The sequence below is a fragment of the Podarcis filfolensis genome (genome assembly GCF_964270895.1).
Source record: "Podarcis filfolensis genome assembly, chromosome: Z".
Classification (NCBI taxonomy): domain Eukaryota; kingdom Metazoa; phylum Chordata; class Lepidosauria; order Squamata; family Lacertidae; genus Podarcis; species Podarcis filfolensis.
The window spans coordinates 919,336-991,424 of NC_139617.1; the positions used below are offsets into that span (position 1 = coordinate 919,336).

The following is a 72,089-nucleotide window of genomic DNA, read 5'->3' on the forward strand; positions in this document are numbered from 1 at the left end:
GTAAACAAAAAAGAAAAATGACTCAGAAGTGAAAAAATTAAAATGATAGGACTCTGTTGCAAACACAAGGAGAATAAACTCTACATGTTGCAAATATAGTCTTAACAAAAGCAATGTGTTGATAAATATTTAAACCTATGGAAATAATGGCTAACATTTTGCATGTTTGAACTTTACACAATGCATAGGTCATCAAGACATTAGAACACTATTCTGCTATTGACACTGAAGATGCTGTTTATGCGATCTGTGATAAATTAATTTAATTGGCAGGGGGTGGGGAAGTGATGTCACCAGCTATTTTACTGGAGTCAGCAATACATAAGGTGGCCGCCAGAAGGTCTCTCCCCCCCCCGCATCAAATGTGAAAGGCTTCAAGAAAATGACATCTCACTTTTTTTTAATAATTACATTACACAATCCTGAATACCCTCTAGTAGCTGCTCATGCATTGCCTTCATACAGTATTCTGAACCTCTAAATTATTTTTAATGGCAGCAAAGATTCCCACGGGGTTCTAGAGCTTTGGGGGTTATTTCTGCTCCCCTCTTTGAATAGGGAATCTTTATAGGTTTTTATATGAAAAACTTTCCTCCCTGCAATATTGTGATAGTGAGGCGAGGTTGCCTTTATTTTTGCTGCTTTTTATATGCTTTCGTTCCCTTAATATGAATAAGATTTCACCGAGACTAGTTTTCCCCAGCACAAAACTGACAATATACAGTATTCTTCTCATTCTGAGACTGGAAAAGAAGACTCAAGACAATACTTAAAAGAGTGTGAATCCAGCAGGAAAAAGCACAATAAAAACTAGAAAAGGGACACTCAGAATAACTAGAAAATAAGTAGGGAAAAGGTGCTTAAAATCTGTATGTGTATTGTGTATATATCCCTTAACTTCTTAAAATTTAATGTGTTAATATCATTACGTGTTCTTTGAAAGGTTACAAAGAGTGCAAATTATGCATTCTGAAAAACCCTTCACATAGCATAGATTAGTAAAATTAGCATAGATTAGTAAAATTACTTGGTTTTCTCTGCTAACTTGTTAACTGGGTAAAAACAAAAAGAGTAACTTATATTTATATTAAACACCTTTTTAAACTGAGGTTCCATTTCATTTGCAAACCCAGAGGATGATATGCTGAACTAGAAGCCAAAAGGGTCTGGGAAGCAGATAAAGTTACAGAAATACACATGCTGTCTTTATTAAATTGACATAAACAAATGCTTAATTGATTCCTAAATTGTACTGCCTAAACTGTTTTAATATATATTTAAATGCAGCCAGAAAATTTATCTTTTGAAACGTGCAGAGCATTGTTCTAAAATATCTTCAAATAGTTTGTACAGGGGACAAATATTTTTTTCCCTGGGATGTACATCTTTCTGAGAAATATTTTAGTGGGTGTTATCTTTTTAAAAACCGAATTAACTATTTAATCAGGTAAATAACTACACCTAACTTCTAAAGTAGTTTTCTGTTTGCTACTGCACATTCTTAAAACACCACTGTAGCAAATATACTGCTTGTTTCCACTTGCTCACCACAATGCTGATTTTCTCAAAAATTGACAAATTGCCATGAATGAAAATAACTTTAAAAATACAGTTTTCAATTTCAGTGTTTAAATTTCTTCTCCATTTTGGGGCTCTGGGCTCCCTAAATGATTTACTTCACTTAATAAGGACACATAGATATTTGGGTGTGTGTATAAAGCAGCAAGTAAACATTTCATCTAGCTGTGAGAAATCTAACACCACACTCTGAGCAACACAAAGGAACATGTCTGCTCAAATTGTTTCAGGACGCAGATCGTTTTTGCAAATGTATCCAGTGACAAAATAGCCTCTTCCCACATCATCTGTGGAATCTGCTGTATTTGATGCCTGTTAGACAGGGCCCTTTGCTTAATCTCAGATATGCACACTGGCCAAAACAACGACTATAATAGAACTGCAGAAGGCTCTCCCTTAAAATATAAATTAAGTTGGCCCTCTAGACTGTAAAAAGAGAAACTAACTGTAGTAAATAACAGTAGCAAACTGTAAATAAACTGTAGTAAATAACAGTTGTACAAAAGCTAATTTCTTCTTGTGCAACGAACAAAGCTTGCTGGTTTCCATGGGGACTGACTCCCCCCCCCCTTGCTGTTGTTTGAATCTAAGTTGCCAATAGTTGAGGTTAGAAGAGGCACTTAATTTTATTTCAGAATCAAATGGGAGGTTTGTTAATCGTAGAATACTGTATACACCATGTATATATGTATTGCTTGCATCTAATCCTCTCTCAATGCCTGCCAATGCACATTTAAGATCAGCTGCAAATTATGCACACACATTTCTGTATAAATATGCTTCTCATGTTGTTGACTGAGCTGGCATTCCTTCTTCAGATCCTGTGATCTGAATCAGGTTTAGAAGTCCCTCTCAGGAAAAAGGGTGAATGGGATCTTTAAAAAAACTTTTGATCTAAAGAGAATAGGTAGTTTGTGGCCGCCTTGCTTCCACTTTCCTAGGTATTTACTGTTTCTCAGGTAATTCCTGATACAGTGAGATGAGAAAAATAATTTGAACCCCTGAAATGCATTTATTGAAAGCACTGTGGGTAATTAGAAGCAAAGACTAGATTGGAAAGAAAATGTTCACGCAGTTTAGCACTGGAAACTGGAGGGGAACACCAGCAAAACCCCAAAGACTCCACAGCCTCTAACACATTTTGGTTAAACAAGGCCCCTTTCTTCCCTCTGGTGGGTGGTTGTCTAAGGCTGTGATCCTCCATGCCCTAGCTTGGGAGGAATTCACACTGAACTTGGTGAGAGTTATTTTTGAGTAAACGTATATAGGATTGCACTGCAGAAGAGGGAGAGAGCAAAAGATAAGCATTGTTCACCTAACAATTTTTTAAAAAGACAACAATCACGAAGTTTTTTCTTTCCTTTTGGAGCTCAGGGCAGTAGTGGCCTGGGAGGAGGGAGGGGAGAGACTGAGGGGTCACAAGCTCTTAGCTTTTAGCCTCAGCTTGACCACAGGGTTGGTTAAAAAAGAACAGGAGGGGATCACGTGCTTTTTGCGGGCTGTAGCTGTTTTGAACACATTGTTCTTTGGGGGGGGGGAGAAGGGTAGAGAATGTGGAGGGAGAGGCTACCTTTTGTTCTGTAGAGATCTCCATTCCCTGAAATAATCTAATCCTCCTTTTTTAAAATATGTTGTAGTTTCTTTTATTTCAGTGTGAATAAGAGAATTTTAAAAACCCAAAACAAATTTATTTATTATAATTTACAGACTGCAAATGCAAATATTTTCTGAGTGCTATGCAGTATATTAAAAATGAAACAAAACATAAAACATGTGAAGGAGAATAATCTGTGTCTAGCATAAAAATCGATCTGGACACCAGTGGTGTACATTCTGAATATGTTAGATCTTTGTGAAACTCCACGAAATGTGGCGAAAGGTGCTGAGGACTCAGGCAATCGAGGTGGAGGTGACATTGAATTGCTCCTTTATTAAGAACAACAACAAATAGTCTTGTAGCACTTTATTTTTTTTAAAAAATTATATTTTATTAGTTTTCCATACATTTATACCACATTACAATTTGTATTAAACTTTTCGTTTTTTGACTTCCTTCGGCTTCTCTGCCAATCATTCAAATTCTAATTTCTTTAAATACACATTTCCAAATTTTAGTATTGCCTTTATACCTACCCCCCTCTTATATTTTGCTTTTTTACAATATTTCTTATTCTGTTACAGAGCTTCTCTAAATGCCACTAACGTTATTCCGTTATCACTTATACATTCCCAGTATTCTGCTAATTTCCCCCAGTCCTCGATGAATTTTTGATCTTGTTGATATCTAATCTTCCCAGTCAGTTTATCAAGTTCTGCATAGTCCATCAGCTTCGTCTTGTAGCACTTTAATGGCTAACCAATTTGTAAGAGAGCCTACTACTTCATCCAATGTGTGAAATGCCATCCTCATTATGTGCACAGTCCCTGTGTCCCTGTGGGGTAGTGGTTCAAGTGTTGGACATGGGGTGGGGAGATCTGGGTTCAAATCCCCACTCATACATGAGCTTCACTGGGTGAGCCCCTGCGCCAGCTACTCTCTCGCAGCCCAAAGTTGCTATGAGAAGGTACATTCTCCCTCTGCCTATTGACCCTTGGCATAAGACCCCTCCCTGTTGCTTAAGCTTCTTATTTCAGCAAGCCTGTCCGGACATATAATTTAGCTATCTATATTGTGAGATGTTGTGATGAAGGGCAGTAAATAAATCTAATAAATAATAATAATAATAATAATAATAATAATAATAATAAAATAATAATTAGTTTTACTAATTTTAGTTCTATTTAAATGACCATTATTTAATGTATATTTGCTTTTCACCAATTGATTCTGTGGATTTTAGCTGTGCCTCATCTACAGTTTTATCATGTGCACCACTTAGAGAGCTGTTTGATTATCTGATATGCAAAGCTTCCCAAATAAATACATAGAAATAGAAAATAAATGCAGACTGACTTGGGGCTGCAGAGTGGATCAGTCCACTATATGTATCAATCCCTTCTGACAAGGAGAGGTGTTTGCAAAATAATAATAATAATAATAATAATAATAATAATAATAATAATCATCATCATCATCAATCCCTACTTTAAAATTATATTGCCATAAAAGGAGAGGGACATCTAAGGAACGAAAAGCACTAACAGTTCAGTCCCAAGTGTGTTTATTCAGAGGCACTGCACAGCTTTTGCTGGGGTCTCATCCGGTCTGGAACAGCCTCCTTCCTACACTCTGTTCACGAGGCAGAAACTGAAAAGCTTTAAACAACTCCTACAGACCCATCTATTTAAACAGGCATTCCCAGGCTTACAAGGTTCACTACACGCTTCTGTTTTATTGTCTATTGGTATTAAACTGAATGTTCCGTTGATGGGTTCTCTGTTCTTTCGGACGTATTTCTTTGTATTCTTTGTTTTAAATGCTGTATATACATTTATTTTCATTTACATATTAAGCAGTAAATGTAAAGCCATCTTCATTTAGAATCCTCTAACTGGAGATTTTAATAAGTCTGTACTGTAATCATAAAGATGACAAAATGTTTGGCACAACTTAGTAAGTTTATGATTACAGCCTTATTAAAATATCCAGTTAGAGAATTTTAAATGAAGATGGCTTTACATTTTTACCTTGGGAAGTAGCATCAAAAACTAAGTTTTTAAAATGTCATCATCATCATCATCATCATAATAATAATACACGAGGGAGACGTGGTTTCAAATCTCTCTTCGGCCACAAGGTTGTGAATGAAGCTGCTGAAAACTTTGCAAAATGCTTATATCATTGCACAGAACGATGTGCCGCCAAATAAAAAAGTTGTTCTTCCTCCAAGATGCGCGGACGGGGCTGGATTTCCTTGGGCTCCTATTGGCCAAGTGGGCTCAACTGCAGGACACAATTAATTATGCTGATTGCGTGGGGAGCGGATGTGCTCCTCCCCCTCTTCTTCATTTGGCTGTCTGGCAAAAGGGGACGCCTCGGGTGGTGGTCACATGACATTGTCTTCGCGCCACTTTCGTAAATCTCTCTTCTTTTTTTTAATAGCAGCCTTTTGCACCAGGACTTAAAGGTAACGTGTTTATCTTCCTCTCTTGGTCTTTCCAGCAGAACAAGCGGGGAGGTGGTGCGAAGCGCGCGCGCACCTTTGATTTTAAAGCGCCTTCCTTCCTTTGATCTCTGGCGCTTCCACGTACTTTGCAGCTTCCTCCCTGCAAATCTCTGCAAAAGCGGCTGCGAAATCCAGCCTTTTGCAAAGGCCGCCTCTTTGGTGTGAAAAGCCACCTGTAGGAGTGGGAGTGAGCGCGTGCACACATTTTGCGCGTGGATCTGCTGACTTTGGGGGGCGCGGGATCGTGCTTTTCTTGGCAAAGTCCGCTCTTACGAGTGCAGCCGCCCAAGGTCGGGGAGGGGGGGCGGCGGCGGCGGATACCACTTTTGCAAAACTCGCATGACGCTCATGGCTGCCGTCTCCGGATCTCCAGCAAGCGCAGCAACAATGCCGGCGCTGCCTTTCTTTGCGCAGGATGAGGGCGCGAGATCCTCCCAGCGCCCCTTCCATCCTTTGCAAAATCCTTCCCTTTGTCCTGGGATCCTTCCCTAAAAAAAAAAAAAAAGAGGAGCCCGGCTAGATGGGAGGAGTGAGGGGTGTTAAATTGTTTTTGCGCGTGCACGCGTCCGAGGGGCGCATCGCTTTCTTCTGCAGGTTCCCACCCGCCCCAACAAAAAATAATCATTTAAAAACGTTATTTCCTTGCATCTCTTAAAAGACGCATTGTTGCTCGTGCACATGGCGGGGGTCGGGGGGTGGGTGGGAAGGGAGGTTTCCCCTCTTTCTGGGGGGGGGAGGGGAGCAAGAAGAGCGTCTGCCCCGCCGCGCATGTGCTTTCCCGCGAGGTATGCCGGGGCTTGTAGTTCCCTGGCAGGAGGCTCGCAGCACCACGCGCTGGAGGCGAAGGAAGCGGTGCGCCCGGGACTCGAGGAGCCCAGGTTGCAGCCACCGCGCACGCAGGGGAGGCAGCCGCGCACCCGGTGTCTTCGTCGTTCCGCCGCCCCGAGCATCTCGCCTGCGTGGTAACAGCGCAAACTTTTTTGGGAAGGCGGGGGTAGCGAGGAGGAGAGCTGGGCTGGCGCACCGACGCTGCCGCCCGCGTCTGCAGCCCAGGCATGGAGACAAAGGGGCCCCTGGCCGCGGAGGCGCCCTCCTTTCTCTCGCTCCGGCTTTGGGTCAGGGGCGGGAGTTGCATCGCCCTGCGGAAGGAAGGCAGGCAGGGATCGGCGCCGGGAAACTTTTGCAAAAGTATATGCATATATATATATATATTATAACGAAAACCAAACGCTGTACAGCGACAGTCCCCGAGGAAGTTTATAATTATTTTAGCATTGCGCGCTTCGGAGTTTGCAGGGCGGCAGGAGCGAGATCGAGCCTTCCTGGGGGCAATGCGACGCGCCCGTCACCTCTTCAGAGTCAGAGGGAGCTCGTGCATGGTGTGGCCTTTCATTTTTCGGCTGGGGGGGCCGAGGAAAGGAAGGCGCAGTGGAAGTTTGCAGCGAGGATCGGCGGGGTTTGATTGCAGGGGCGGGGGGGTGCGAGGGGGGCTCTCCTGAGCTCAGCCGCGCGGGCGGTTGGTGGGTTTCGCAGCCTCTTAGCCCGCGTGGGTTCGCGCGAGTGAGCTGCGGGCTGTCGAGGCGGGGGAGGCCGGGCTTGGCGCGTTTTTGGCACTTTGAATAGCGAGCTCCCTTTCCCACAATGCCTCGGCGGCCCCTTTCTCTTTAATCGCAGCACGAGGGGCGCAAGCCCGGGCGCGCGCTCTTCTTGCCCTCCGCCCCCGTTTGCACGTGGTGGGCTTGGAGGAAAGGGCTACGGATGCCCCCCACCCCTCGAAATACTGTTTCCAAGCTCTCCCAGGAACTAGCGGTGAGAGCCCCTCATAATGAACCTGCCCCTGTCCGCTTCGTTTAAGGACCTGGCCAGATGCGGAGGGGGCTGCAAAGGGGCAGGTTGCCTGACCTTTTAATTCCCTTCCCCTCACAGTTTCCTTAACTTCTCAGATCGTGAAGCTTCAACATTTTTGAAAGCTGCAAAAGCTTTTTATTTCTTTATTGCAGTTTGATGGGGGGGGAGGAAAGAAGGCAGAGTCGATGTATTTTTCGTTTAGGTTTTCTGTTGATTCATTATGAGAATCTTTGAAGGAAGCCCAGAAACGCAGCTCAATTAACCTTAGTAGGGTGTACAATTATGAATCTTGCTTGACTAATTCAGGCAGCCTTTTCAAAGGATTGAGCTTACTCTTGCTTGGGTGCGTTGCAGCTATTGTTGGAATTATGCACTTTGTCAATATTAAAAAGAACAAATTTAGCAGCATTAAGAGGGCAGAATGCTACTTGTGGGGTGAAGAGGAGTTTGTGATTGGGTTTATAATCCCCCTAAAATGCGACTCCCCTTCATTGAGCTGTAGACTTCATATTCTCTAAGCAGAACCTACAGGATTGACCTGAGGTTGGTGTTTTGGATCTGAGAGCTGGCTTGGTCTTTGGCATCATCTTTAATTATTGTATGCAAGAAACTTTATAATCTTTTCAGAAGAAGCAATTCCGTATCTCCATGTTGTAGGGAAAATATTAGAAGTGTGCAGTGATGCTATATAGCTAAAATGTAGTGCAGAATAATTCTGAATTTCTTCTTTGCCTTGACTCCCACTTCCCTGAAGAAGATGGTGAAACTGAGCCTTGGAGAGCACAGGCATAACTTGGAATAAAGGCTGGAAAAGGTGCCTGTGAAGCCTTGAACAAAAGACATTTGGCTTGTACTAAACTTACAATGAAAGTGGAAGCTTTCATCTAGTTCTTTTTGCAAAGAAACATCTAACTATAAATGGGCATGTTCCAAGACAAAGCGTGTTTGCATTTTGGCACAGCTTAATGACACGATTGCCAGTTCAATGATTATAATAGAATATCAGTACCTGCCATTTGCCCCAAAGGAAGGCACAAGTTTACAACTGTTGCTAACCATTAGAAGCTGTTATAGACAATGAAAAAATGGGTCAGGAGAAGGAGACTCTGATTAGGAACCCAATTGCACAGGGCAGTTTCATGGGATTGTTGCAGATAGGACCTGGTCACAGTGAGTTTCATGCAGGAGTGAGGATTTGAATCCTAGCCTAAAATAACATTCAGGACTCCAGAATGATTTGTAAACCTGGTTTATCTCCTGTGAAATGTATAAATAACAACTCAACTGGAAACCTTGAGTACCACCACCCTATATTTTTCTCCTGGTAACAGTTGTTAAAAAAACAGCAAGGGGTCTGCTGCTGCAGGACCAGTTGCACTCGAAAATCAGTTGCTGATAGAGAGGAGAAGGTCAGTCAAAGTGTGATGAGCTGCCTGTTGATACAGTGGTACCTCTGGTTATGTACTTATTCATTCCGGAGGTCTGTTCTTAACCTGAAACTGTTCTTAACCTGAAGCACCACTTTAGGTAATGGGGCCTCCTGCTGCTGCCGCGCCGCTGGAGCACGATTTCTGTTCTCATCCTGAAGCAAAGTTCTTAACCCGAGGTATTATTTCTGGGTTAGCAGAGTCTGTAACCTGAAGTGTCTGTAACCTGAAGCATCTGTAATCTGAGGTACCACTGTACTGAGCTCAGACCCTTGATAAACTGCTTGCAACCAATTTCTTGCAAATTTCCCTTTTACTGAAAATTTGTATTTGGGTGGGGGAGAGGGTCTTTGAGAGTTTATTGGGCATTTTTTTCTTAGTGCAAGTTAGTGCTAACTTAGTTCTGTTTTTCTCTCTTCTCTCACCCTCCCTTTTTTTTATTAAAAAAAACCCCAACAGTTATTCCCTGGAATAGAGCAGCAATGGTCCTTCGCTCAACCAACGGATGCCAGTTTATCAGTGTTTGCAGAAGAATTTTGCAGCAAGGAAGTTTCTGAGTCTTCTGCATTCTGCATGAGCCGTCAGTGGTGCAAAAGTGCTTATAGTGCAGGTAGTATTTCATCACCTACTGCAGTTTTTGCACTTCAGCATCACTGTGGCAGTCTGTGTGATGGCTGCCCCCCCTTCCTCAGGTGGAGGAGCAGGCTGGCCCTCTATCCCTTTCCATCTGCCTGGGGATACTCTAAGGCTGTTTGTGCTAAGGTGCATCTAGTGCAGTGAGTGGAATAGCTTAGAATCTACTGCCCTGGATGCGCCTTCTGGCACACGCAGCTGGCAGTGAGTCTTGACTGAAGTCACAAGGACAGCAAGACAGCTGCCTCTTTCAGAATGCCTTGTGCACAACCAGAAGCCTTTAAGTCAACCTTGCAGAAAATGTGGGAGTGCAGCATTACTCCACCAGTGGAAGCACTGTTAGAAACTCAGGTATATAAGCCAGGTGCCAAATGGCTCCTTAAACCAGGGTTACACTCTCCAAAACGGAATGCCTAGTTGCCATTTTGGGGCCAGTCAGCTTGAAAGTCGTATTTTTCAACTGTTTGGTTCCTGAAATTCATGCTGATTGTGCAGATAAAATAGAATGGATAGAATTTTACAGGATGGGGTATTAGTGTGTGAAAACGGGGAAAATCCAAGGATCCCCAGGCATGGTGGAGATGTCAGGTGCCATTCTGGTGTCCAGTCATCTTCCCTTGGTTGCAAGTGGCCAGTAGCCAGATGGAAAATGTGCCTGGTGAATTCTGAATGCTGAATGAAAGGTTATTGAAAAGAGTGGAGTGGGGAACCTTTGGCACTCCAACCTGCTGGGTTCGAAACCACATCTGCCCCCTACCCGATATGCACCACGTTCTCAGTTTTGTTGCAGAACAACAACTGCCTAATAGAAACTGTAAGCAGTATTTGCTCCTATCCACATATCCCGTAGAAATGCATCTTAACTTGCAAACTGCGTCCTGGACCCTGTTTGGTTTCTCTGTGGCTTCTGTAGATTGACTGTATTTCTACCCCACCTTTCCTCCTAGGAGCCGAAGGTGGTGCACGTCGCTCTCTTCATTTTGTCCTCACAAGAACTCTGTGAGGGAGGTTAGGCTGAGTGACTGTGACCAGCCCTGGGTCACCCAGTGAGCTTGATGGCTGAGTGAAGGTTAGTCCAAAACTCTAACCACTGCACCACCATGAGCTCTCCCTTTTTATTGCTCGCCTCTGAAATGGTTACGGAGGGCTGATTTTTTTAAAAAAAGCATTCTTTTATTTATGTTTGTATTTTTGTGTGATGTTTTGCATGGTTTTATGCAATAAACTGGGAACTTGGTATTGCAGACCTTTTATATCTGAGCTGCTTCAGCCCCTTGGGAGTTTTGCAGTAACTCAGACTCTTCACCAGCTTGCCTAAATTCTATTGGGTGTGCATTTTTCTTTTTTAAATCTGGTATGCCTAGCTTCTCAGGAGTATGAAAAGTTAATGGTATTTGGATACCACCTGCACTTTCTGATACAACAAATGCTGTTTTGTTTATTTAAAGATTTATATTCCAATTTAAATTTAAATTGGTTTACAACAATAAATTGCACAATATACAAAATTTAAAACCAATTAAACCTCCAAAATTTTAAACTTAATGAATTTAAAATCTGTTTAAAAATAAATAAACATAAAACATCTGAGAACCATTTAGGGATCAAAAGTCTCCTGAAACAAAACAGTTCTGACCAGGTGTGTGAAACTCAGGGGTGGTGCCTGCTTAACTTCTTGTGGGAGGACGTGCCATAACTTTGAACCCACAACACCGAAGGCTTGACTCTTCATTGACATGAGGACAATGGGTTTGGCTCAGTGACCAGTGCCAGATCTTTTAACCTTGGCCCTATGTGTTGGTGGAAGCATGTTCATGTCATCTGCACTAGCTGAAGCCCCACATAGAACCCACATGCAGCGCATTGCGATAATCCAGTCTAATATCCAGTGGGATAGCAAAAGTCATTTTTGGTGTTGCAGTGTAGGTTACCCAACTCTGAATCGAAACAATTTTGCCCCTTTCACTTGATATTTTATTTAATGAAATTTATATACCGTTTAATTGTTGCAAAACCTTGCCTTGTAACATAGGACGCTACCTTAATGCTGCCACAGTCCATTAGCTCAGCATTCTCTACACTGACTGGCAGCAATGGCTCTCTGGGGTTTCAGGCAGGGGGGTCTGTCCCAGCCCCACCTAGAGATGCCCTTGCGGATCGAATCCGGGGCCTTCTGCATGCAAGTCAAGTGCTCTGCTGCTGAGCTGCGGCCTTCAAATACGTGGACATATGAGAATGGAAACAGTAATATTGCCTGGCAGAATTCACAAACATATCCCATATAAAGCTGAAACAGGTCCATGGTTTAGGGTGTTTAAATTCAAGTCTGCAAAATTCTTTCCATAATTCATATGGGGGAAAGCAAAAATAACTAAAGTGTGCTTTCTCCACTCTTAAAAAAACCCTTTGGTTCATTTCAAGATGCATAGGGTGAGGACTTAAAACACATCACTGCCCATTTAGGACAGGGATAGGGAAACCTGTGATTTTCCTGTACCACAATTCCCATTATCCCTGTTACTGGCTACACTGGGTGAGGCATAAGGGAGCTTAGAATCTATCAACATTTAGAGGGCCACAGGTCCCCCAAAATTGATTTAGAAGGCTTACTGATACGAATTGCCAAGCACACGAGCTCTTGACAGTAGAACTCACAGGTAGGCAATGAACCTGAGTGTTGAAAGATTCAGGATACATAGAAGTCTTAATTCACACAGCACGTCCCCCCGGCAGGAGGCAGGGATGGCCACCCCCTTGGATGGCTTTGAAAGAGGCTTGGATAAATCTATGGAGGGAGGAGAGGGCTGGAGGCAGCAAGGCTTCTTGGCTGGAAACCAAGGGAGCCCTTCCCATGGGCTGGACTGGATGAGCCATTGGCCTGTTCCAGGTTTAGGGCTCAGTGCTCCTCTAGCATCCTGTTTGCCACAGTGCTCAGGCAGATAGGCTTCCATGTTCCACGCTAGCTTTTCAAAGTGCCTTGGCATCTTGGGAACACAGGAAGACCTTTTCACCAAGTCAGGCAAAAGGCCCACCCAGCTCACTATGGTCTGCATTGAGTAACAGGCTTTCCTCGGTTTCAGACCTGGTCCTTCCCAGCCCTGCCTGGTGATTTTTTTCTGTTCATAAAATTTACTCCCTTGTAAAACAACCCAAAAACCTCGGAAGTGAATTACAAAAAAACCCAATGTCATAAAATTTTCAATAAAAACAGTTAAAACAGCTACAGTGGTACCTCAGGTTACATACGCTTCAGGTTACAGACTCTGCTAGCCCAGAAATAGTACCTCGGGTTAAGAACTTTGCTTCAGGATGAGAACAGAAATCGTGCAGCGGCAGCAGGAGGCCCCATTAGCTAAAGTGGTGCTTCAGGTTAAGAACAGTTTCAGGTTAAGAACGGACCTCCAGAACGAATTAAGTACTTAGCCCGAGGTACCGCTGTAGGAGAAGGGGACGACAGAGGGCGAGATGGTTGGACAGTGTTCTCGAAGCTACCAGCATGAGTCTGACCAAACTGCGGGAGGCAGTGGAGGACAGGGGTGCCTGACGTTCTCTGGTCCAGGGGGTCACAAAGAGTCGGACACGACTAAACAACAACGGCACCACTGTACTAAAAAAATTATGTGATAAGTGAAACACCAGATTAAAATACATGTCTGCGTGTCTGGGTAAGTTTGTCTAAACAAAGCCTTAGCTGAGAAGACTAGTGGAGTCACCTGCTTGTTGTCAAGAGGCAGGGTGTTCCAAAGGGTGGTTCTGTAGCGCCAAAGAGTGATTAATGACAAATGGCAGAGATTTTAACCTGGGACCCGTTGCATCATGCTGATTCAGTAGGGACTAATGCAGATGGGTGCTGTTGACTTCTGCTTTGTTCTTGCCCTTGCTAAGCTTGAGCCTGCCTATCCAAAATGCTTTCCCGAAGGATTCCCAGCAATCTCTGCTTCGTCTTAGCAGTGGCAAAGTGCTCATAGTGCAGGTAGTTGTGCATCCAGATCTACTGTAATATGGGCACTTACAGTACTGTTAGACACCAAACGCCACGTTGGGGCTGGTGGGGGGCAGAGGAGCGCCTGAGAAGACCGTGTGCTGATCTACAGTCCGTTTTGCAGGTTTGCATCCCAGCTTGGTGTCCATTGCTGTGCAAATCCATGCAAAACTGACGGTGGTGGTGTGAGCAGAGAGGAGCTCCGTCCCCCCAGGGCTGGGAGGGAAGAGACGGGACAGGCTTTTCCCCCTGTCCCCTTTATTCTCGCTTTGCTTTCCAAGGCAGCTTTAGAAAACTGGCTTCTCCCTGGGTTGGGATTTGTTGCATTACTTGTGGGTTCTCTGGACAGTATTGCACTTGTCCCGGCCTGTGGAGAGGGAGAGAAATTCTTCGGGAGCAGAAGGGTAAGAGGGAGGAGAGGACCGGGAGCCCGTGTTCTGCTGTTGTCGGGTGGATTACGATGCAATTTTGATTAGACTAGCAGGACGAAAATTGCACGGTATCCATCTGTAAACCGCAGGACCTTTGGTGTTCTCTAGTCTCCTCTAGGGTGGAAGGGGGAAGAGGAGTTGAGGGCTGTCCTTGGAGAGAGAGGCTTGAATGTGTTTGACAGCCAGTGGGGTGTAGCGGCTGGGGATCCCGGCTAGGATCTGGGAGACCTGGATTCAGATCCCTTCAACCATGAAACCCACCGGTGGATGTATACTACGGCCAGTCACCACCTCTCATTCTACCCTACCTGCAAGGTTTGTTGGTGGGGATTAGGTGAGGAAGGGGGGAGACCTTGTATGCCACCTTGAGGTTCTTGGAGGAAAAGGTGGGATATAAATCCAATAAAAAAATAGCAAATTTCAGCAATGGCTGTGCTGCTGCTGAAATATCAGAAAGGAATTTGTAAGACTGCTGCGTGTGGTTATTTTTTGCAAAAAATAAAGTGGAGATTAAAAAAAAATGGTTTCTGCCTGTTGAATTTGAGCTGGGATCTTGTGCCTCTTCAGTCCTAGCAAATCAGTAACTTTGAAGCAGGGGGTAGCTTACCAAACCAAAGGGCGCCATGCCTAAAGCTTTCCATTCTCCCAGAATAGGTGATGTTGAATGAGGGATGGAGGCAACAGAAACTTTCTCCTGCTGACGTCTTTGATTCCATGTAGTTTGTGGCTGCATGTGTTCTGAAATGCTGATATTTTTAGAAAACAAAACCCCCTCAAGAGAAGAGCTGCACAGAAAGAAAGAAAACCTTCCATCGGCTTTATGCAACCTGGTGCCCTTAATATTTTTAGGCTCCAGTGTATCCATTCTTCCTGGCCGCTGGCCCTGGTTGCAGGGGCTGATAGAGTTGGGGCTGTTCTTGGAACAAGAGCACTGCATTGATGTCCAGCAGAAGTGAAGGTGTTGAAAAGAACAGTCAGCCTGTGCTGCTTGAGACTTGCTGCTGCATGATGCTTCTTTTTCAGTGCAGTCATCATAGGCAGGCTGCTGAAGAGTTCTGCAGAATCTGAAAGCTTGTTTGACTAGTGGATTTCTTTAGCAACTACAGCACTGATGTTTGAGATGGGTTTACTCTGTCATTGCAGCTTGGGCTGCTGGAGAACCACTTGCCTATAAATCACACAGGCTTATGCAGAGACATTTCCTTTGGCTTTAGACATGCATAGAAAGTAACCAATGTTCTCAGAGGAAAAGCATGCTTCCAGAATCCGACCTGGAAGAGAACTGGGGGTCCACCCTCTATCAGGCTTGCTGAAGGCAGACACATTCTTTTTTCTTTTACATCTTTTCACATGGAGGCTATTGGGGCATATACTATATTACCACATATTCTCATTGGTCCTAATAAAGGTTCTAGTTTCCTGACAAGGGTGATGCTCTTCCTAGGTGGCACAGTGCATTCTACCATTTCAGGACTATTCCTTGTGGAGGTTGCTATCTCAAGCCACTGGAAGAATAAAAATGAAGGTGCCAAGATGTGATAAACCTCGCAGAGGACTTTGCAATGGTGGCACAATGCCTTTCACTGATCTAGCAGAAGTTTGCCAGTTTTGGAGAAGGTGCAAGTAAATTCTTTGAATTCGAAATGTCCTGGATCTTTAAATCTGTTGTGTTAACTGACAGCTGCAATTGTTTGGCTGCTTGACAACCATTTAATCATTCGATTTGTATAGCCCCCCCCCCGATACCCACAGGTCTCTCGAGGTTTACAGGATGCACAGCTCTGCTTGCACCTTTGCCACCTTTTTCATTTTGGTGACACACTTTTTAGACATTCATCATTTTGCAACACAGTAATTCAGTTTTACTAGCAACCCGGCAGGTTTCGGGAGAAGCGAAGGGAGTGATTGTGCAACACACCTGCACACAGTGTTGCGACACAGTTTGGAAAGCTCTGCTTTAAACAGCAGCCTAGCAGTAAAGAAAATGCCCAAGCAGAATGGCAGTTGCAATGACTGGTCATTGTGTGTCCTGTTTGTGTAAGCACCCACCTGTCAATAGGATATGCTTTCATTAACTGATAGAAGTAAACATTTTTAAAGTATTTTATTTTTAATTTCTCACTTTCCTCCTAAAGAAGCACCAGGGCATTTAAAACAATCGGATAAAAAACACACACTTTAAAGCGGAAATGAGAGAACCTCGTACCAAATATAAAAAACTTACTAATAGAAGGGGGGGGGATTCAGACTCCCGGATTTGAAAATCTACTACAAGGCCTCTTGCCTCTGCTGGATCAAAGAATGGATTTCATTGGACAATACTGATATATTAGATCTAGAGGGACAACAATAGACATGGGTGGCATGCCTGCCATTTAGATAACAAGACAAAGGTACAAGACAAATGATTATGAATCATATAATTGGGAACTCATTAATAAAAATTTGGAGGAAGTATAGTTTATTAGAACCCAAGACCTCTTGGTGGGCAGCACCACTTGAAATGATTTCAGTTAAAAAGAAAAACATGGGGGAAAATTGGAGTTACCCATAAAGACCTTCTAAAAGAAGAACAAGGGACAGCTAAAGCTGAAACCTTATGAAGAACTTAAACAGTATTGTACCAGCTGGTTACAATATTACAAACTTAATGATAAATTCATCTCTGCATGAGTCCAAGAGTCCAAATTTCAATCAGAATTTCTGAATAGTTCTAAGAAGACTCTATCAAAAATGTATAACATTACTTGAATGGGAATTAAAAGATGAGCAGATTAAAGAAGTCATGATTAAATGGGGACAGGATTTTGGTTACGCGATTTGGCTAGACAAATGGGAAAAGCTTTGGAAAACATACCAATTTTACCACCTGTTACACTATTAAAGAATATATGAAGATGTGTTACAGGTGGTACATGACTCGTTAAATTAGCAAAAGTTTATAAATTACCATCAAATTTGTGTTGGAGATGTAAAGTATCAGAAGAATCACTCTACCACTTGTGGTGGGATTGTACCCAAATAAAAATATTCTGGAATAACATATATGAGGAATTGAAAAAAATGTTTAAAGTAAATTTCGGTAAGAAACCAGAAGTGTTTCTCTTAGGGATAGTCTCAAATGACAGTCCAAAAGATAAAATTAGAATCTTTTTGTATGCTACAGCTGCCACTAGATTATTGGTTGCTAGAAATTGGACGTGTGAAGAAATACCCTCAGTGATAGATTGGCAAAAATGACAGCAATAATCAATACAATCCAACCAGAATCTTAGAAAGAAATGGAAATGTGTTGATGACTACATGACACAAAGATGTTCCAACAGTAATTTATTGATAAGTATAGATTAATCTCACAAAGATAAGATTTATGAAATGAAAGAAGGAATTTTGAATGTGCTAGATAATAAATATAAACACAATAGTAATATTATAAAATAGAATTAAAGATGCCATGCACAGGGGGGAGAGAAGTCACAAGGGAATATGTGGAAAGGGAAATGTGTATAAATACTTGACTAATGTGAATACAGTGGTACCTCGGGTTAAGTACTTAATTCGTTCTGGAGGTCCGTTCTTAACCTGAAACTTCTTAACCTGAAGCACCACTTTAGCTAATGGGGCCTCCTGCTACCGCTGCACGATTTCTGTTCTCATCCTGAAGCAAAGTTCTTAACCTGAAGCACTATTTCTGGGCTAGCAGAGTCTGTAACCTGAAGCGTATGTAACCTGAAGCGTATGTAACCCGAGGTACCACTGTATGTAATTTGCAACGTTAAAGTTGAAGAATGTGTTTTGTTTATAATACCTACAGTATTTGAATATGTGTGTATATGTATAAATAAATAAATAAACAGAGGGAAATAAATATGAAGGCTGCATCTATTACATTTTAAATAGCAAACTTCTGAACTGGGAATTGGAAGGAAGATGTAAAAGTTTAAGTCAAACCATTGTTTAAAATAATGAAAGATGCCTTACAAGTGCGTTTTCCCTTCAAGGTCTCTTTCCTTTCTGCCACACGATGGCAGTCTATTCCTAGAAAACTCATCGCAGTGCTGAAATGAAAACTTGAGAACAGCCTTTCTTGACCTTGGGTTCCCAGATGTTGGACAACCTTTCCCACTGAAAAAGACACGGCAGTAACTGCTTCTGGCCCTTACGGGACACGGTTCTTCTTCTTCACGGTTCTTCTTCTTCTTCTTCTTATTCGATTCCTCGTAGCTGAGTAAAATTATCTTCCATAAGCACTGTTTTAACATTGAGTCCGTAAGTGACTGGAGGCCAATTCTGGATCCCCACGTCCTTCCACAGTGGGGACATTGGTTTCCGGGCGGAGTTGATCACGGTGTGGATGTGCCTTCCTTTCAGTACGTTTCTCCCGTGCATCCTTGTGTCGTTCCCGCGGTCGGAGAGGAGTAAAAACGGACACCAACCAGAGTATAACCTGAAGCGAAGTGGCTTAAGAAGCCTGACCTTTATTTGGTATAAAGCAAACTGCTATAGCATAAGGTTACCAGACAACCCTGTTTCCTGGGGACAGTCCCTGGATTGACAAATCAGTCCACATACAAAATCCATTGACATTGAAAAGTCCCTGGATTCATTGAAAAATATCTGGTAACCGTACTATAGCAGGGTCCTACCTAATCCAACAGGGAGAGGCAAGACCCCGAGCAAAAGAAGACATTGACTTTTAAAAGTTTTCCCCATATCCCAGAATACAGTTCAGACATCATCATCAATACATCATTGCTACATCACTAATTTGTCACACAAGGAGAGGTCCAGGGGTTGTAACCTGAGTTTCAGGTACCTGCCCCTCCCTCCTGACAGTCACCAGACACCCATTGGTGATAGAAAACAAAGCTATTTACCCTCGAGCTAAGTAAATCACAGTCTCTTTGTGTCCTGGTCTGAATCCATTCCTGGTTCACCACATCACCTTTGTGATTGTGATGGGTGGACACCTGGACTTGACACTCTCTCTAGGGCGAAGTTCACTAAGTACGTGACTTCATGCCTTGGGATCCTTGGCATCTAGAGTCATATTTCCCAATCCCTTTTCAGAGTGGAACAAAAGTGGAATGGAGAAGATCTGTTAGAACGTTGATTTTTAGTGAATTTATATTAGTTTACCTTAGTCTGCAACCATCTGCAAAATGCCTTGACCTAGACAGGAAGTAATTAGTAAAAGTTCCTACAGTGAAGCATTGCTGGCTTGGTAAGATTTTCTCCCTTGACAAGAATGGGTAGAATGGAAAGGAGTGCGATGTAAGGCTGCGGTACCGGTGATTTGTACCCCAAGTGGCGCTGGCTGCTAACTTTTGATTGGCCAAAGCTTGACAGATCATTTTGAATATAGTGTTTTGCACTAGCGGTCTACCCACGTTATTGAATCAGTGGCATTTTTGTGATCATTTGGTGGTACTGGCTGCTCTTATGTACGGGGGCCATGTAATAACAGAGTTATTAATATCAGCCTTACCTTAGGATAAAAGCAGGTAAGTATTCATAACAAGCATACTATGAGGCAACTCGTGGTTTTCTTGTGTGTAAAGCCTGCTGGAGGCACTAATTGTTTTTCCTGTTTGGAACAAGTCTGGGCATATCCTAGTGTTTTGCATAACCATTTATCTCAGGCTTAAGCCCACATCCTTGCTGATAGGGGTGTGAATAAAATGTGTGTTTTTTTCCTTATCACTGCCCTGCTGGTTGTTATTTTGTCTTGCTTGTGTGACTCTTTTAACAGAAACAATGTTAAGGAGTACAGGCATGGCTACAAACACATTAGAATCTATGGGTTTGATTCCCTGCAATAAAATAGGACCTTGGACCATAGTGCAACTGTTCTTCCGATGGCATAACTGAACATTACCATACAAAATTCCAAAAGGTCAACCCTCCCCCCTTCCCTCTGTTTAGAACACCATCATCTAGCTAGCAGGGGCAGCAGTCAGGGATGATAGCAGTGGTAGTCCAACAATACAGTGGTACGTCGGGTTACAGACGCTTCAGGTTACAGACTCCGCTAACCCAGAAATAGTACCTCAGGTTAAGAACTTTGCTTCAGGATGAGAACAGGAATCGTGCAGCGGCATCAGGAGGCCCCATTAGCTAAAGTGGTGCTTCAGGTTAAGAACAGTTTCAGGTTAAGAACAGACTTCCAGAATGAATCAAGTTCTTAACCCAAGGTACCACTGTATCTGGGAACCCCAGGTTGAGAGATGCTGCCTTAGAGCAAGTGGGGAAGCAGTGAGCTAGATGGAAATCCCATGTACTACATAATTTTATAAACTTCTCTCGTGTCTCCTATTGCCTTTTCCATGAAAGGTCTCAAATGCTGCAACCTTTTGTCGTGATCTGAGATTCCCTATGCCAAAGGAGCAGGCTTTCTTGATGGGGATGACCTAGTTTTGGAACCCCTTCCCTTCAAAGGTGTACCTGACATCTGGTTTACAAGGTGTCTTTATTTACATTTCAGTGTGTCTCCTTTGCAGCTTTACCTGTTGCCTTTTAATATGTTGCTATCACTTCCCCATTTGTGTCAGCAGAAACAGCTATTTATTTTGTCTTGCCAGCCCACCTGTTCTGCATGAAGGTCGCAACATTTTCTCACCTGCCTTTCCCTTCTGTCAAATGGACACATTTTGACTTTCAATTGGCTTCTTGCAACTATTTTTCAAGAATAGTACCTAGAAGGCCTTTTGCAGAAGCTTTCCCAGATAGCCTGATAATGCAAGGGTCATCATTTGGAATCATAAGCTGTCAGTTTGCATTTCTTAGTGCAGAAAGTACTGATCTCATGTGTAAATATCTTTCCTATTCTTTCTTATTCTGTTTAATTCTAGAAGCTACTAGAAGCTTCTCTGTGTGAGAGAAGCAGAGGCAGAAGGTTCTAGATTCAGGTAGGTAGCTGTGTTGGTCTGATGCAGTGTGTATATATATACATATGTGTGTGTGTGTGTGTGTATTTGTCCAGTAGCACCTTAGAGACCAACTTTGTTCTTGGTATGAGCTTTTGTGTGCATACACACTTCTTCAGATACACTGAAACAGAACTCACCAGACATTTATATACAGTGAGCGGGTGGGGAGGGGCCCCACAGTATGCCAACATCTTCATGGCAGATTTGGAACAACGCTTCCTAAACTCCTACCCACTCAAACCTCTCTTGTACCTGCGATACATTGATGATATTTTTATTATCTGGACACATGGTCAGCAGACCCTGGACACCTTCCACCAGACATTCAATGACCTTCACCCCACCATCAACCTAACAATTCATTGCAATTCCAATCTATGCAAGAAATACACTTTCTGGACGCTACTATAAAAATACAGGCTGGGCGCATAGACACCACCTGAGGTCGGAAACCAACTGACTGACAAATATATCTACGTGCTTCCAGCTACCATCCCAAACATACCAAACAATCAGTTGTATATAGCCAGACTCTATGTTACAGCCGCATCTGTTCCAACTCTACAGACGGGGATTCTCACCTAAGAGATCTACAGCAAACCTTCTTGGAACTAAAATATCCGCCCAATGAAGTTAAACAAAGCCAGACTGATACCCAGAGAGAACTTGCTGCAAGACAGACTCCAAAGAGAAAATAACACAACATCACTGGTAATCACATACAGCTCCTAAGTTAAAACAGTTCAACGCATCATCAGAGATTTACAACCTCTCCTAGACAACGACCGTTCTCTTTCCCAAGCCCTGGGAGGAAGACCTTTCATTGCCTACAGACAGCCACCCAATCTTAAACAACTCCTCACCCACAATAATACAACAACCAGACTTAACATGGACACTGGTACCAGAGCCTGCAATAAACCCAGATGCCAACTTTGCTGCCACAGACACCCAGACAACACCATGCCAACAGTGCCCTTCAGCCCTCTATATTGGACAAACAGGCCAAACCCTACGCCAAAGGATAAATGGACATAAATCTGACATCAGGAATCACAAGACAGAGAAACCAGTAGGAGAAGACTTCAATCTCCCAGGACATTCTATACAAGATCTCAAAGTAGCTGAAATGTTACAAAAGAATTTCAGAAATAGACTGGAAAGAGAAGTTGCTGAATTGCAACTTATTACCAAACTTAAAACCATGGAGAGACCTGGTCTGAATAGAGACATTGGATTCTTATCTCATTATACATGATAAAGCTATTTTTAGCCATCTCACCCCTTGCTTTTTCCTGTAAGACCAACTGCAGTCATTAACAGTCGTCAACAGGTTTACCACACCTATCAGCCAATCACCCATTCCCACCACCCTTCTGAGCAATACCCCTCCCCACCCTCTCACTATATATATGGGTCTGGTGACTTATGTTTCAGTGTATCTGAAGAAGTGTGCATGCACACGAAAGCTCATACCAATCACAAACTTAGTTGGTCTTTTAGGAATTATAACAAATGACATCCCTAAAAGACATGAAGATAATTTTTTTATATGCTTACTTACTTATTCAAACCTTTATTAGGCATTATACAAATAAAACGATAAAAGAAAAAGTAACATATAAAAGCCTTGAGATATATACAGAAAGGCAGCAGTTGGCTACATACATATATATATATATATACATATAAAATCAGTGGTTTTCCTTGTTAACCTGCTCCTTGGAGGACTGCTACCAAAAACTCGGCTACCCCCGCCGTTACCCTTTGGTCAACGTCGGATAGGCAGAATCCCACACATTCACCTTGTTGGGGCTCCAAACCACCCAAAAGAGGGGACAGCACGCGTTGACGGAGCGTACTGTACAATGGGCACTGAAAGAGAATGTGCTCTACCGTGTCCGGGACATTCATAAAACATCTGCAGAATCTCTTGTTTCTAGGGATGTTTTGATATCTTCCCCTGACAAATGCTGAGGGAAAAACATTCAAACGGGCCAGCATAAAAGCCCTACGTTGGGCTGGAATTATTAATTTGGTGACGTAATTGGCTCTGCTATCTAAGATATTTAAATCATAGAATATGGGCGAGCAAACTTTGTTTACAGCTGTCATAATATTTTGCCTCTCGACATCCTTTAGTCTAGTTAGGATATTATGGAAAATGTATTGCTCATTAGAATTGTACAGGGGCTCCAGCTCGATGCCTAAAGATTCAATCTTTTTTTCGAGGTGCTGATACCATCTTGATTTGTAGGAGTCTTTGAGCAAATCAGCGAGCAGACTTGATGGAGGGCAGCGAAAATGGCAGCGTAACCAGTACTTTATTGAGGTGGACCAAGCCCAATATTCCATTGTGTGTATGCCTATTTCTGCACACATTGTTTCATATTTGATCACAGCTGGGAGTCCAAGAATACGTCTCAGAAAGCTGGAGTGAATCTTTTTTAAATCACTATTATATGCTTGGACCCATAGCGGGATTCCATAGAATATCTGGGATTGCACTTTTGTTTGGAATATCTGATTGGCCGCAGGAATAAATTGATTGCCTTTCTGATAATAAAAACGGGCAACTGCTGATGAGGTGCACTTTTATATGCAACAGCCGCTGCAAGGTTACTGATTGCAAAAAATTGGAAATCAGAAGAAGTACCAACATTGAAGGATTGGCAACATAATTTTTTTTAAATGATTGAATTAGCAAAAATGACGGCAACAATTAGAATGCAATCTAATAAAAATTTCAAATAGGAATGGAAATGTGTAGAAGAATACATGACCAAAAGATGCACCAACAAAAATTTATTGATATGTATAGACTGATTTCACAAAGTTATGTTAAGTCAAGCAGATATATAAGAATTAATGTTTAATTATTAAGATACAAAAATACAATCTCAGTAATAAAGTTACAAAGTAATAGCGAGGAAGTCACGCACGGATGGAGGGAAGAGACAGGGCAAGAAATAAAGCAAAAGAAATGGAAGAATGTTGGTACATAATGAAATGTGAAAATGAGAATTTACAAATATAATGTATGTGTATCACTATGTATTCCAACATTAATAATAAATAAATAATAATTAAAAAATAATATTAAAAAAGAAGAATGATCCATGTGGATGATGTTGCATTGCACACCTTACTTGAATCTCAATCTCTATATACTAAACAGACTGAGTACTGGCCAGAAGATGAAGATGAGCTGAATATATCTGAGGAAACTGAAGAACTGCTCCTAGAATTGAAAGAAGAAATCTTGGAACTGGAGGATAAAAGCAATGGAAGAAGAACACAAGGTGTGCTTTTATTTACCTTACACTCTGATTTTTCTCAGGACTGTGAGAGGACACAAAACAGACAGTCCGTTGATGCATATCTTTTGAGGATTTGCTTAATGTGACTTTCACTGGGGATGGCTCTTGTGTGAAAGAAGCTAGTCCCGTTAAACGTAGTGATGGGTGCCAGGCCCAGATGTTGTAGGGTGTGTGTGACTGCTGCTCAAAAGAGCAGCCCAGCATCCCCTCCCTTGAAGTCTACCAAATGCAAAAACTACCTCATGTTGTTTCTTTTTTCCATTTTTGTTTGCTGGTGATTGAGAAAGTGGGCAAACTGGATGCTGTGTTCTCATGCATCCTCTGGTGGGGGAAAAAGAGGAAATATGTGATTCCCATGTTCATTTTCAGGGAGAGTGAGCAGAGACACATGCCCTCCCTATGAAATCCTGGAGAGCTGCTGTGAGTCACTGTCTGCAATTCTGAGCTAGAAGGATCAGTGATCTGACTTGGTTTAAAGCAGGTTCCTATGCTCCCATGTGAAATAATGGCTTCATGTTGCAGGAAACTCTTAACTGGTGGCAGCTCGGTGCCACATGTACACATAGAAAAGGTGATTTTATAACAATGTGTGAAATGGCATTGAGTTGCTTTCTAATTAAGAAGTGTACAGATGTAAATGGATTGCTCTTAAATCCATTCTTTGGCTTGAAATTGGAACTCTTTACCATGTCATTAGAGGCTGGGAGTACAAATAGTGGGTCATTGTGTGTGTCCCCCCTGATCACCTGTATTGTTGTTAGGTCATCCTCTCTTTTTAAAAGCTCAGCTTTTTGAGAAATATTTTGAGTTGCCATGAACAAGGCTAGGTAGCTCAGTTGGTTAGAACGTGGTGCTGGCAGTGCTATGGTTTCAGGTTTGATCCCAGTAAGGGACAGTGGCATATTCCTACATTGTAGGGGGTTGGACTAGATGATTCTTGGGGTCCCACTCCCTTCCAACCCTATGATTCTATGAGATCTATGAAGTACCTTTCAGATCAGGGGTTGGGAGCTTCTGGGCTGTGGGCCCAACCTGGCCAACCAGGACTTCACATGTGGTGCACAAAGCCATTTTTGGGAAGCCTCATCCCACCTGCCTTGCATCATACATTCAGGGGATACCACTTTTTGCTCCTAATGCTGTTCTCTGAAAACTGGAGGTTTAAAGAACAATGTGGGGCTGTTAGGGCTTTCAAACAGCCTCATGCTGTGCTGCTTCATTGCAAGTTGGAGTGCTTAACGCAATACTGAAGAAACTACGCCTAGGAAGCAATGCAGTGATGCATTCAAAGGACCGCCTGAAAGTTCTTTGCTGTGCTTCGAAGTCCCAAAGATCAGGACTTGAAAACATCATGGTGGCATTACGTCAGGTCTTCCCCAACTCTGTTCTGGACTCTGGTTTAGTAACTTGAGGGAAGTGGTTGTCAACAGCATAGTCACACACCTGTTCAATGGCAATTCCAATAGTCATCAGTGATGCCTCCAACTGCTGTTCATCTCTCTAACTAGAGTATGAAGCTGAAAATCCAAGAGCAGGAAAATGCCATGAGTGAATTAAGAAATTTCCAGGAGAAAATAAGGCTAGCCCTTTTGGCAATATAGTGGTACCTCAGGTTAAGAACTTAATTCATTCCAGAGGTCCATACTTAACCTGAAACTGTTCTTAACCTGAAGCACCACTTTAGCTAATGGCACCTCCCGCTGCTGCTGCGCGATTTCTGTTCTCATCCTGAAGCAAAGTTCTTAACCCGAGGTAATATTTCTGGGTTAGTGGAGTCTGTAACCTGAAGCATATGTAACCCAAGATACCACTGTAGAGCTTAAAGTGCAAGCTTGCATGAATGAATCTTGGGGCTGTGTTAATGGAGATGGAGAACTCCTTAAAAACTCTACTCTCAGATCAGCAAACACTCAAGGTATGCACTGAGTTGGTAATGAGTTGCAATTCAGCAGCTTCTCTTTCCAGTCTATTTCTGAAATTCCTTTGTAGTAATACAGCTACTTTGAGATCTTGTATAGAATGTCCTGGGAGATTGAAGTGTTCTCCTACTGGTTTCTCTGTCTTGTGATTCTTGATGTCCGATTTATGTCCGTTTATTCTTTGGCGTAAGGTTTGGCCTGTTTGTCCAATATAGAGAGCTAAAGGACACTGTTGGCATTTGATGGCATATACAATGTTAGACGATGAGCAATTAAATAGTCCCGAGATGGTATGTGTGATGTTGTTGGGGCCAGTAATGGTGTTGTCCGGATGTATGTGGCAGCAAAGTGAATTGCAACTCATTACCAAACTTAAAATGAATTGCAACTCATTACCAAACTTAAAACCATGGAGAGACCTGGTCTGAACAAAGACATTGGATTCTTATCTCATTATACATGACAAAGCCATTTTTCACCTTCTCACCCCTTGCTTTTTCCTGTAAGACCTATTGCAGTCGTTAAGAGTCGTCAACAGGCTCATCACAGCTATCTGCCAACCACCCATTCCCACCACCCTTCTGAGTAATACCCCTCCCCACCTTCTCACTATATAGAAGGATCTGGCAACTTCTGTTTTAGTGTATCTGAAGAAGTGTGCATGCACACGAAAGCTCATACCAAGAACTAACTTAGTTGGTCTTTAAGGTGCTACTGGAAGGAAAAAAATTTTTTTGTTTTGACTATGGCAGACCAACACGGCTACCTATCTGTAACAACAAATTTAAATGACACAAGTTCAGCTCATTGCCATTTTGAATTAGTACATCTTATGAGCTTCAATTATCACAGCAATTAATGGTGTGTGTTGTGCTACGCTTTAGACAAAGGCCCAGAGGCCTCTACCCACAAATGGTCATTCTCTTCTGAACAATGGTTTTGCCTTCTGGTTGTATCTAATAATTACAGATGTCTTGAAAACGTGTACTTGATTGCAGCCATTTTTATTTAAACAGGCCATCTACCGGTATTTTTTCCTCCAACAGACACAAAGTCTTCAGTGTCCAGTCCACTAACACAGCAACAGACAAGTTTTAAGCAGCAATCTTGATATTTTGTGGACCCTGTGGGCAAGCCTATGAGGATGACTTGTTCACTTTTTCACTTCAGCACTTATTTAAAAGAAGAAATAAAAAACATTTGCACAGATATTTCTGTTGTTGAAAGGGAAATTATCTTTCTAAAGTGTGATGGTATAGAGATAAATTGAGATGTGTGGGAGCTCATCATGACAAGCTGTAGTTGATCCCTGAGCTGGCAAAAGCTGGTACAGTGGTACCTTGGGTTAAGAACTTACTTCGTTCTGGAGGTCTGTTCTTAACCTGAAACTGTTCTTAACCTGAAGCATCACTTTAGCTAATGGGGGCTCCTGCTGCTGCCGCGCCGCTGCTGCTCGATTTCTGTTCACATGCTGAAGCAAAGTTCTTAACCCGAGGCACTATTTCTGGGTTAGCAGAGTCTGTAACTTGAAGCGTCTGTAACCTGAGGTACCACTGTATAGTGGTCAGCATGCTGGAATTTGGATCAGATGGCCTGGATTTGGGTTATTTTGATTACAGCCCTGTGCGCTGTTCCGTGGAGAGTTAGCTCCATTTAACTTGGTGCTTGCTTCTGAGTAACATAGGCTCAGCTTGTAGAGCTTTAAACAAAGGTCTTCAGCCAGCAAGCAGTCTTGCAAAGTGTTAAATGGTTAGCATGAAGCAGAAATCCCGTTAAAGGAAGTCTCTAGCCTCTGCTCAAATATTTTCCCATTTCCTCTATGCTAGCTTTGAAAGCCTTGTTATCACCTCAGACACTTGCCACAGCAAGGAGAATCCATCAGTTTCCCCTGCCAGTTCATGCAAGAGATGGTCTTGAGTATCCCAGCATCCCCTTCACAAAGAGGAGTTCCATGCGTGCGCATTGATGAACGCATAGGGCCCTTCACATAGCTGAGATGGGACTGAGCTATCCAGCACGATCCCCTCATGTATTCTCAAGTGAACCCCCTATTACACGACAGGTATTAGCCTCTTGTGCATGCTACAAACACTTTTCCTGATGTTAAACCCGTGGTAGAAAGCTGTTGTCCTGAGTGTTTGTCTGGAATGACAGCTCCACTGATACTGGTTCATCCTTCCTCTAAAGAAGTAAAAATATGTGAAGTCTAAATCTGAGATAAGACAGGCAACTCAAGGTTACCAAGTGGTGAGTTACGCAGCACATGTTCGCTTCCAGGGTTCCGTTGGTAAGCCCGCCATAGACAAAACATATGCATATTTTTTTAAGTTTCTAGATCAGTGGTTCCATGGATCACTTGAAAATTGCTGATGGTCTTTGTGGACCATTTAATGGCTTTTCTGCCTGTTGTAGCAATTGTAACATGCTGCGATGAGACAATGTATGATCTTTAATTGCATTTTTATTGTTGCTTTTATTTCTTGTGTTTCATTGTACTACAGTTTGCATTCCATAGAACTCAAATAAACTACAGTATGAGAAATAAAAGAAGCAACAACAATTACAATTAAAAAATTAAGTGAATATTAAGGCACACCATCTGAATGAAGCTTAGGGACCACAGTTTGGGAACCTCTGTTCTAGATAATAATGTATGACTGTAAATTACTGATAAAAATTGGAAGCAAGGCCTAAGTAAGATTTTAATTTGGTGTGCAGATGGTCATTGGCAAAATACATGTGGATGTTTGCCTAAATGTATGCAAGTTTTGGAATCTGCTTGTTTCCTTGTGAGGTAAATGAGTTTAGCCTAGTATAGAAATAAGCTTCTTTTTTTCTGACGGTTTACACAACCCTCATCATGGTCAGCATTCCCTAAGATTCACCTTGGTATAGCTGGCAACTGCCAATAAAATTTTTTAAAAAATAAAAATTGGTAAACGTAGCACTTCCTCAGTCATGTCCTTCCCAAAGCCAGTATTGTGAAGCTTGCACATCCATATAATCTTTTCTTTTTAGAAGTCATTCAATGCAGTGGGCAGTATTCAACTGAAGGTGTGAGTGGAGCAATTTCAGTTTGCGCCATGGGAATTTTTCGCACTCCCCTCTCTACAGATGCTCCACCTGCCCTCCCCAAATCTGCTCCGGGTGGATGAGGGAGCCACTAGAACAGGTTTAGGGGGTGCTGTGTTGAATACAAGCCAATGCAATTTTATCCAATTCATTTGTGTTACATGACCAGCTCTACTGAACAATTTTAATGTTTTTTATGCTCCTGGTTGGATCATTCCCCCCCACCCAGACGCTTTTACAGTCAGTTAAAACATTTGCTCCTGTAATGGTAGGATTCTATTTTTTAAAAAGAAAAGTTGTAGGTTTTTTTCACAGGATTCCCCAAAGTTCCCCCAGGAACAAGTCCCAACTTCTTCAGCTTCTTTTCTACAGCAGAATTTCATCCCTTGCTTGAAAACTCACCCAAACTTTGCTTTCTGGTGGGGAGAATATTGCCACTAGGAGGAGCAGATGTTCTGGGCTTGGAGGGTCTTTTGGGCTGGTGATGGGGTGCATGTGCAGGACCAAGGGTTGGGCATGGATGGTTTGGAAACACGATGGCAGCCCTACCCTCACTGCCTATAATGGCTTTGTAACACAGAGTGGCCCGTGCTGCAAAACAGATAAGGAAAAAGTATGTTGGCTTATATTACATATGTATGTTATGTATTATTATTTTAATACTATTGTTAAAACGTTGTCATGGCCCTTGGGTAGAACAATAAACTTAGAAAACTTGAACTACTTCACTATCATGTAAGTGTTCAACAATTAGATGCTGCTACAGCACCACAGCAGTTATGGCTTCTGCAATGCATAGAAGGAGCATTAAGCACATAGCAAAAGTCAACTACAGTGAAAGTAGCTAAGTTTCCCTGTTGCAGCAGAATTGTATTGGGGGTGTGTGTGTTGAAGCACATAGCCTCAGACTTTGCAAAATTTACCTGTAGGCAAATGATCACCCTCCCAAAATTAACCTTCCTTTTCAAATCCTCCCAATCTGGATTCCCCTAGCCCAACTTCACAAATGGCAGAAAAAAATTACACCTAATTCAAAAATATACACTCAAACCCCTCTCACACAAAAGAATAATTCTCATTACAGCCACCAACTACACCTTAAGCCACCCCCAACCTCTCTCACCACCAAGGAAATACAACAAGTGAATAGTAACACATACAAGTAACGCTGACACCCCCCAAGTTGAATAATAGAAGCATAACCACCCGACCACACACCCCTTGCCATTCCCCCTCCCCCTTTCCCCCCTTTTTTCTTCCTCTTCCTAATTGTTTAAACCAAGTCCTGGCAGACTGGAGGAGGGCAAATGTTGTCCCTATTTTCAAAAAGGGGAAAAGAGAGGACCCAAATAATTACCGCCCAGTCAGTCTGACATCAATACCAGGGAAGATTCTGGAGCAGATCATTAAGCAAACAGTCTGTGAGCACCTAGAAAGGAATGCTGTGATCACCAACAGTCAGCATGGATTTCTGAAAAATAAGTCATGTCAGACTAACCTGATCTCGTTTTTTGACAGAATTACAAGCCTGGTAGATGAAGGGAACGCAGTGGATGTAGCCTACCTTGATTTCAGCAAGGCATTTGACAAGGTGCCCCATGATATTCTTGTAAAGAAGCTGGTAAAATGCGGTCTTGACTATGCTACCAGTCAGTGGATTTGTAACTGGCTGACTGACATAGAATAGAATTCTATGATTCTATTCTATGACCGAACCCAAAGGGTGCTCATCAATGGTTCCTCTTCATCCTGGAGAAGAGTGACTAGTGGGGTGCCACAGGGTTCTGTCTTGGGCCCGGTCTTATTCAACATCTTTATCAATGACTTGGATGATGGACTCAAGGGCATCCTGATCAAATTTGCAGATGACACCAAACTGGGAGGGGTGGCTAACACCCCAGAGGACAGGATCACACTTCAAAACGACCTTGACAGATTAGAGAACTGGGCCAAAACAAACAAGATGAATTTTAACAGGGAGAAATGTAAAGTATTGCACTTGGGCAAAAAAAATGAGAGGCACAAATACAAGATGGGTGACACCTGGCTTGAGAGCAGTACATGTGAAAAGGATCTAGGAGTCTTGGTGGACCACAAACTTGACATCAGCCAACAGTGTGACGCGGCAGCTAAAAAAGCCAATGCAATTCTGGGCTGCATCAATAGGAGTATAGCATCTAGATCAAGGGAAGTAATAGTGCCACTGTATTCTGCTCTGGTCAGACCTCACATGGAGTACTGTGTCCAGTTCTGGGCACCACAGTTCAAGAAGGACACTGACAAACTGGAACGTATCCAGAGGAGGGCAACCAAAATGGTCAAAGGCCTGGAAGCGATGCCTTATGAGGAACGGCTAAGGGAGCTGGGCGTGTTTAGCCTGGAGAAGAGGAGGTTAAGGGGTGATATGATAGCCATGTTCAAATATATAAAAGGATGTCACATAGAGGAGGGAGAAAGGTTGTTTTCTGCTGCTCCAGAGAAGCGGACACGGAGCAATGGATCCAAACTACAAGAAAGAAGATTCCACCTAAACATTAGGAAGAACTTCCTGACCGTAAGAGCTGTTCGACAGTGGAATTTTCTGCCAAGGAGTGTGGTGGAGTCTCCTTCTTTGGAGGTCTTTAAGCAGAGGCTTGACAACCATATGTCAGGAGTGCTCTGATGGTGTTTCCTGCTTGGCAGGGGGTTGGACTTGATGGCCCTTGTGGTCTCTTCCAACTCTATGATTCTATGATTCTATGAATTCATGAACCAAGAACTTATACATTGACCACTAATAATGAAATATATGTTGTAGATATTTTTCCACATTTATGGTGCTATTTTTTTTTAAGTTTTCCAATTTAATAATCCAATAAAAACCACATCAGAATATTCCAAATTACAATACAATAAAAAAAATCCAAATATAAATGCCGAATTTTATATCTTTGGGTGACTTCCCATGCTCTGAATTTTGCAAAGTGCTGATATTATGCTATTTTTGTGATATACAAATGACATGATAAATCTTGGTATACTTATTTGTATAACATTATTCTTGTTTATAAAACCCAATAAAAAATCAAAAGCAAAACATGAGGGAGGTGGAGAATCTGTCTCTCTAGCAATGATGAAGATGGATGGGGCAGGGGAGGAGGGAATTTCCACACAGTGCAGCTTCACCCATTGTAGAGTTTTAAAAATGCACCTGCCACAATTACTTGCTTTGTAGAGTTCCCAAAAGCAAAAGAAAAGGAGGAGGACTCTCTTCACTCATGGACTTTCTGGTGACATGCATAAACTATGGCTGCTGCTTGATTCCTGGTATTTTCAGCTATTTGTTTAAAGAGACAGCTTGAGGCAGTATATACCCTTCAGGCTGAAGGAAACTCTTAGGCAGATTAGTTGTAAGCTGTGAAGCACCCAGCTGGGGGCAGCCTAAACAAACACAAACCTTTGCAATGCTACCAGTGGGAGTTCTCATCTCTCTCTCTCTCAATTTGTTTCCCCCTCTTTAAATAAGCCACCCAGGTCCCCCCCCCCCTATAATCAGATTCTGGCAGACTGCACACAGACTTTGCAATGAAAAAGCCACAGAGAGAAAATGAAATATGGATCTATTATTTTTATGTTTATTTCCCCCCTCTGTACTGATGAGGAGTAAGGCAACCCATTCATTGAGGATAATGCGAGGAGCTGCTACACATCTCCAGCAGTAAACAAAATTCAGTTAATGAGTGGCATTCAAGTTTTCATTAGTTTTCCTGAGTATAACGCTTGCACTTTTCTGATGCTTCTTTCGCACTACAGCAACTCTTGCTTTATGGAATTGTGGCTTTTCTGGCTGAGAGAGCAGCATGTGGCGCTCTCATTCAACCAGTGGCTATGGTGTGAGGCAGCCATGAGCCCCATTGGACCCCTACCCTTTCCACACATGTGGGATTCTGTCTCCCCCTCACCATTACCCTCTCCCCCCCAGGAAAGGGCAGGAAAGAACTGTCTGCTCATCTACTGCCCTCACTATCCTCACTTTACTCCTGTGATTTTCCAGATTTTTTTGGGAGGGGGAAACTGTTAACAGATTTCCCCCCAGAATAAAACATCATGGAAGTGGGCATCAGATTTCCATTAGTGGAAGTGGCTTTTATGTCCTGCGAAAGCTCCGATATAATCTGGAAATCAGCAGGAAACCTTGGGGAGATGACTGCTGCCTTCATCGTCATTGGTTGCTGGGAGACTAGAAATCTGGGAGTACCAGGTTGTATTCATAATGAAAAAAAGAACAAAACCTGTGAAAAGATCCCTTGTACTCTCTTCCTCATGTTCCTCACAGTCCCTCTCCTGCAACAGCTTCTTATTAGGCTTCCAAGGGCAGGAGGTGTTCAGAGTTGATTTGGGAGGGGAGGGGGATAGAGGAAGAAAGACGTTAAAGTACCTGCAGAGGTGGCATTGAAGGGCAACTCAGAAGACACAAACCAAGTCGCGATTAAGAGAACTTTAATAAACATTGGCTTTTGAGGTATGTCTCTAAGCTCACACGGAGTAAAGGGGGGGGGGACCAAGAAACCACTATTTGTTATTTCCTTTGCACACCCACACCCAGGTCTGAAAACCATTCCTTAACTTTCTTTAAAAACCTTTGAATCTCAAAATGTTCCGTACACTGGTGCAGTCAGGTCCATTCAGAACAGAAGCCATTGTAAGCAACACAAAAGACTGAATTCGCTGGTCATAGAATTATAGTATTGCAGCTGGGACACCAAGGGTCATCTATTCCAGCCCCCGCAATGCAGGAATCTCAGTCTCAATCTCATCCCTGACAGATGACCACGGCTTAGAAACCCCTACTGAAGGAGAGTCCACCACCTTCCAAGGTAGTCCACCCCACTGTCAAACAGATCTTGCCATCAGAATGTTCTTCCCAATGTTTAGTTGGAATCTCCTTGTTATTTGGGTGCTCCCCTCTGGAGCAGGAGAAAACAAGCTTGCTTCCTCTTCCCCATGCTGGCCCTTCAGATCTTTGAAGATGGCTCTCCTATCACCTCTTTGTCTTCTCTTTCCAAGGCTAAACAAATGTACCCACTTCCCTCAACCATTCATCCTAAGGCACTTCATGATCTTGGTCACTCTTCTCTGAGACTTTGATCTTCTCTGTTGCAGTTCTTGAACAGCACACAAAACCACCAGCAACAAGGAATCTTTTCTTTAAGTGTGTGGGACAACACCAGTTCCCCTCGTCATGCTTCTTTGCTGTGCCCATGCACACATTTTTATTATGACACTGTTTGTTAAATGCCGATTGCGTAGTTTTGATCACAAAGCTGTGCAATATTTGCAAGTATTCCTCTACCAGATGAAAAATACTGTAGGTCAATGTTGCACTTGGGGGAAGAAACCCACAGTTTATCAGCTGCCTGCTCCACATTTCTCTGAGAAGCTCAAGGTTATATGCAGACAAAACAAGCAACTGCTCAAGGCTTCTCTTTGAAGTGAAGATGCTTCTTTTATATATATATATATATATATATATATAAATTATTTTTCCATTTTCCATTTTACACAGACAAGTGAAATAAAAACATAAATATATAAACCTCCTTCCCCATTGTGGATCATAATAAGATGCTTCTTATTCATTATTTGGGGGGATAACTTTTATTAGGCTTTCAAGAACAAGAAGGTGCATAAGAAGCAGATGCCTGCCTGTGGAATGAAATGTTGTTGTTGTTGAGTCGTTTAGTCGTGTCCGACTCCTCGTGACCCCCTGGACCAGAGCACGCCAGGCACTCCTGTCTTCCACTGCCTCCCGCAGTTTGGTCAGACTCATGTTTGTAGCTTCAAGAACACTGTCCAACCATCTCATCCTTTGTCGTCCCCTTCTCCTTGTGCCCACCATCTTTCCCAACATCAGTGTCTTTTCCAGGGAGTCTTCTCTTCTCATGAGGGGGCCAAAGTATTGGAGCCTCAGCTTCAGGATCTGTCCTTCCAGTGAGCACTCAAGGCTGATTTCCTTAAGAATGGATACGTTTGATCTTCTTGCAGTCCATGGGACTCTCAAGAGTCTCCTCCAGCACCAGAATTCAAAAGCATCCATTCTTCCACAATCAGCCTTCTTTATGGTCCAGCTCTCACTTCCATACATCACTACTGGGAAAACCATGGCTTTAACTATACGGACCTTTGTTGGCAAGGTGATGTCTCTACTTTTTAAGATGCTGTCTAGGTTCGCCATCGCCTTTCTCCCAAGGATCGTGACTGCTGTCACCATCTGCAGTGAATATGGAGCCCAAGAAAGTAAAATCTCTCACTGCCTCCATTTCTTCCCCTTCTATTTGCCAGGAGGTGATGGGACCAGTGGCCATGATCTTCGTTTTTTTGATCTTGAGCTTCAGACCATATTTTGCGCTCTCCTCTTTCACCCTCATTAAAAGGTTCTTTAATTCCTCCTCACTTTCTGCCATCAGGGTTGTGTCATCTGCATATCTGAGGTTGTTGATATTTCTTCTGGCGGTCTTAATTCTGGCTAGGGATTCATCCAGCCCAGCCTTTTGCATGATGAATTCTGCATATAAGTTAAATAAGCAGGGAGACAATATACAGCCTTGTCGTACTCCCAGTGGCGTAGCGTGGGTTGTCAGCACCCGGGGCAAGGCAAGTAATTTGCGCCCCCTAACCCGTGGATTTGCGCCCCCTAACCCATGGATTTGCCCTAACCCCAGATGTTGCGCCCGGTGCGGCCGGCCCCCCTTGCACCCCCCACGCTACGCCACTGCGTACTCCTTTCCCAATTTTGAACCAGTCAGTTGTTCCAGATCCAGTTCTAACTGTAGCTTCTTGTCCCACATAGAGATTTCTCAGGAGACAGATGAGGTGATCAGGCACTCCCATTTCTTTAAGAACTTGCCATAGTTTGCTGTGGTCGACACAGTCAAAGGCTTTTGCATAGTCAATGAAGCAGAAGTAGATGTCTTTCTGGAACTCTCTGGCTTTCTCCATAATCCAGCGCATGTTTGCAATTTGGTCTCTGGTTCCTCTGCCCCTTCGAAAACCAGCTTGCACTTCTGGGAGTTCTCGGTCCACATACTGCTTAAGCCTGCCTTGTAGAATTTTAAGCATAACCTTGCTAGCGTGTGAAATGAGTGCAATTGTGCGGTAGTTGGAGCATTCTTTGGCACTGCCCTTCTTTGGGATTGGGATGTAGACTGATCTTCTCCAATCCTCTGGCCACTGCTGAGTTTTCCAAATTTGCTGGCATATTGAGTGTAGCACCTTAACAGCATCGTCGTTTAAAATTTTAAATAGTTCAGCTGGAATATCATCACTTCCACTGGCCTTGTTATTAGCAGTGCTTTCTAAGGCCCATTTGACTTCAGTGGAATGAAATAGTCTGTTGCAATTGCATTACACTGTGATACTTTGGCAAACTCCGCAAGCACTCACAGAACCAATATAACAAATAAATTAGGTAACTAACTGAAATAAAATCAAATTTCCCCTATGTCCTCCAAACCAACATAATCTTTGGGTCCCAAGTGTTTCCTTCTCATTTATCAGTACAGTCATACCTCGGGTTACAGACGGTTCAGGTTGCCTTTTTTTGGGTTATGGACCGCCAAAACCCAGAAGTACGGGTTACTTCCAGGTTTCGGTCGTCGTGCATGCGCAGAAGCACTAAATCATGCTTTGCGCATGTGCAGAAGCGCTGAATCGCAACCCGCATGTGCGCAGACGTGCTGCTGCGGGTTGCGAACACTGCAGGTTGCAGACGTGCATCCCACACAGATACGTTCACAACCCGAACATCCACTGTACTCTAACCACTACACCACATTGGCTTAGAAGGTAAAGGTATCTTAAAAGTTAGTCATCATCATCATCATCATCACCATCACCATCACCATCATACTTTTATTATTTGTACCCCACCCATCTGACTGGGCTGCCTCAGCCACTATGGGCAGCTTCCAACATATAAAATAACATAATAAAACTTAATAAAACATCAACCATTAAAAACTTCCCTGAACAGGCTGCCTTCAGATGTCTTCTAAAAGTCAGATAGTTGTTACATACTGTAGTTACTCCTCTCCTTGACATCTGGCGGGAGGGGGTTCCACAGGGAGGGAGCTACCACCGAGAAGGCCCTCTGCCTGGTTCCCTGCAAGCTCACTTCTCGCAGGGAGGGAACCGCCAGAAGGCCCTCAGAGCTGGACCTCAGTGTCTGAGCTGAATGATGGGGGTGGAGATGCTCTTTCAGGTAAACAGAGGTGAGTGAGATTAATGGACAAATAAAGTACAACCATGATGGCAAGGAAACTTCATAGAAAACAGAAAGAATGTATGTATTTCATTTCACTTTTAATTTGTATACCACCTTTCTATATTACTATACACTGTACTATACTATACTATACTATACTATACTATACTATACTATACTATACTATACTATAGTTGACAGTAACAGTAAAGACCTTATAACAACAAAGACCTTATAACAATCTGATCCAAAACAAAAATGTCATAATAAAAACATAACTTTAAAATAAACAACTTACATCAAAGTGATATTCAACAATCCATTAGTATATAATAGTACACAATAAAATTAAATATCAGCAAATAACAATTAAACAGAAATTCACCACTAACAATTACAACAAATAATTTCTAAACTATAATAAATAAGAATAGCAGCAAGTCACAGAGCAGACACTTTGCTACTCAAGACCCTTTTCACTGAAGATGCCCAGAGGTAAGTCTTCTGCCTGTAAGACATGTACGCTCCCTACCAATGAGCTATGATCATGCCACGGTCTTCCAAAGCCGAAGCTTCTTATTCCTCCCACCAAATGACTATACAGTGGTGGCTCGGGTTAAGTACTTAATTCATTCCAGAGGTCCGTTCTTAACCTGAAACCGATCTTAACCTGCGGCACCACTTTAGCTAATGGGGCCTCCCGCTGCTGCCAAAGCATGATTTCTGTTCCCGTCCTGAGGCAAGGTTCTGACTTAACCCAAGGTACTACTTCCGGGTTAGTGGAGTCTGTACCCAAAGTGTTTGTAACCCGAGGTACCACTGTACTGGCTCTCAGGTGCCTTCTGCATCTGGCATAGACTGCATCTGGTGCTTTGAAGAGCTGCCTCTCGCTTCTGCTCTTATTTCCAAATGCACCTTTACCTGTGACATCCCACCCAGCTGCCAGGTGGTCTCCTGCAACCCCTCTCCTTATTTCTGTCCCTCCTTATGCATGGGACTATAAGGGGTTCTGGAGCCACCGGTTCTTAGTTCCCTCATCACCCTCCAGTGCAGGCACCTCTGAATCAGTCTCCTTCCCTCTGCTGGTGCTGCGATTTGGAGTCTGCTCCTCTGCTTCTTCTTTCAGCATCTTTCACCATCTGAGGGGAAACAGGGATGTGGCTCCTCTGGCCTTTCTGCTGTGACGTGGCCCCCCCACTTTCACTGGCACATGTCCCCCTTTCCGCTAAACTCAGCAAGGCATTCAGCAAAGCATTCCCAAATGCCTTCGCCACCTCAAGGGCAGGAAGACAAGGAGCAATGCAATGTGTCGGAGTGTCCTCCTGTGTCAGGGCTCCTTGACATCCTGTCACCAAAATCAGCAAGAGGAGGGGCATTCTGTAAAGTGCTCCCACTCATCTTGTCCAGTGGGGACGGGTGGTGGGTTCTGCCTGTGGCAGGGCAGGTGGGGGTCTCCTTCTTTCCACCTGAGGTGGCTGCTTCACCCCACCTCATCTGTGGGCCAGCTCTGACATCCCAGTGCCATGCATGCTGCTTTCCCCCCTTGACTTTTGTATATTGCTGAGGCCAGAAAAACAGACAGAGTGATGATATGTTTGGAGAGGTCAGAGGAGAGAGAGAGAAGGCCAGGAAGAGGTACAATCAAGAAGTACAGTCATAACTTGGAAGTCAAACAGAATCCATTCTAGAAGTCTGTTTGACTTCCAAAATGTTCGGAAACCAAGGCATGACTTTCTGCAGCCAATCGGAACCCGCGGAACCCGCATCAGACATTCGTGTTCCAAAGAACATTCACAAACCGGAACAGTCACTTCTGGGTTTGCGGCATTTGGGAGCCAAAACGTTCAAGTCACAAGGTGTTCATCTTCCGAGATACGATTCTAACTGAGTGGCTGCAGAGGTGGGGCAGACTCAAGGGAGTGCCAATTCCTCTGCTCTTGGGGAAAAGGCTTTAGGCAACTCTGGTTGTCCTCCATTAGGCTAACAGGCCCCTTTCTCACCAACCCAAAGTCCTTGGTTAGTTGACCAAGTTGACCAGGCCATCTCTCTGCACACTACTGTAGCTGCAATGTATTCAGTTTCTGTGGAAGATAAGGCTATACAATTCTGTTTATAACTGCCTCATGAAATGGGACCATTTCCAAATATAAATACATATCTACCTGTGGATTTATAATCAGTTTTACATCCAGCCCAATCGGCATCAGTAAAACCAATCATTTTAGGATTATTAACAGCTGGTAATCTTAATTTACAGTTTATTGTACCCCGTAAGTACCAAACCACTGAACCATCCAGTTTTCTACTTAGAATTCCCATGGCACTGGCTAAGTCAGGTCTACATGTAGTAACAAGACACAAAAGCTTTCCAATCACTGACCTGCACTCATTGTTTTCTGGCAATGGCTTTGAATCATCTTGATTCTTTAAAAAGTCAGTAGTCATGGGTGTGGCAACTGGGTACGCTTCTTGCATCTGCATGCTTTAGATCATTTCAGAAATCTTTTGCTTTTGGCTAAGAAGAAATGAATTGTCTTCTTCTCTTTCAACTTGAATTCCAAGACAGTACTGTCTAGCTTTAGAATGTCTATATTTATCCTGTTTGGGCCTTATTAGCTGGAGGTTGCCTTTCTCTATAGTCCACAGAGTCTTGTTGTCTATGGTCCAAGAATGGGTCTCTGTACCCTCTATCTATGAGCATGTTTACCTTTATTTTCCTTTGTTTGTATAATGCTGTTAAAATATTGGAGTTTGTATGATTAAAACTCCAAAGAAACTTTTCCTAAAAATAACAAAGGTGTTTTTTTTGTTACATTGGCTGTACTTCATGCCAAATGGACTTTCTTATTAATCGAGTTGAGAAAGACCCATCTAATACACCCTGCTGTAATGCAGGAATCTCAACACACAGTCTGCCATCCCATGCTTAGCTTTGCCAAACATGCTAGCAGTTTTAATGCTGCACCATTAGGAGAATAAAGGTAAAGGTACCCCTGCCCGTACGGGCCAGTCGTGTCCGACTCTAGGGTTGTGCGCCCATCTCACGTAAGAGGCCGGGGGCCAGCACTGTCCGGAGACACTTCCGGGTCACGTGGCCAGCGTGACGAAGCTGCTCTGGCGAGCCGGCACCAGCGCAGCACACGGAAACGCCGTTTACCTTCCCGCTAGAAAGCGGTACCTATTTATCTACTTGCACTTAGGGGTGCTTTCGAACTGCTAGGTGGGCAGGAGCTGGGACCGAAAGATGGGAGCTCACCCCGCTGCGGGGATTCGAACCGCTGACCATGCGATTGGCAAGCCCTAGGCACTGAGGTTTTACCCACAGCGCCACCCGCGTCCCTATTAGGAGAATTTTGTTGTTGTTTAGTCGTTAGTCGTGTCCGACTCTTCGTGACCCCATGGACCAGAGCACGCCAGGCACTTCTGTCTTCCACTGCCTCCCGCAGTTTAGTCAGACTCATTAGGAGAATAGCTTCCCCTATATGCAATTTTAGGTGATTCTTTTCAAGAAGAGCTAAAATACATGCCTCCATAAAACACACAATTATTCCGGGGCTTCTGGCAATCTTGTCTTTGGCAGTGCTGGGGCAGAAGCACTTGAATGGATGTTGTTCCATTGCAAAGGAACATCTTTCCTCTTGCCAGAGGTTTGGTTCGGGGCTGTTTGAGACCTATCCCAGGGTCTCACAAATTTCAATTGCTTTACCCAGGCTCGCTTCTTAGCCAGAGGCCACACTGGTAAAGCAAACTTGGTGGTGCTTTAACGACAGAATAAACCACCCTCCCTTGCCCCAGGACAAGCCAACCATTCTACAGCTTGAGGCAAGGGCCAGTTTCTTGCTACTATAGCACTTTTAAATGATGGTGCATTGCACAGCATTACAAATAACAAGGCATACTTGAAATCTTTACTACAATGGCCCTGCTGCTCTTCACTCTACTTAACACTTTCACATTTTTTGCAAGCTGTATAAATTTACTGTTTAATGGTTAGGGGAAAATAATTCTCCTTATGATGGGAAATATTTCAAGTCTACCCTATGCAGCCTGATGATGATGCTAATAATAATAATAATAATAATAATAATAATAATAATAATAATAATAATAATAATAATATGCCACCCATCTGACGAGGTTGCCCCCAGCCACTCTCGGCAGCTCCCAACAAAAAATAATAAAAGCACAATATGACATCACACATTAAAAACTTCCCCTGAACAAACCCATCCTTGACAGGGAAAAGTAGCAAAATGCAACACTGACTTGCAAAATGATGCAGTTTCCCTGCCATGGCTTATTTGTTGATCCCTTTAGGTCTTAGGAGGTGAAAAAGCCAAACAGGCTGCTGCTTTTTTCACCTCTTGCATTCAAATAGGCATCCCGTTCCCTACTGAAAACCTAACAACCTGTGAGAGTGAATGGAATCACCTGCTGCTGCTGCTGCTCCTCCCAGTCACATATCACCCAGTGCAGCAAAGACAGATCAGTGCAACAGAAATTAAGACGGGGCCTGGGTTTGGCTGGTGAACTGCCCCAGAAAGAAATTGGGAGCTCACAACCCTGTTCTTGACCAATGTTAGGATGGAGAGGGAAGTCTCAGGCAGATGATGACAAGAAGCAGAACCCACTTCTCTTTTTTTCTTTTACTTCCCCTCCTGCGATGAGGCTACATTTTAATATTTTAATGTTTCAATATTTTAATGTTGTATTTTTAATTTTGTTTTTAAATTGTAATCATTTAACTTGTTTTTATTATTGCTTGTAAGCTGCTCTGAGCCTGGCCTTGGCTGGGGAGGGCGGGGTATAAATAATAATAATAATAATAATAATAATAATAATAATAATAATAATTAAAAGCTGTGTTCTGTGAAACTGACGCTTGTCAACAGGGGGTCCCTACTCAGGACGCCTGGTGAACTTCTGCTTTTGCTGTATTGCTTTCCAGAGTAGGGAGCCTTATTCTGCTGGGAAGACAGCAAGAGGCTAACTCTAGAGAGAGCTCCCAGCTCAGAGCGTCCTTGAGCGTATATGATGGGGTTGCCTGTGGAGCCAGAGGAGGGAACAACAGGCTCAGCAGCTGGCAAGGCCAGAGCGTGGGTGAGACGGATGCCAGATCTTTATCTGCTGTCAAAGCACTCTGCAAAATAAGCTAATTAAGAGCCCCTGGCTCCAAGCTGGGGGTGCATTTTTTTGTGGAAAGCACATGCCAGGGGCAGACATTGGTAATATGGCATTCAGAGCGAGGAGAAAATTTGCCTCCCCATCCTTATTTTCACTATAATTTCTTTTGGTGCAGTTAATTTTAATGGATCTTCTCAGTGGATACCCATATAAATATAGACTTCTATTCTTCCTCTTCTTCTTCTTCTATTATTATACCCCACCTCTGCTTGGTACCCTGTGCAGTGGAACTCCCCACACCACCCTAAATCTGGCACTGAACATGCTCCCCCTCCTCCCCCAGCCCCAGGTTATTAAAAAGGTGCAATAAACTCAGGCTTTATTTTAGTTTTGTTGGCAGTGCTCTCCTTCTTGTGCCCCATTCTTCTTCCCTTGACTCTTTTAACTCTCCCAAATAAAAAAATCAGGAACATATTTCTCCTCCCCCCATAAGATGTTATTAAAACCTTTTCATAATACATTAAAAGAAACTGATCTAAGTAAAAACTAAAACAGAAAAAGAAAATCAACTTGGCAAACAGAGTAATAGCAGTGAGCTAATGAGTAGCGCTAGGAGCAGGTGGCGCTGTGGTCTCAGCCACTGAGCCTCTTGGGCTTGCCATTTGGAAGGTCGGCTCGGCGGTTCGAATCCCCACGACGGAGTGAGCTCCCGTTGCTCTGTCCCTGCTCCTGCCAACCTAGCAGTTCGAAAGCACGTCAAAGTGCAAGTAGATAAATAGGTCCCGCTGGAGCAGAAAGGTAAATGGCGTTTCCATGCGCTCTGGTTTCCGTCACAGTGTTTGGTTGTTCCAGAAGCGGTTTAGTCCTGCTGGCCACATGACCTGGAAAGCTGTCTGTGGACAAACACCAGCTCCCTCAGCCTGAAAGCGAGATGAGTGACGCCAGAGTGGACTTAACCATCCAGGGTTGCTTTACCTTTACCTTTTACCTAATGAGTAGCACCTGTTTATCTACACCAGTGGTGCCCAAACTTTTTTCAAAGAGGGCCAGATTTGATGAAGTGAAGGGCTGTGGGGGTTGACCAAAGCACCAACCAAAGTTGTTGACCTTTTTTAAGAACTTAGGTAAATTTAGGACTGAGCTTTTTTTAGGGTTGGAGGTGTTGAAGTTTTTTTTAGGATTGTACCCCAGGAAATAAACTGCCACAAGGACTGGATTTAACCGACCAGCAGGCTGGATTAGGCCCCCAAAACAGACTTTGGACATGCCTGATCTACACCATACTGCAAAAAATTGCTTTAACATTTTGTCATGCCCCTTTCTGCAGAATTATATGAAGACTTTCTTGTGCAAAGCAGGTTACTCCTCTTTGGACTGCGAAATCCTTGGAATTTCAGCAAAAGCTCAATGATTACACTTTTCTTTTGCGCGCGCGCACCCCCCCATATGCATGTAGGAGGGGGTAGATAAGGACTGTGGTGCCAGATTCCATAACAACTCTATTCCGGGCTTTGTCCTTAATTTAGCTAAATCTTTTCAATATGAGAGCCACAACAAATTCCAGGTGACTAGGAGCCATGGAGATCTCACAGGTAGGAGACATCGCATACAGAAACAGTTCCATGCCTAGGGGAACATTTGATGTTTCCTCTTTGTGATGGAGGGGGAAGCGTTATGGGCAATTTTGAGGAATCATACAGAATTCCAACTCAGTTAAATACTTGGGAAGCTAAGAGTCTAAATTTGGGGGGTGGGGAAGAAACTTCAACACGATCGTGAGAAAACTGCTGTGGAGAGCTATGCCAAGGATTACAATAAAAAGGTGAAGTAGGACGGGCAAAAGAAACAGTAGTTTATTAGAAGGAATAATAATAATAATAATAATAATAATAATAATAATAATAATAATAAAACCAGTAGTTTATTAGAAGGAAGTTAAAGCCAACTCCTGCTGATGTTAGTTCTATCATGTCTCATTCAAACTGTTAAGAAGACATATTCACAGAATGTTCTCAGAAACTTTATTTAAAGCAAATACATATATTGCTGTTAATCTTTTTAAATGATCTAATGAAATATGTAGAAATACATAGATAGCAGTATTCTCCCAATCTTCGGTTTTCTTTATTTCTCCTTCTGTGGGGGCTCCTTCTCTCCCATCTCTCCCTTTTCTTCCTTTTCTTCCTTCTCTTCCTTCTCTTCCTTCTCTTCTTCATCCGAAGCAAAAGCTGAGGGAAAAGTCAAATAACCACCAGTTAAAATTGGTATGTGATACATGTGCTGCATTTTCATTATGCCGTATGTTCATTCTTTTTGGCAAAAAAATGGGCACACAAGGAAGACAGGAAATCTGGGCCACAAGGAGGCAGCAAACCTTTGTGCCCTTCAGAGGCACATGCGCAGTCTGCTACTGGCCTCCTGCGTGGAGGAACAACACCCCTGCCAAGACGACCGCCCAGCAAAGGCAACCCTGGCAAGGTCAGCCTCCTCCCCACAAAGGCGTCTGACTTGTAGCCCAACAAAATTTGGAGGGCCACATCCCCTGGATTTGCAAATACAGGATTCTCAAAATTACCTTTTAGCTCCATCAGCTGTTTCCTTCTGAGAAGTATTTCATTCTTCTTATACAGTCTGTCCAGCACCCTCTCAAGTCGTTTGATTGCCCTCTTCAGTGCCTCATATTCCTGGAGAGGACAGGGGATTGGGAAACATTTACACCAGAAGTAGACATTAAATTGACTGGCAGCCTCTTGGAAAGAGTGGATTGCACCTGTCTGCACAAGCCACAGGCTGGACTCAGTTTTGCACTCTTAGAGCTGTTGCCTAAAGCAACAGAGAGCTATGGTTTTCACTCAGAAAGTTCTGCAAAGTTCAGTTATTTAAATCAGTTCGCCTTCTTGCCTTTCACCTTACAACATCCTTCCCCAGCCCGGTGCCGTCCAGGTATAATGCCCACCTTGAGCTGGAGAGACTCAAGCTGGGCATTACAGCCTAACACCCCTTTCCTGCCTCTCCCTCTGCACTTACACTGGTTGGAAACTGGCCACCAGTAGCCCAAGCAGCTCCTTTCGGAGATGTTTTCTCCTCCGAGGGCAGAGCCATCTTCAGAGCCGAAGCTGCTCCGCCCGGAGATGTTTTCTCCTCCGAGGGCAGAGCCATCTTCAGAGCCGAAGCTGCTCCGCCCGGAGATGTTTTCTCCTCCGAGGGCAGAGCCATCTTCAGAGCCGCAGCCGCGGCGACAAAAACCGTCTCCAGCCCGGACCCTGCAGTACGCTGAGGGCAGACGGAGAAGCGTGGCAGCTTCGCGCCTCCGCGAAACTTCTCCCGGGACCCCGACTCTTCCGGCCCAGCGGCAGCAGCGCCTTCCACGGCAGGAGTGGGAGCGGGTAATGGGGGCGCGGAGGGCGAAAGGCTCGAGGGTGTCCAAGCGGGCAGAGAAGAATCAGGCACGTCCGACTCGGAGCCGGGGTTCTCGGGCGAAGTGCTCCGTTGCATCCTGCAGGCGCGGCAGCTGTCACGGCGGCAAGTCCTCTCTCTGATGTACCTGCCTCTGTTTAGGAGCCAAGCGCTCTCCTGGATCGCTCTGAGGTCCGCGCACAATTGCCGCGAGCAGAGATTCCCACCGCTCTTTTTGTCAGCGGAGCCGTCGGGGAAAGGTGGAGCTCGCGGTGCAGCGGCCGCCAATGGGAGGAGAAAGTGGGCGGTTCTCCCTCCCTCCCACCGTCCCTTCTCGGCGCATCTGGATTGCAAGAAAACTATTGTTACTAAAAGGCAGAAAATGGATATGATTACTTTTCCAGTACAGGCCTGGAAAGGGGCGGCGTGCGTCCTGCAGCTTTGCTTTGTTTCCCTGCTGGTTACAAAGGCGCAGTGGATAAAGCGCCATTAACATATACATACATACATACATATACATATATATATATATATATAATTAAATTTTCTGTTTTACAATTTAAAGTAATCATTTTTACATCCTTACAATATCAATGACTCCCCTTCTCTTTCAATGGTTCATTTTACATATCATAAATCCCTGCATGTTTTACGAAAACTATACCATTCAGTATTCCATTATTACTGTACATGCATCAAAACTTATCTACACTATTAAATTTCTCTTAATGCTGCCAGCATTTTCAGCTGTACTCAGTTATTTCTCATATATTCAATAAACGTTTTCCAACCTTCTCTAATGGGTCCATTAATTTTAATGGGTCTACTCTGAGAAAAAGCTAGTTGAAGACTTCTTCTTTGGCGACCCACGTAGCCGAGTAAGATTGTCTTCCATAAACACGGATTTTAACAGTGAGTTCATATGTGACTGTGGAGGCCAATTCTGGATCCACACGTCCTTTCACAGTGGGGACATAGGTTTCCGGGCGGGAGTTGACCACGGTGAGGGTTTGCCAAGCGTGCCTTCCTCTTCGCCCGTTTCTCACTTGTGTTCTGAGTTTGAGTGTCTTCAAAGTCCAGGACGCCTTTGGTAAAGGCTGTTCTCCAACTGGAGCTCTCGCAGGCCTGTGTTTCTCCGTTGATGGTGTTTATACTACTTTTTTTTAGATTTGCCTTGAGAGAGTCTTTTGTTGACCACCAGCATTATGCTTTCCCTTTGTAAGTTCGGAATAGAGTACCGTATTTTTCGCTCGATAACACGCACCTGACCATAACACGCACATCGTTTTTAGAGGAGGAAAACAAGGGAAAAAACATTCTGAATGAAACAGTGGATGTATCATTTTTGTGCTTCATGCTGTGGCCACAGACATGTGATCTGATGGTGAATTTGGGGTGACCCAATGCAAAAATCCTGAGAATCCCTGTGGATCCATGCTTTGTAACCACGTTTTTGCACCATTGCAGCCCCAGGCAACAGTGGGTGTGTGATTTTGGGGGGGGGGCAGGCTGTAGCCATGGACATGCTATGTGCTCTGATGGTGAATTTGGGGTGACCCAATGCAAAGATCCTGAGGATCCATGTTTTGTAACCACGTTTTTGCACCATTGCAGCCCCAGGCAACAGTGGGTGCGTGATTTGGGGGGGGGCAGGCTGTAGCCATGGACATGCTATGTGATCTGATGGTGAATTTGGGGTGACCCAATGCAAAGATCCTGAGGATCCATGTGGATCCATGCTTTTTAACCACATTTTTGCACCATTGCAGCCCCAGGCAACAGTGCGTGTGTGATTTTGGGGGGGCAGGCTGTAGCCATGGACATGCTATGTGATCTGATGGTGAATTTGGGGTGACCCAATGCAAAGATCCTGAGGATCCATGTGGATCCATGCTTTTTAACCACATTTTAAGTGGGGAAGGAAGGAAAAATACAGAATGGACAAGGAGCACGAGAGGGGTGTGCAGAGAAGCAGCTGGCTAAGAATGCAGGAGAGGGGTATAACGGGAGGGAGGAAAGGAAGGCAAAAGTTTTCCCTCACCTACCCACCCAAGCCAGCCAGCTCTCTCTCTCTCTCTCTCTCTCTCTCTCTCTCTCTCTCTCTCCCTCCTGCATGTTTTCAGCAGCACCGGAGCACAGAGACGACACTCTGCTTGCCTGGAGGGGAGGGGCTTTCCCTGCTCTTTGTTCCGTTTGAGCAAACACAGCAAGGAAACAGAGGCGGGTGGGCAGTAAGACCCTGAGGCAGAATGCAGGAAAGCAGCCACTTCCTCTTTTCAGGTTTCCCTTCTCCGAGACGCGCGATTTGATTTTTGCCTGATTTTTTTTGCCATTTGGCTCCAGGGACCACACATTCGCTCAATAACACGCACAGACATTTCCCCTTCCTTTTTAGGAGAAAAAATCTGCGTGTTATAGAGGGAAAAATACGGTAGTTGCTTTGGAAGACGATCATGAGGAATCCCCACAACATGACCAGTCCAACAAAGATTATGTTGAAGAATCATTGCTTCAATACGGGTGATCTTTGCTTCTTGCAATACACTGGCATTAGTTCGCCTGTCTTCCCAAGTGATGTGTAAAATTTTTCGGAGACACTGTTGATGGAATCTTTCGAGGAGTTGGAGATGGTGTTTATAAGTTGTCCATGTTTCACAAGCAGACAGTAAGGTTGGTAGTACAGTAGCTTTGTAAACAAGCATTTTGGTTTCCCTGCAAATGTCCCGGTCCTCAAACACTCTGCACTTCAACACATTCTCAGCAACGTTATTTTGTCCCTTTACACGGGCATAGCAAGGGGGGCAGGGAGGGGCAGCTGCGCCCCATAATCAATTAAAAATCAATAAAAATGCACAGCAAACTGAGGTTCACCCCCCCTAGCAAAAGACCTGCCCCCCCAAATCCTGGCTATGCCCATGTTCCTTCAGCTTCTCAAATTTATTTATTTATTTATTTATAAAAGATCCTGGATGCAGCTAGCCCATTACAGTTCAGACTGTAATTTTATGTAAAGTAACAGGAAACTAAAATGGGACCTATTCAGTTTTACATAGTAAAGGGATGTTACCATGTGGAAGATGTGGGGAAAGGAAGATACTCTTTTTTAAAAGCAGCAAACCTGAAAATAGGTGTGCAGAGTCACCCAACGTTAGGAATCAACTCTTGGGGGTTAAGGTCCCTTTGCCCCCCCATATTTGAGGGGGCTGCTCCTCCCTGATTTAATGGGCATTGCCATTCAGATGGTGTTCATGTGCATGTCTTGTGATCAATTATGCAGGATGGGGCTTACCTGCCCCCCCTAATTTTTTTTCAAGTTGGCACCTCTGCACCCAATGAAGACAGCAGAAAAAGATGAAAAATGTTAAGATGTAGGTTAAGATGTATTCTTCTCTATTAAATAACAGAAGATAGTAATGTTTCTTTTGAAATATGTACTGTATGTATCATTGATGAGAAAACATTGCAATGTGTAAAAATGTGCAACAGTTTCCTCAGCTGTGTTTGTTTGCTGCAGATATCAAGGTGGGGGCACAATGGTTAGAGTGTCTGACTAGGACCTGGGAGAGCAGGGCTTGAATCCCCACTCAGCCATGGAGCTCCTGTCGTCATCTCTTAGCCTAACCTACCTCACAGGGTTGTTGCGAGGATGAAATGGTTGCCCCCCCAGCTGGAACTCACCAGAACTCAGTTCCAGCACATCTCAGGTAAGCACCACTGCCATGATAAGAGAACAAGGGAGGCATCCAGTTACCCCATGGATGGATTGTGTACATCCATAACCTCTTGCCTGAAACATGCAGAATTTTATGTACCAGTTCTTTCTCTCTTCCAAGACACACTTGTACTGCTCACCCCAAATAGTGCAAACTGTAGAATTTTGTGATTACAGTCACTTTATTACTTGGGTTGATACCCCTCTCTTCCGCACCCCCTTGCAGGCCACAGGTTCCCCAGTCCCCCCTTCCAGGAATGCTTTTAGCTCTTACATTTTAGATTGCAAATGTCTCAGTGAAGACTAAGAGAGACATATTTGGCAGTGCCAACTATGCATGTCTGTTGGGATGGATTCGTATTAAAACTGTATGATCTAGTCCCATGTGGGTCCTATAAGGAAGAAATATGTTCCCATTTCATTTATGCAATAGCTTTCTGCAGAAAACCCATTGCTTAAATAAAAAATTACTTGGTGCTTTCTGTACATCTATACCTCACTTCTTTCTCAGTTTCTAGACCTGCTCTGGATCCCAGATGCAGTTGTAATCTTGAGGCAGTTGCACTGCAACACAGATTTTGAAGTCTCCAGCTACATACACACCATACATTTAAAGCGCGCGCGCACACACACACACACACACACACACACACAGAGAATCCTGGGAACTGAAGTTTGCTAAGGATGCTGGTAAATGCAGCTCTGCAGTTCCATGGATTCCTGTGTGGGGCATGAATGTGCTTTAAATGTGTTTTCAATGTATGCTGTGTATGCAGTGTTGGAGCAGGGGTGCTTAGTCTGTGGCCTCCCAAGCGTGGTTGGACCAGAACTCCCATCAGCCCCACAACATCTGGAGAGTCACAACATCCCCATCCCATCTCTTTAACACCTGGTTGTTTTACTTGTGCACGCATTTTTGTTCTCCCAGTGGCCACCCAGATGCCAGGATGGGAAGCCCACCAGCAGGACATGAGTACAACAGCACCCCACTCTTCCCCATTTGTGATTCCCTGCAACTGGTATTCAGAGACATCCTGCTTCCAGCAGCAGAGATAAGACATGGCCTTCTCTTCCAACCAGCCTCTGCTGGATTAGCCTTTTCTGCACCAGAGATCTGCCCATTTGTCCATAGTTCAGGTAAAGTAAAGGGACATGGGTGACACTGTGGTCTAAACCACTGAGCCTCTTGGGCTTGCTGATCAGAAGGTCGGCGGTTTGAGTCCTTGCGACGGGGTGAGTTCCCTTTGCTCTGTCCCATTTCCTGCCAACCTAGCAGTTTGAAAGCACACCAGTGTGAGTAGATAAAGAGGTACTGCTGTGGCAGGAAGGTAAACAGCATTTCCACGCACTCTGGCTTCCATCACGGTGTCCCATTGCACCAGAAGCAGTTTAGTCATGCTGGCCACATGACCCGGAAAGCTGTCTGTGGACAAACACCGGCTCCCTCAGCCTGAAGCAAGATAAACACCATATCCCATAGTCACCTTTGACTGGACTTAACCATCCAGGGGTCCTTTACCTTTACCTTTTTTATCATAGTTCATTGTGGGCCAGCCTTCATCAGCCTTGTGCCCTCCATATATTTTGGACTCTCACAGTTCCCTGGTGGGACTGGTGCAAGTTACAGTCAAAAAAATCTGCAGGACACCAGGCAGCAGCAAAGGCTGACCCAGGGAGAGCAGCAGACAGAAAGGACAGGCTTCTGATGTCCTTCACTCTGAATGAGGAAGTTAAGAGCTCTCTCCTTGAACATGCTTCAGAGCCCACCTCAAGGGGCTGGTGCCCACCTTAGGAAGTCCAAGAACCTGAAAGAATGCCTCTCCATTTACCAGTGTTTAAGAGCTTCAGAGGGGGCTCTTGCCCGTGTTCTGCCATCAGGGAAACCCCACCATGGCTCATTTTGCATGCAACTGTAAGGTGGAAGCCTAGAGCAAATTTTGGTCTCAGTCGTTCTGGCTGATGGGAATTGTAGTCAAAAGCATCTAGAGGGCACTTGGTTGGTAAAGAATCAAGCAACTTCTAAAGGGTGCGGGGAGTATGCTTCAAAGAGGACTTTATTTATTTTATTTTATTTATTATTTTGACAAAGTAATAAAAATAAACAAATAATAATAAAATGTGCACCCCACCCCTGAGATCATTGTATTGTATCTATCCGACCTCCCAAAATTTCAACGCCTCTTGTGATGGTTTGACCCCTTTCCGTTTTAACACTACAAATTCTACAAACACCTTCTTTATCTCCTCAAAATCATTTCCCCGGCATATGCCCCATCTTACTTTAATAGCACATGTTAATTTATCATTAATAGCTATATCCCACACCTCTTTATACTATTCTTCCATTTTATATTCTGCTTGCCCCTTCCACTTCCTAGCTAGAATAATGTGTGCAGCTGTCAATAAATTTGTGAGCAAGTCCTTCCTAGCCTGCAAACCTTCCTTCCATCCCATCGTAAATTGATAATAGTGCTACCTCTGGACCTTTGGTCAGCTTTCACCCAGGGATTTCTGTTGTCTCCCTAAACACCCTTTGAAAGAGGGCTTTTGCTGGGAGACGGTCTTAAAGCACTTGTCAAAAGTCCTCTTTGAAGCATCTCTGGGTTGCTTTTTTAAGCAAGTGTTGGGGAAGAGGAGAAGGAAATTTGCTTGGTTCAGGCTGCTTTGTTCTCTCACCTGCCCTGGATGTGGTGTAGGGAAAACACCTTCATGGGCCAAGACTGCAGTGCGCCAGGATTTCAGGCATTGGTCTCCCCTGAGTCCCATGCTACCTGGAAAGGCCAAGGGCTGAACTTGTGACCATGTGCATGCAAAACTGATGCTCTCTCACTGAGCCACGACCCTCCTGATATTACTATATTTTACATTCAATTGAGTTGTAAAGTATGGACAATCTGTGTATGGCTGTTCAGCCTTCACAGGTGCAGATAGGCTGGGACTGAGATAGCAAGTGGCTCAAGGTCACCCTGAGAGGCCCTGCTAATTCCTTTTCTCAGAAACACTGGAAACGCAGAGTGCTTCAATTTCAAGAAAGCATTGTGCAAGATCTGGCTGAAAGGCAACACAAGGAGATCTGCAATGATTGTTGCAATGCACCCCAATGATTAATATTGTATAATTGTAAGGTTTTTGTGTTCATTTATTATTTATATATTAAACTTGTATAATGGTAGAAGGTTGTATCATCTTAGAAGGGGTGCATGAGAGAGAGGAGATCCCAGCAGACTTTAGGGATGCCAAAATTATCAACCTCTTTAAAAAAAGGTGATAGAACAGATTGCAGAAACTATTGAGGCATCTTTTCATTAGCTGCGGCTGGCAAAATTCTTGCAAAGATCTTAGCAAAAAGTCTCCTTACAATATCCGAGGCTACCTTTTCTAAATCCTATAATGGTTTTCAACCTTCTAGGGGGATAGTGGACATGATTTTCACCGCTCGACAGCTTCAAGAAAAATGCAGAGAGCAAAACCAACCCTTACATATGGTGTTTATTGACCTAAGGCCTTTGACACTGTAAATCATAATGCCCTGTGGACTGTCCTTCTAAAAATTTGCTGCCCAGATAAATTTGTGAACATCAAATATGACAGCAACAATCACAGATAGCAATGGCTCTCAAAGTGAACCATTCACAGTGGAACCAGGTGTTAAAAAGAGTTGTGTTATTTCCCCAACTCTATTCATTTTCATTGCCATGATCCAACACTTTGTCGAAAGGAAACTCCCCTCCGGAGTAGAAATCAAATATCCAACAGATGGAAATCTCTTTAATCTGCGTAGGCTGAAAACAAAGAGCAAGGTTACTGCCACTTCCGTCATAAAGCTTCAATATGCTGTGTGTGCGCACGCTCAGAGGATGACCTCCAAATCATCCTAATTATCTTTGTAGAAGCTTACAATAAGCTTAGCCTATCACTCAACATCCCGAAAACCAAAGTGCTGCACCAACAAGCACAAAACAACCCCTTTTCAGCACCACAAATGCAACTCAATGGTGTAACGCTGGAAAATGTCAATCATTTCTTCTACCTGGGCAGTTATCTTTCCACAAGGGCCAACACTGATGCTGAAATCCAGCATAGCCTGAGCTCTGTGAGTGCGGCTTTCTCCCAATTGTACTGCAGAATGTTTGAGGACTGGGACATTCGCATTGAAACCAAAATGCTTGTACTACCAACCTTACTGTATGCTTGTGAAACATGGACAACTTATAAACACCATCTCCAACTCCTCGAAAGATTCCATCAACAGTGTCTCCGAAAAATTTTACACATCACTTGGTAAGACAGGCGAACTAATATCAGTGTACTGGAAGAAGCAAAGCTCACCAGTGTTGAAGCAATGGTTCTTCAACATCATCTTCGTTGGACTGGTCCTGTTGTGCGGATGCCTGATTATTGTCTTCCAAAGCAACTGCTCTATTACGAACTTAAAAATGGAAAGTGTAATGCTGGTGGTCAACAAAAGAGGTTTAAAGACCGTCTCTCTCTCTTTTTTTATTTCAATGCAAAATTATAACAAAAATTACAAACATTGAATCCAAAATAATACCATACAAACAAGAAAAAAAAAACAGAACACAAAAAAGGAAAACAAAAAATAACAACAAAAAGCGCACATCTACAAATAAAACCATATCGTCATTCTAATCTAGTCATTACATACATATACACATATTGACTTCCTTCCTTTGTTCTAAGACCTCAGAATTTTTACTCTTACTAAATTGTTGTGTCTAATGTAGATTACTTCCATCATTGTACTTTTTTACATCATTTTTCTTTTTCTTTAACCCTGTAAAGCATCATTCATTACATACCGATACACTTACTCCAGAACAATGTTTTTTCATATACTCTTTAGCACATCCCCATTCTTTTAACAATTTCTGGTCCGATTGTCCCTTTATGAATGCTGTGAGTCTTGCCAGATTTATATATTCACAGAATTTAATTTGCCATTCTTTCATTGATGGAATTTTTCTCACTTTCCAATTTTTTGCTCTAAGCATCCTGGCAGCTGTCGTTGCATAAAGGAATACTTTCCTTTGATTGTCAGGAATATTGTTTGTGATTATACCTAAAAGGAATGCCTCCAGTTTTTTACTGAAATATATTTTAAACATCTTTTTGATTTCTTCATATTTTTCATTCCAAAATTGTTTAATAGGTCGGCATTCCCACCACATGTGAAACATTGTTCCTATTTCTTTCTTGCTTTGATTTTAATTTGTAAATTTTAGCCAATTTTGCCGGAGTTAGGTACCATTGGTACACCATTTTCATCAAATTTTCTCTGATCGTATAACATGCCGTAAATTTAATATCACATTTCCAGTTTAAAGACTGTCTCAAGGCAAATCTAAAAAAATGTAGTACAAACACCGACAACTGGTAAACACTGGCCTGCAAGTGCTCCAGTTGGAGAACAGCCCTTACCAAAGGTGTCATAGGCTTTGATGACACTCAAACTCAGGTCGCAAGGGAGAAACGTGCTAAGAGGAAGGCACACTTGGCAAATCCACACTATGATCAACTCCTGCCCAGAAACCAATGTCCCCACTGTGGAAGGACGTGTGGATCCAGAATTGGCATCCACAGTCACTTACGGACTCACTTTTGGAAACTGTGTTTATGGAAGACAATCTTACTCGGCTACGAGTGATCACCAAAGAAGAGGAAGAAGAAAAAGAAAGTGTTCATTTATTATTTATATATTTATCTTGTATAATCTTATAATGTTGTGTTATCTTAGAAGGGGTGTGGTTGTGACTATCGTAAAGGGAGCCTGCACTTCTGAATTTGGCATCGCACTACTGCAAGTTAGAAAGGATGAGAAGACAAAGCAGAGGCAAAACAAGTCTTTCTTTTACCCGGCTCAAAGACTCAGTTTGTACCCTGCCCCACTTTGTAGCCCAATCCTATGCAAGTCTAACCAGAAGTCCAACCTAGTTCAATGGAGCCTACTCAAAAATAGTGTCAAAGTAAAGTATTTTCTAATATTATAGAATCGTAAAATGTTCTAAGAAATCAGTACTGTACAAGAAACCAAATCAGCTATAATTGATGTGCATGACCAAGAAAACAAAATTATAAAATCTTATTTACTTTAACCTGATTTCAGTAAAGTACATAGAAAAAGTCTACTTTCTTTCATCCCGCTCCCCAAAGATCACAGGCCACCAATCTTGAAGTTTGAATCAAAGGCTTTTGGGGAAGTCCAAATAGTTTTCTAAAAGCACTATCTATATCACACTGAAACCAAGGACAGCATTCCAATTTATCTTTATAGGAATTAATAACATCTCATTACTCAAAAGGCTTATATCAACCAATCTTCTTATCTAATGTTACTGTTGGGAAACAAGAACACAAACATAATAAGAGCCTGTTGAATCAGGCCGATGTCCCATCTAGTCCAGCATCCTGTTCTCACAGTGGCCAACCAGGTGCCCTGTAAGCAGGACATCAACACACTCTGATAATGCTAGAAAACCAGCTACAAATGTTTTAAATATTCCTGGGTAACGACATCTTCCAGCAACCCCAATAATAAAATCCACCATGTCCAACACAGAATTGACTCTATCATCTATCATCTATATCTATCTATCTATCTATCTATCTATCTATCTATCTATCTATCATCTATCTATCTATCCAGTGCTTTTTTCTGGGGGGACGTAGGGGCACGCATACCCCTAAACATTTTGTGAATATAAGTTTGGCCTCATTGAGGGGCAGTATTTCAATATGAGTAGGAAAATGAGAGTACCCCAAATCATTTTTTTAAAGAAAAAAAGCACTGTATCTATTTTTTAAAAAACCCTATAAGCTATTTTTCAACCCCAGCAGAGACCTCCAGAGCAAGCAAGACAAAAGTTTTCACTGCAAGGAAAGTTTTTACTTCTAGAGCCCCCCACCCCAACAAAAAAATTGAAAAAGATCAACAATTTACTGTATCAACTCTTGGTTATCAGGTATGGACAAGGCATTTAAAGATTTAGAGGAATAAATTAAAGGAAATAAAGATATGGATCACTTAATAAATATTTTAATATATAAAAGAACCATTTAAAAGCAACTAGGGAAGATGTAAAAGTTGAAGAATATTTTGTATATCTACAGAATAGTGATTCTCAAAAACCCCTTAAGTGAAATTTACTCTTACACAGTCCTTGCTGAGAAACAAGCTAAGAGAAAAAAATAATATAGAAACAGGCATTTTAACATCTATCTTTAAACTGCTCATGCTAATGTTACTGGGACACTGTTGCGTCTAGGCGATTTCTTCTCAGGGAGTGGTGCATAATAGAACTCAGGCAAAAATATACTTTGGTACAAATTGCTATTAACCATCAAATGGAATACATGCGGGAGAACAATAAAATCTGTGGCTGCATGACAAGTTTGGAATGCCAATTGGAGCAACCACTTTTAAGAGGGAGCTATTCGTTCCCACGCCGGAACGAATACTGTCCACACACACAAAAATGTTTTTATATATTTTTTCCTTAGGCACCATTATTTTGTCACTGCACCTCCTCCACCAGAGTGGGGAAGACATAGGCACGACCTCCACTGTGAGCAGCCCCCAGACCATAGCTGTCAACTTACAGATTTGAAAATAAGGGACCAGCAGCCAAAATAAGAGACCTGCAGCCTCACCTGTTCCCGGCACTCCAGTCTTCCTGTCCTCCTGCAGTCTGGTCAAACTCATGCTGGTAGCTTCGAGAACACTGTCCAACCAACTTTGTAACCAGAGGTTCAACTGAATAGAATCTGAATCACATGCACCACAAGGCCTATGCAGCCTCAACTTAAGATGGCTCCCTGGCCTGGCTTTGCACTGCAAAGTTTGCAGGGCACGTGCAACAAAATGGCATCCAGCATTCAAAAACCCCCTCGGCTTGCATTAACTAGCCACACACAAGGCATGCAAGCTCCACCCCCAGTCGTTCTTAGACTCCTTATTGGGTGAGCAACACAGCCAAGCAACACAGTTGGAGCCTCCCTCCTCCCTGGCCGGCAGGGAGGGAGGGAGAGGAGCTGCTTCCTTTGAAATTTAAGGGACATCATTTAAGGGACATCCATCAGTAAGGGACAGCAGCGGGACATGGCGCTGGAATAAGGGACTGTCCCTTCAAATAAGGGACACATGACAGCTATGCCCCAGACTCGCCCTGACACTGGCTGCCCGTGCACCCACCCACCCACCCACCCACCCACCCACCCACCCACCAGGGTCTCGCTTCTTGGCCCCCTTTGCACATGGCAGCGAAGCACAGGACCGGGCAAGAGAGGCTCCTGCAGCTGAGACACTCGCCCATGAGGCCGGCCAGGCAGCTCGCCTAGGCGCGAACACAAGCGCACGCACTCGATCCCTATTTAGCACTACTAACCGGCCGTGCAGGGCGAATGAAACAGGAGAACGCCAAGGCTCTGCTTCTCCCCTCCGTGAAGGCAAGTGTTTTTTTTTTAAAAAAGTTGAATGTTTCATTATTTTATATATACAGTGGTACCTCGGATTAAGTACTTAATTCGTTCTGGAGGTCCGTTCTTAACCTGAAACTGTTCTTAACCTGAAGCACCACTTTAGCTAATGGGGCCTCCTGATGCCGCTGCTGTGCGATTTCTGTTCTCATCCTGAAGCAAAGTTCTTAACCCGAGGTACTATTTCTGGGTTAGCGGAGTCTGTAACCTGAAGCGTATGTAACCTGAAGCGTATGTAACCCGAGGTACCACTGTATGTTGGAAGCTGCCCAGAGTGGCTGCGGCAGCCCAAGCAGGGTATAAATAATAAAATTGTTGTTGTTGAATAGGGTTCCCTATTTTCATGGGAGGGTCTGCAGTGGCTGTGCATTTTGCGCCCGCATTGGGTAGACTAGCGCTCTAGTTGGTGGAAGCAATATTGGACGATGTCTTCTTCACCCCTCCAAGCAGAGACATTAAACAAGACGCAAATAATCTCAAATGGAGTTAGTGCTGGGGATGTTTCTGAGATAGAGAAGGTGAGTGGGAGCACCTCAGGCCTATTTAACGAGGTCTCCTGGCATAATTTAGCTAATGTGGGGTGTCCCCCCGTGTAGATGTAGGCGGTGGGGGGGCGCTGACTCCCTAGGGCCTAGAGAAAGCAAAACAATAGAAATAACTGACGAATCATGTCGGTTTGTCACCCCCAAAGTCCTGCCCCCCCCAAGAAAAATCCTGTCTATGCCCATGTTCTGTCCCCTTAAAAATCAGTTAACCCTTTCAGCTTTCCCAGAATATATTTAGGGCCTTTAAGAGTCCCTTAACAACAGAGACAGTAAAGTGGGTTCCTTGATCTCCTTCTAAACTGCCTGGAACTCCAAATCTAGGCACAAATAGGAGTTCTGATCGTTCTTTCAGCAGGGAAAATTCCCACTCACGTTGAAATCCTGTCTTATAACTAGCATCACATATTTGAAAGCATTCACAGGTAAGAGCTCAGCAAAGTCTAGCTGTAAATTCTGCATGGAGTAATCTGCCCACACATGGCTGCTTATCTGGGGCCTAATTTTTATTATAATAATTATGTAAAGTGGTACCTCAGGTTAAGTATTTAATTCGTTCTGGAGGTCTGTTCTTAACCTGAAACTGTTCTTAACCTGAAGCACCACTTTAGCTAATGGGGCCTCCTGCTGCCACTGCGCCGCTGGAGCATGATTTCTGTTCTCATCCTGAAGCAAAGTTCTTAACCCGAGGTACTATTTCTGGGTTAGCAGAGTCTGTAACCTGAAGTGTCTCTAACTCGACGTACCACTGTATTTACTTACACCCTGCCTTTTTCCCTGAGAGGGACTCAAGGCGGCTTAGGTTTATTTTCAAGGTCAATATTTTCCCATCAGGTTTGTGTTTTTAAGTGATTTAAACACTCTTAACACTTCAAGACCCATAGTTGTTGGTTTGAATAAAAAAACATTTCTAATTTTTCAGCGTATCTACAACTTGTTTGAGGAAGGTGGGAGTCTTATTTCCACTCTCAGCAGCTTACGTTCACAAGAGGACACAAGGCTGTTGCCCAGGAGACAGACAGATTTAGACCAAAACCTTTTCCGCAATTTTCTGCTTGTATCCTGTATACTGGCCTCATAGCCACAAAACTGGCATGCCCATCTAACTAAAAGAAAGAACAACACATGTGCACAACAGGGGAGTTTTCCTGTGGATAGACAATCTCGACGGACACTTTTCTGTCTTTATTTAGCCCTGAACAGCACCAGGCCAGATAGAAAAGCAATGCTTTGGAGCTCAGTCGCAGGGGGACCAACTACCTTGCCATGGGGGGGGGGGGGAGAAAGAGGCTGGATGGGAAAGGGTTACTGACTTTGTGGTAGGAACATTTCCCTGGCTGTAACCTGAGTGGCTTTTATCTCCCCACTCCCTGACAAGATGGCATCAGAACCATACACAAACACAAGGACAACGGAAATCACAAGCGGGAGCCAGAGCTCCAGCGCTTCCAATTTAACTTTGGTTGAGTTCATTTTAATTTCATTTCATTTATCCAATATAATGTATATGCCACTTGATTGTCATAAAACCTTTAAACAGTTTACAAAACACACGCACACACAGTTACTAAAACAGTGAAAAACATGTATTTTAAAACATTCAAATGATATTTAAAATCAACAGTAAGCAAAAGGCAACATTCTGCATTTCTGGGTAGGCTTGCCTAAACAAGAATCCTTTAAGGAGGTGCTGAAAATCACAAACTCATAGAATATTAGAATTGTGGAGCTGGAAGGAACCCAAGGGCCATGCAGTCCCAGCCCCTGCAATGCAGGAATCACAGCTAAAGCATCCATGACAGAAGACCATCCAGTTTTCATGTTAGAAATCCAAAGAACACATTGAAGGTGCTTGCCTAGTATCCATAGGCAGAGAGTTTCAAAGCTACTGCAGTAAAAAAAAAGATTTCATGCATGTGTGGAACGAGCATTATGTGGCAGCTGTAACAGTGGAGGTTTCTGCAGATTGAATTGTTTGAGTAGGCACACATGGTGTAAGGCGATCCCTCAAATGTAAAAGATGCTAAGCTAGTTTACAACAGGCTGTGCCCATTCAACATCACCTGTACAGGTGTCTCTAAAGCCCCCTCTCCTCTGTGCTATCTGTATCTCACAAATGACTAAACACCACCAGAGCATGTACACTCTGCGGATCACTATAAGATGTAGAAGAAATTCACCTGAGTGTTCACTCAGGTCAGCAAAAGGGGTCCTTGAGCCCATAGCCTTGAGCTGCAGGTGCAAACATTTATACTTAATTAGCCAGTCAGCTGCTCCACCGGGTGCTGCTCTTGTTTCTTAGCCCCCACCTTCCTGGGGATTGCACCTGAGCAAATTTGCCTCCCTCCCCAGCAGTCAGACTTCCTCCTCCCTCCAGGGCTTTGGTTCTGGAAGCTCTTGCACCCCCTGGTGGTTTCCTCATGGAAAAGAGCAGAGAAAGGAACCCAGTGATTACCAGGGGAAATGGCATAAAGGGATTGTGTCCAAAGTATTCTGCAGTAGCCTTAAATCCCCAACTTAAAAGTGAGGTTCCATGACTCATTATTTATTTCACATTCAAAGAAATATTCTACATAACATTTTTCAAAACAACAGACAAGTCCCACCTTATATCAAATATTCAATCCTGAAAATAGAAGAGCTTAGCTAATGTGTCAAATGGAGAATTGATAATCGACCCATTGAACAGGTATTGTCTTTTAAATACCTGGGCATAACCTTCTAGGAAAAGGGTTCGTGGCATTACCAGGTTAAAAATACTACTGCAAATGCCCAAAGATCTACCAAAGCTATTACAGTGGTACCTCGGGTTACATACGCTTCAGGTTACATACGCTTCAGGTTACATACGCTTCAGGTTACAGACTCCCGCTAACCCAGAAATAGTGCTTCAGGTTAAGAACTTTGCTTCAGGATGAGAACAGAAATCGCGCAGCAGCAGCACAGCGGCAGCAGGAGGCCCCATTAGCTAAAGTGGTATCTCAGGTTAAGAACAGTTTGAGGTTAAGAACAGACCTCCGGAACGAATTAAGTTCTTTTTTATATATATATAAATTTTTATTAATTTTCCAACACATATTAAAAAACAATACAAGACAATACATAAACAGACAAACATATAAACACATATAATTTCTTAACCTCTTTTTCTTAAACCTTGTTTCAACGACTTCCCCATACCTCCCTTTGCATCCCTGTTTTAAATTTTCCCAGCAACCCCTAATTTCAATACCTATAATACAATTTCTGATCCTTTTCCTCTTATCCAATTACTTATCACTGCAATTCTGTTTTACATTACCCATGACATTTTAGCACTCATTAATTTTACAACAGTTCTTAAGATAAACTTTAAATTTCTTCCAACCTTCTTCCACCGTCTCTTTCCCTTGGTCACGGATTCTGCCAGTCATCTCGGCCAGTCCCATATAGTCAATCACCTTCGTCTGCCACTCTTCCAGCGTGGGTAGTTCTTGTGTCTTCCAATACTTTGCTAAAAGAACTCTTGCTGCTGTTGTTGCATACATAAAAAACGTCCTATCTTTCCTTGACACCAATTGGCCTACCATGCCCAGGAGAAAGACCTCTGGTTTCTTCATGAAAGTGCATTTAAGCACCTTTTTCATTTCATTATAAATCATTTCCCAGAAGACCTTGATCCTTGGGCACGTCCACCAAAGGTGGTAGAAAGTACCTTCCGTTTCCTTACATTTCCAACATTTATTATTGGGCGTATGATAGATTTTTGCAAGCTTGACTGGGGTCATGTACCACCTATAAATCATTTTCATAATGTTCTCTCTTAAGGCATTACATGCCGTAAACTTTATACCGGTAGTCCATAACTGTTCCCAGTCAGCAAACATAATGTCATGACCGATGTCTTGTGCCCATTTAATCATAGCTGATTTAACCGTCTCATCCTGTGTATTCCATTTCAACAGCAAGTTATACATTCTTGACAGATTCTTAGTATTGGGTTCCAAAAGCTCTGTTTCTAATTTTGACCTCTCCACCTGGAAGCCAATTTTCCTGTCCTGTTTGAAGACTTCATTTATCTGGTAGTAATGAAGCCAGTCTCTTACTTTAGACTTCAATTTCTCATAACTCTGCAATTTCACTTTTCCCTCCTCATGCTCTAAAATTTCCCAGTATTTTGGTCATTTGGATTCCATATTAAGTTTTTTCACCGGAACGAATTAAGTTCTTAACCCGAGGTACCCCTGTATAAGGTTTTTCTATGAAAAAGGGGGCCAATATATTCTGGCAGCCTCTCAGGTCTTTGTTGCAAAAGTACTAACACAATTGACATATGGCTCCCAGATTTGCAGCTTCCTAAATCTTGCTCCCTTAGAATCCTTTCAAACTAAGTTTCAAACTGTTAGGGATCCCTTCTTGCATGTCTAACATAGCTGTTCACTTGGAGGTTGGGCAAATCCCTGTCGGGCTCGGATATGGATCCTGAAGATCCATTATTGGTTAAAACTTACCCCCCCCCCAGTCGGGTTGGCTCCCTTAACCCTACTGGATTCCTACTAATCCAAATGGAAAGCTACACTACACAAAAAGCCAGTCGCAGAGCTTCATGCTCCGGCATCAGGGGCAGAGAGCAGGTGGGGGCGAGGCATGCACCCCAGTTGCATGGCGCATGTCCGCAGGGGCATGGCACCCAGTGCAGGCGGGGGGAGCTGGCACGATGGCACCCACCAGGATTGCACTGCCGGGGGTGGTGCGCTCCCCCTGCACCCCTCTTCCTCAACCAGTGCGAAAAGCTAAGAGGCTTTGGGTTTTCCCCACAGGCCCTGATAGCTGTAGGTTATGAGAAAGCTAGAGCAATAATCCGCCAACGAATTTGGGATGTGAAACTCCAAAGCCACATGAGCGAGATGAATAAACACCCAGCAATAAAAGACAATGGGGGAGGGTTTACCTCAACAATATATCTGTCCAAATTACAAATACCCAAATACAGACAGTCGTTTACCCTCGCCAGGTTCAACATGCTGCCATCTGCCTTATTGCAGGGCAGATTCGTGGGTAATCCATAATACACAGAAGGAGTCTGCCCCTGCGGCTTGATGGAGGTAGAAACTGTCTCTCATGTCTTGTTACGCTGCCATTTCTACGGGGATATACACTCGGCATTTATCACCCCTGCTATACAAAAATCTCCAAATGGGTCCGAACTTCAATGTCTAAAACTCCTGGTAGAGGACAAGGATCCAGAGATCACGCTCAGGGTGGCCAAATTCCGTGCGACTGCCATAAAACTTAGGGAACAAGCTGTGCTACCAAAATGATTAAGCTCTTAAATGACAATTTTAGGTTATATTTTAGTGATAAAGATTTAAATTAGATATTTTAAACTGCTGCTGTATCTGTATTGTCCCTGTTATAAAGGTAAAGGTACCCCTGACCACTAGGTCCACTCGAGGCAGACTCTGGGGTTGTGGCGCTCATCTCGCTTTACTGGCCAAGGGAGCCGGCATACAGCTTCCGGGTCATGTGGTCAGCAGGACTAAGCTGCTTCTGGCGAACCAGAGCAGTGCACGGAAATGCCATTTACCTTCCCGCCAGAGCGGTACCTATTGATCTACTTACACTTTGACGTGCTTTCAAACTGCTAGGTTGGCAGGAGCAGGAACCGAGCAACGGGAGCTCACCCCACTGCAGGGATTTGAACCACCGACCTTCTGATCGGCAAGTCCTAGGCTCAGTGGTTTAACCCACAGCACCACCCGCATCCCACTGTCCCTGTTATACCCAATTGTAAATTCAAATGTATCCCTATCGTGTTTTATGACTTCCCTGATATTGTATGTGAGCTGGAACTGGTCTGTGACCAAAATAATAAAATTATTATTATTATTATTATTATTAGCTAATGTGCATCGTGGCAAAGGGAACAACTGGTCATCCCTGTGCTCTTTAGGATGCGTCCAGATTGGTGCATCTCCTGCCTGAGCCTCTGTGGCAGGTGGAATCATGGGCTATGGAATGTCTTGAAATTCCACAGTCTCCTACCAGAATGCTTGATTTATTTCAGTGACAGCTGTGGCCTGTGGTCTGTGGCCAAGAAAAACTGTTGGAGAAATTTAAAAGGGTGTTTCTAGACTGGAGGTTACCCTCACAGAAACCTAAAAGAAAAAGGATGCAGACTCCAAGCCTTTATTAAAATGCAAACATAGGACAGCCTCAAAAATAATGAGGAGGCTGCAAAGAACCATACCCAAAACAATGTTTTTTATGCACTCCCAGTTTACACATGTCATTTCTATTCACCGCTCAAAGAATCATAGCAATGTTAGCAGCTGCAACCCAATGTCGTCATCCTGGACCAGTCAAAATCATTTGGCTCTTCAGATCAGCCCTCATCATAATATCATGTGATTACATATAACCATTTTTCAGCATCCTTCTTTATCAAGACTTTGACTAATTTTCCTGTTCATTAAATGTCTTCCAAGATCCTCATTCATCTGTCTACAAAACAACTCATGATTAATCACCATTGCCATGTCTAGCCAATTCTCTTTTCATGCATAGACTCTAATGGTTTATTATTTTCAGTGTCCTGCAATGGACATTCACTATGTGCAGGACTTAAAAGAAGCTAGTTCTGTACTGCAAAAGGCAGGTACATACCCTTTTGGTTTAGCTAGGCCATAAACTAAAAAGAAAATGGAATCATCAAAATGAAACTATTATTTTCTACAACATATCTGCCACTGCTTACTTCAGGATATAAAGGCCCTCAGACAGAAATCTCACCCACCTCAGTTATCCCTGCAAGCCCATCCCTTATTAGGAATGAAATGTAATACATGTTTTCCATGGATTTGGATCAGTCACAAACTTAAAGAAGCATATAGGCCTATGGAGATTTATCAAATTGTAAAATTAAAAGAAAGGAACAATCAACAGTGGAAGGTTGTAACTTCCAGTGGTTATAAATGTAGAAACTTTCCCTAAAATTTGAAAGTGAAGAGGAATGCATTCAAATTGGTGCATCTCCTGCCCACCCCTTGTGGCATTGGGGATTATGCCTCTGTGGAATCATGGGCTGTGAGATTTCACGAGATTTCACAATCTCCCGCCAGAAGGCTTGAGTCATGTCAATGATGGCTGTGGTTTGTGGCTGAGAAGGTTTGCTTCTGCTTACTCTGGGATCTAAAGGCGCTAGGACAGGAATCTTGTCCTCCTCTTTTATCTCTGCAAGCCCATCCCTTATTAAGAATGAAACATAATACATGTTTGCCACGGTTCTCACAAAAGAGTTTGGATCAGTCACAAACTTAAAGAAGCATATTGCTTTATTACCACATTCTCTATAAGAGCCTTTTAACCATGCCAATATCCTCTCTTCCTCTTTCTTTGTTTGTTCGTCTAGTTTTTCAAATTCTGCTTCCATTGCCATTGCTTCTTCCAAGGATGAATTATTTTGCCTAACTTGCACCCCTCAGCAGGAGGTTCAGCACCAAAGCCAGTGGTTCCCCCCCAGAAGGCCTTTGGCGAGTCTCTATCGCTCCTCTCTCTTCTTCACTGTGAAATAAGAGTAACAGAGATAACAATAACTAATACAGTATGGTATATTTAAGAGGGAAGGAACCATAAAAGGAAGAAAGGAAATGCTATAAAAATAATTTAAAGGCAATTAAGCAATGAAAGTACAACTATATACATTTATAATCTTTTAAAAAATGCAGATAATTACAAAGAAAGAAGAGGCAGCGCAGCGCCCCTTTCATTAAAAGCAGTCAGTTTCCAAAAGGCTGTTGGAACAAATAAGTCAAAACAAAAAAATTTTTTTCTTTCCAGTAGCACCTTAAAGACCAACTAAGTTAGTTCTTGGTATGAGCTTTCGTGTGCATGCACACTTCTTCAGATACACTGAAACAGAAGTTGCCAGATCCTTCTATATAGTGAGAAGGTGGGGAGGGGTATTACTCAGAAGGGTGGTGGGAATGGGTGGTGGGCAGATAGCTGTGATGAGCCTGTTGACGACTCTTAACGACTGCAATAGGTCTTACAGGAAAAAGCAAGGGGTGAGAAGGTGAAAAATGGCTTTGTCATGTATAATGAGATAAGAATCCAATGTCTTTGTTCAGACCAGGTCTCTCCATGGTTTTAAGTTTGGTAATGAGTTGCAACAGGCTCATCACAGCTATCTGCCAACCACCCATTCCCACCACCCTTCTGAGTAATACCCCTCCCCACCTTCTCACTATATAGAAGGATCTGGCAACTTCTGTTTCAGTGTATCTGAAGAAGTGTGCATGCACACGAAAGCTCATACCAAGAACTAACTTAGTTGGTCTTTAAGGTGCTACTGGAAAGAATTTTTTTGTTTTGTTTTGACTATGGCAGACCAACACGGCTACCTATCTGTAACTGGAACTAGCTGCTGAATTGAAACTCATTACCAAACTTAAAACCATGGAGAGACCTGGTCTGAACAAAGACATTGGATTCTTATCTCATTATACATGACAAAGCCATTTTTCACCTTCTCACCCCTTGCTTTTTCCTGTAAGACCTATTGCAGTCGTTAAGAGTCGTCAACAGGCTCATCACAGCTATCTGCCAACCACCCATTCCCACCACCCTTCTGAGTAATACCCCTCCCCACCTTCTCACTATATAGAAGGATCTGGCAACTTCTGTTTCAGTGTATCTGAAGAAGTGTGCATGCACACGAAAGCTCATACCAAGAACTAACTTAGTTGGTCTTTAAGGTGCTACTGGAAAGAAATTTTTTTTTTTTGTTTTGACTATGGCAGACCAACACGGCTACCTATCTGTAACTGGAACAAATAAGTGTTCACCTGCAACCAGGAAGAAGAAAACAACGTTCCCTTAAGTACATGAGCTTTGGGGAAAAACAAGTTCTGCTCTTTATCTTGAATGTTTAAAGAACAGACTAAGTGGTCTAAATATTTAGCTCCTGGGCTGTCATCAATTCGTCCTCCTCAATATCACTCCTGCTTCAGAATGAATAATTCAGGACACGTAATATCTATGGGTGGAAATTGTGTCAATTAGACCTTGTTAAGGGTTAATCCATAGACGGTGAACTGCTGTGTGTGTGTGAGATATATATTCACTATTACAGCACAAAGTAGCCCTCTCTGCCCTTATTTGGCTCTACCTGATGTGTTTACACGAGAGAGGATGAATTTAGGAAGTAAGGACTTATATAACATCTGTTAACTGAAGCCACAATGGCATCTTGGAAAACTTTGAATTACTTAAATATTGATCAGTGATATACTATAATATGGCAAACAGTGCTATTAGAAAAATTATGATGCAAACTGAAAGTTGCAAGAGGTCAAAGCAATTTCTATGCTTTTTGATATAACTATTTATTTCTGCTTATTTTTAAAATTTATTTCATAAAATGTATACTGCTTGATCATAGAAAAAAACCTCAAAGAAGTTTACAAAAAAGAAACAATAAAATTATCACTATAAAATTTACAATCGTAATTTAAAACAGAGAAAGTTAATGAGGTTCAGGTAATGGGGTACATAACATAGGAGTCCCCTCAGTTTTTTGGCATAGTTTCATAATTAAAGACTTATTTTCAGGCTGGCAATTACACCTTTTGAACCTTTTGAACAAAGAAAGTAAAAGAATAATAATATTAAAAAACCTCAGCAAATTTTTTTTAAAAGTGATCTTAACTTACCGGTTTTCAGCCATTATTTTGTATAATTGTTTATCTGGTCTTGTTTTCTTATTCTTTCTTCTATTATATGCTGACGATTTGAAAAAGATCAAAACAAAACATTAGAAAAAGCATGTTTGTTTACACAATCCTGAAACGTTTTTAGCTTATTCTTGATTTTAATTTTCTGAAAGTTTGAATAGTAGTTTTTAACTGTGTTCACTCATAATTACCAAAGCAAAATAACTCTTGAGGAGTGTGGTGGCTTCCCCCAATTGTATTTAATGCATTTTACTTGAACCTTTCTCTACTGCCATTCTCTGCATCTGGCTCCAGAAGGACTTGCACGACTTCAAGGGACACGTCCCATCAATAGGGGGCTGGACTAGATGAGGCTTGGGGTCCCTCCCGGCCCTGCAATTCTGTGATGAATATAGTCCTTCACTTTTATCCTGCCTGGAGCAGCCTGAGTTTACCATAAGCAAAACAGGCTCATGCGCTCTCTTTTTTCAAGGTCTTCGCATGTCACCATGGCCTCGACTTCTGCACCGTTGCCAGGGAGCCAACTGAACTGGTCCGCAAGAGCCAGACTTTTGGCCAACGTGCCGCCCGCTCCAGAGGCTTTGCAGAACAACTTCCACCATCCCCCCGGTTCCCAAAGATTGGGAGAACAAGCCCGAAACGGCGCCATGAGTGCTGGGCTGGGAAGGCTTCTTCTAAACCCAATTGAGGGAGGGAGCATTTGGGGGAGGGAAAGAGTTATTTCTCCACCAGTCTCAACCCGCCCCCCGCAACCCCCTTCCCTGCTGCAATGAGGCTTGAGAGCAGCGTTTTCAAGGGGCGGTTTCGGGGGGGGGGGGTGACAGCCGAGGTGCGGACAGTTAACCCTTTCCTCCCAGGTATGGCCACCCAAGGACTCGCGGCTACAGCAGAAGTCTTCTGTCAAGCCGCCCTGCAAGCCCGACTCCAGCGTTTTGTTCCCATGCACGCGTGTCCTTTCCAGCTCTGACACGCAAAAACCTTTGCAATGGCAAAGGATGGAGCACCACAGTTGCTCCACGCGCACACGCGAGTACACCTCGGAACAAACCCGTAGATGACACGGCGTCTTTGCAAGGGCTCCCGGGGGGGCTGCAAAACCGGGGTTCGGGGTGCGGGAAAACCCCCCAACATGCTCCGCCCGGGACGAGCTACGAGTTGAACCCCTCGGAGGCTCCCCGTTAGGAGCAGAAGAGCAGCGGGGTCCCTTTCCTGCCCTCTCCAAATGCACCTCTGGAACGCCCCGGGGCAGGATTTGAACGGTCCCGCAGCCCACCGCTCACCTTTTTCTGCGCTCCGAATCACCGTCCGCAGGACCTGCTTCAATCTTAGCGCTCAGCAGCGGGACAGACCTGATCAGCGCTCCTTTGAGCCGCAGAAGCAAAGCCTGTCGTGTCATTGGCCCAATCTGAGGATGGCTCCACCAATAGGCATTCAACAGGCAGCTTCGGGGATCACATTTCAAACACCTGCGGAAAACTTTCGGCATACTCCCGGCTTCTGCAGGCACTTAAGGATCCATCTTCCCAGGAGAGGGGCTTTCTGACGCAATGCTTCGGATTGTGGGATATTCCACATATAACTGCTCCTGAATTGCAGGGGTCCTCGGCGACCCTTCCAACTCACTGAAAAGTTTCTGTTGTAAATAGCGCAGTGCCTAGTTATGTATTATTGCTCCATATCGTGAAGGGGTCTGAGTAAGGGTTTTTTTATTGCTCTGGTTCCCTCCCCCGCCGCCCCCGCCCCTACATTTAAAGCCCGATCACAGTGCATGACTTCCCCCCAAAGAGTCATGGGAACTGTAGTTTTACACCTCAAACAGCATGCAGGGAACTGGGCTGGGGCTGGGGAGAGGGAACACGGGTCAACACGGCCTACTTGGGTCACCCCCCCCCCGTCTCTTGTCTAAATTGTGTCCTTCATCCTGCCAGGGGTGTGTGAGACCAAATGTGCGGATACAGAGTGCTTTCTGCTCTGAAATGTGCTCTGTACATGATGAGGACTATGGCAGTTAAACTTCATTTCCAAATGAGTAGCGTGGGAGACTCTCTGCAGACCAAGCTTTCCACAACCTCTAGAAAAGTCCAAGATGTAGATCCCAAAGCCCAACAGGTGGAACAACTGCATGCAGCCATCGGAGGAATTCAAACTATGGAGAAGGAGACAGGGTAGTAACAAACCATTCCATACAATTCCAGCTGTGCTCTGATTCCCAAACAGCAGGGATTTATTATACAGACATGTATGTGGGGCAGGAAGAAGGGGGGTGCCCTCCCCAAATAGGATAGAAATTGTCTTCTTAAATGCCTACATTGTCTGGATGCTGAACAACACAGGATGGTGTGAACATCCCAAAGATACATCTGCCTAGAGGAGATCCAATCCTGGGTTGAGGGTGGAGGGCCAATTTGCCTGGAATGTCAAGAGAGGCAGCTTCGAAACTGGTCCAGCACAGCCACACCGACTCATGCAGTGCTGAAGTGTGGTGTTTGTACAGAGGTAGGCCAGGCAGGGAGAGCTGCAAGGTGTGAGAGCTGGGTTGCTGTTACTAATAATTCACAACTCGTGGTTGGTGCCATAATTCTGTTACATGCAGCACCTGCACTTTTAATGGTTTGCTTTCCTGATGACCCTCAGCTCAACCACGGTGACCGGGTGGCCCTTCCATGACTTGAGATGGCCACCCACTGGGTTTCCTATGGAAGGCTGGGTGGACAAAATATGGGAGATGACGTCAGAAAGATCAGCTTACCATAACTGGGTGGTTTGAGTGAAATTTGATGCAGCGTGGTGGCCTTTTATTTCTAACATGGCAAGGGTGGACCTTGATTGCAAGCTCTGGATCAGGGCAGTCCAGCCTCTCAGACCAAGTGGACCACAGAGTTACTTGGACACAGAATCCTTGGGCCACACCTGGAATTAAACTTCCACATCATAAATGTGTGTTCACAATATAGTTAACATTGTTTAATATACACAATTGATATATTTAATTGAATATAGATAATTAAATGCACAATTCATAGAGTGACTGTCAGGGACACTGAGTCCCTTTCAGGATAAAAAGGCAGAGTAGAAATAAAAAGAAAAATATTTTTGAAGGCTTCTAGTCAAAACAATTTGAGCCTCCTGCAAAGATGGCAAATGAAGCCCATGAAGAATAAGAATGCAAGGAGCGAGGGGCAGGTTGAGGCTCTGTGAATAAGCACATCCTTCTGGAAAGTTTGGGGGGTGGGGAAGTGGTTCAGTAAAGACCACCCTTTCTGCTGTGGCAGCTGGTTTTGACTCAAATTTCTCTGGCAGCCCATGGCCACCATCTATTTCCCAGTTCTCCAAATCCGAGGGAAAATGTTCAGGCTGGGTAAAAAGGTAAAGGGACCCCTGACCATTAGGTCCAGTCATGACTGACTCTGGGGTTGTGACACTCATCTCACTTTATTGGCCGAGGGAGCTGGCGTACAGCTTCCGGGTCATGTGGCCAGCATGACTAAGCCGCTTCTGGCAAACCAGAGCAGCGCACAGAAACGCCGTTTACCTTCCGACCGGAGCAGTACGCTATTTATCTACTTGCACTTTGATGTGCTTTCGAACTGCTAGGTTGGCAGGAGCAGGGACTGAGCAACAG

At 43.5% G+C, this 72,089-nt stretch overlaps 1 protein-coding gene and 1 long non-coding RNA gene across 3 annotated transcripts; one reads left to right on the forward strand and one right to left on the reverse strand.

Annotated features, from left to right (window-relative positions):
• The first annotated feature begins 9,740 nt into the window (after positions 1-9,740).
• LOC310754063 lies at positions 9,741-49,656 on the forward strand. Of its 2 annotated transcripts, XR_014543581.1 has the most exons (5): positions 9,741-10,661; positions 20,857-20,913; positions 24,113-24,236; positions 48,466-48,677; positions 49,522-49,656. It is a non-coding gene; the product is annotated as an uncharacterized lncRNA (long non-coding RNA). The 2 variants fall into 2 exon arrangements; XR_014543582.1 differs by lacking the exon at positions 49,522-49,656 and having other exon boundaries at positions 9,745-10,661; positions 48,466-48,957.
• Positions 44,104-46,288, reverse strand: LOC310754647 (uncharacterized protein). Its single transcript, XM_083596717.1, has 3 exons — positions 45,639-46,288; positions 45,187-45,295; positions 44,104-44,839 (listed from the first exon to the last, which is right to left on the reverse strand). Exons 1-3 carry the CDS (start codon positions 46,104-46,106, stop codon positions 44,736-44,738), a joined length of 681 nt encoding a protein of 226 aa, XP_083452843.1. The 5' UTR covers positions 46,107-46,288; the 3' UTR covers positions 44,104-44,735.
• Positions 49,657-72,089: the final 22,433 nt, after the last annotated feature.

Excerpts from the sequence above, each read along its gene's own strand:
- LOC310754647 (XM_083596717.1), bottom strand. The coding sequence starts at position 46,106 with ATGCAACGGAGCACTTCGCCCGAGAACCCCGGCTCCGAGTCGGACGTG. Across the intron at positions 45,296-45,638 it reads GTGGCCAGTTTCCAACCAGT|GAATATGAGGCACTGAAGAG; the intron begins GTAAGTGCAGAG and ends TGTCCTCTCCAG. Across the intron at positions 44,840-45,186 it reads ACAGCTGATGGAGCTAAAAG|CTTTTGCTTCGGATGAAGAA; the intron begins GTAATTTTGAGA and ends CTTTTCCCTCAG.